Consider the following 72,089-nt stretch of genomic DNA (forward strand, 5'->3'; position numbering starts at 1 on the left):
ATTACCTAAGTCAAGCGGGGAAGGCAACTTTGTTGAAATCTATGGTAGCAGCTATCCTAGCTTATGCCATGTCCTGCTTTCTAATCCCCAAAAAAAAAAAATTAGTGGAGAGTTAAGTAAACTTCAAAGAACATTCTGGTGGGGAAAGAATGAAAGAAATAAAAACAAAATTCATTGGGTGGATTGGGAAACAATTTCAAGAAACAAACATGATGGGGGCTTAGGATTTAGGGATCCCTACCATTCTAACCTTGCTCTCCTAGCAAAACTTGCATGGAGAATTGCTTCAGGTGAAAATAGCTTATGGGCCCAAATAATAAGAGGGAAATACATCAAAAATAAAAATTTTCTAAGGGATGGTCTACCCTCATCTGGCTCCTAGGGTTGGAAAAGCATTCTAGTGGGAAGGAAGATTATACAAAAAGGAGCTATGTGGTTAGTCAACAAAGGTAGTAACCTCTCAATTTTGGGTGATAGTTGGTTTCCATAGATGGTTTCAAGTTAATGGACCCTAAACCAGGGTCAAGATCTCCTACCTTGGTAAGTGAATTAATTAACAATAATACTAGAGCATAGAAAGAAGATTTAGTAAAGGAGGTGGGGGGGGGGGGAATTCTATGCAAGCAAAGTTCTAAATCTGAATCTGGCGAGAGGGGAGTGGGAGGATGTGCTAGCCTGGACTCTAGACTCAAAAGGAAGGTTCATAGTTAGGTTAGCTTACTATGTAGCAAAACATCTTATTGAGTCTGAGAATGCTAGGAGTGATCAGCCTTCCAATAGTACCCTTTGGAAAACCATTTGGAAAATCCCCATGGAGACCAAAGTCAAAATTTTTCTATGGAAATGTAGCAGTGATGCAATTCCTGTTAGAGTTTTTTTAGTAAAGAAGAAGGTAGTAAATAATGACACTTGTTAAATTTGTGGTGCAACAACGTAAATTGTCTTCCATTCACTTTGTTTAGTGTAAGTTAGCTAAGAGAACATGGTTAGGTAGTATTTTCAATGCTAGAATGGACTCCTACCCTCCTGATGTGACTTTTAAAGAATGTCTCCAAAGCTAGCTTCAATCTTGTGCCCAAGTGAAAGAGGATGCCATCTCTCTCTTTCAAAATACCACATAAATTTTGTGGTTTTTATGGAAAGCAAGAAACTCTTATCTGTTTGATAATATCAACAACTCTCCACATGTGATTTTAATGAATGCCCATAGGCAATTGTAGCTAATGATAAGGACTTTGAAGAGCTACTCAGAAGGTACAAATGTATCTAAAGATACATAAGCACCAGCCCTTTTTTGGCAACCTCCTCCGATAGGACAAGTTAAAGTAAATGTTGATGGAGGTTTCAAGCACAACAATAAGGGGAGTTTTGGAGCGGTGATTAGAGATTCAAATAGTTTGGTCTTGGTAGTTTGTTTTGGCCCTATTATTGTAACTTCAGCCATCCAAGCAGAAGCAATCGCAATGAGACAAGGCTTAGATCTAGTTAGACTTGCAAGTTTGAACTACTGTGTGGTGGAATCTGATTGTAGAGAACTTATATCAGTTGTTAGTAAAAAAGTTCTCTCCTGACCAGTAGAGATTTATTTTTCTAAAAGACATTCATAGTGCTTTGGTCTCTTTGAATGTTTCACTCTCCTCTGTTAACAGGAATAGTAATGGACTGGATCATCTCCTAGCGCAGAGAGGCACACAAGACCATGGCTTATTTCTGTTTGACTGCCCAGAATGTCTCTCAATTTTGGCTAGATTTGAACCTGCTCAGTCCTCTGTTTTCCTACTTTGTTTTTTCTTTTCATCTTCTATCATGTTTGCATGTTTATTGCACTCTGTTTCTGGCTTCTATTCTGTTGTATTCAGACTCTGTTTTGTTTTCTGTGTTGTTTGGAATGAAAAAGTTATAGTTTTCTACCAAAAAAAATTACTCTTACACACACAATCCTTCATTTTTCAAGTCAACATACATCCTAGGTCCTAACATTTCTACTCTCCTACATAACCCAACATTGGTATCATAACCCGATTTGACTATTTTGGGGCATTATTTACTTTTAACTAAAATTCCCTATTATCCCAAACCTTATCATGGCCACCATTCTAGCTAATAGCCAAATCAAAATCCCCACTTTTTTTGGTGAAAGCTGACTATTGGGCCATTAAAATGAGGACATTTTCATGTCATAAGGTATATGGGAAATTGCTACAACAGAGAAAGAGAAATTATAGAATAATATGGAGAAGGATAATCTTTCTCTCTATCACATACAATTTGCAATGGTGGAATTGATTTTCCTAATAATTAGTGGTGTTACAAGTGCCAAAGGTGCATGGGATACCTTAAAGGAGGAGTTCCAAGTAGTGCCAAGGTATATATCGTTAAACTTCAAACTCTTAGAAGGGATTTGGAGAATATAAAAAAGAATTCTGAGACCATTAAAGATTATTATTCTAGATTGAGAGATTATTAATCAATTATGAGCCTATGGAGAAGATATTACTTAGAAAATGGTGATTGAAAAATATTAATTAGTTCAAGTAAAGAAATATTAATTAGTGTGGTAGAAAAATATGATCCAATAGTAAGCACCATCGAGGAGTCAAAAGATAGAGATATCACCATTCTGTACAGAGTTGGTAGGCTCTCTAGAAGCTTATGAAAAAAGATTGAGTAGGCATGATGTAAGCTCTATGGAGAATGCCTTTCAGTCTAAGCTCAATATAAGGTCTCAAAAATCTAAAAGAGGTGAAAGAAAATTTAGAGAAAACTCAAGAAAAGAAGAAAGTTGTACAAATGATGAAAATGGAGGAGATATTAGGAGGGATAAAAAAATAAAAATATTCGCTATGTCATATCTAAAAGAAAACCACTCATCTTGAAAAATATTATTGGTTTCGGGGAAAACCACAATGTCAAAATTGTAAAAAATTTCGGCATGTAGAGAATGATTGCCATTTTAAGGAAAGACATTAAACTAATTACTTTGAAGAGAATGATAAAAGTAAATATTTATTCTATGCATGTTATGTTGCTTCATAAGTAAAAGATGATACTTAGTATTTGGATAGTGGTTGCAATAATCACATGACAGGTAATGAGAAAATATTTAAAGATATAGACAAGTCAGTCAAGTTACAAGTCAAGCTTGATAATGGAATATTAGTGGAGGTAAAAAATAAAGACACTATTACTGTTAAGACAAGGAATTGGATGCAACGCATACAAGACATGTTGCTAGTCCCAATATTGGAGACAAATCTATTAAGTGTTGGGAAAATGGTGGAAAGAAGATATTCTATTCTCTTCAAAGGAGATTCATGCACAATATACAACAACAAAAATAAAAGCTTGGACATTGCTAAGGTAAAAACACAGGACCAAAGGAATTTTCTAATTAGATGATAATACATTGAGGCAGTGGTGAAGGCCTAGGAAGATGAATCATGTCTTTGGAATTGAATATTTTGTTAGAAGGGTTAGGATCCATCATATGGATGGCCGAACCATGCTAGATGGCTTGGCTGATTTTCAAAAATTTCCTAATCCTTTTGTAAATCAAATTCCCTATGTTTCAAAAAATTACATTTTTTAGCATTGGTCTTGTAATAAACCGAACTAGATTTAGAACCAAACAAAGAGGGAGATTTATACTGAATACGAATACCACAAACCAGATCCCAAGGTAGAAGTTCACGCCCAAATCAGTCCTAAAACCAGCCTCCACTGAAAATGGCATAGTGTGTAGGTGAAGTTGATTTAGCAACATAGATTTTAGCAAAATGGCAACCCAACTGCTTGGATCGAATTAGGGAAGGTGAGCATGAAATTCTTCTGAATTTTTCTTACAAAAATTAAAAGAAAACTAATCTCTATCAGTCCTTGAAAGCTTAGGTTATGATAGGGTTTCGTGGAATACAAAAGAGAAGAAGAGAGAACAAGAGAGAGTAGTGTTTTAGTCTGGTTCATCATCTTCTTTTATCTCCTTATGGGCCACTTACCCAATAAAATCAGGAGATTATCCAAATCTAATTTAGATTTGGATTCTATTAAGAGATAAGCCTTATCCTCTTAAGAGTATGAGTGCTCTGTACCCATTTCCAAACTCATATTTGACCCATAGCACATGACAACTTAGGCGCTGTTTGAGAACAATTAAAAGAAGTACTTATTTAAACAAGTACTTCTTTTAAGACATGAGACCACACATTAAGTGGTTTTTAAGCATTTATGTGTATTTGGTAAAAAAGAGGGTAAGAAGTACTTAATATTAAAAAAAATACTTCTTAAAAAAGTGACATGGATAAAATGGAAGAGATTTGAGTGAATAGTAAGGAAAAAACAAAGGATGAATTCCACTTTCACTTTAAAGATACATGCCATAAAAATAGCCCAATTTATGAAAATTCTTATTTGGATGGAAATCCAAAAAGTTCGAAATTAGAAGTAGAAATCAAATCTTCTTTTTTGTAAGGAACATATAAGATTTATCAACAAAAAAGATATCTAAGTTAACAGTAACTAATTTTAATAAAAAATTAGATAGTAATAAATTCTATTGAATATAGTAATAGTAATGAATTGTATAATTAAAGTAATCATTTAATTAAGATATCAATATTTTAATTTTATAATTTATACTTTTAGTTTAGCATCAAACATTTCCGATGAGATCCATGGAGCAATTCTTAGATAGCAAGCATTAGCTCTCGGTGCGACTTCATAAAAAGCAATAAAAGATAAGATCGAAGAAAATGAAATGCACATGGTAGTTATTATGGTAGTTCCTTCTAATCCTAGAACATGTTCGAAAAAACCAGCTACGGAACTACCGAGCACGGGCAAAAATACAATAAGTAGATACATCAGATCGAGTGTAATCAGACAATAAAAAATCAGACAATGACAGAGGGACCTGTGATGGAGATTGAGCGAAATAGAAGGTACGGCACGCCAAGCATGATGAAAAATGGATGCGCGCACTCATTAGCGCAACGGCTTGAGCGCTAGCACTCAATCTGTTGCTTGTTGCCTGAGAGCAAGCGAAGGCTGCAAGTTGAAGCGCCCACTAGGGCACCGCAATGCACTTGGCATTGCAACAAGATGAAAAACTACTACACGTGCTAGCGCTCAAGCTGTTGCGCTAACCTAAGGTTGTATTCCCTATATAAAGAAGCAAAGTCAGTTCTATATTATATTAGGGAGTTCTCTTTTAAATCCTCGTTTTCAGCATTTTTTGAAGAAGTACTTCTTCATTCAAATGGGGCAAACCAGTCCTTTATTTTTCTTTAATGACAAAACTATCCCCACTTGAGTTTATCATCTTCTTCCATTCGAAACCCTGACAATGAGCAAAAGCCAATTGGCGGAATTGGGTGTACAATACAGCCGTTCTTGCAGGTCCAACATCGTTCTTAGTATAATACAATCGTTCTTGCCATTCTTGCCGACGGAGTTGGGTGTATAATACAACTGACAGAGATACGGCAACACCCAACACAGTTCTCAGTATAGGAATAAAAAAGTGGTGGAGGTTCTTACAATACATGTAAAACGGCTATAGGAATCAAACTCCCAAATATGTACTCGATGTACTCCCAAAAGTGGTGGAGATTCTTAGATTCAGATCTTTGGGAATCAAACTCCCAAACAATTGTAGGAATCCAAAGCCCAAAACAAACTCCCAAATCAGCGCCCATCAATCCTATTGTGTACCTGTTCATCAAACCAGTAATTCCTTCCTATATATGTATTCAGATTCGGATCTCTGATTGCAATAAAGAAAACAAAGTGGACAGAAATTTCTGAAATGAAAACAGAAGAGGGTCATTTAATAAATATCGAATGATTATCAGTAAAATAAAAAACTAATATAAGCAATAATTTGGATCAAGAGTAAAGGAGGATTAAAGGAAATAAATTATTTTTGTCTGTGAAATGGATTGATTAAGTACTGGCTAGAGTCGAGCTTCGAATGTAAGAGAAAGGGAGTTTGGCTATTCAAGGAGGATGGAATGGTGGAAGGTGGATATTGGAATGAATTCACCACCACCTAGTTCAATGTCGTGAGGAAGATGATGAACAATGGATTTCTAGGGGTTCTGAAGAAGAAAAGGAAGAAGAAGTATTAGAGCGGGTTAAAATTGTCATTTGTATAAATATAAGCACTTATTGGGAAAATAGCTTACCAAACATTACGGCCCCAACAATTACTTAAAAACATAATAAGTGATTTGAAAAAGTGGATTACCAAACAACCTAAAGGGTTGTTAAAATAAGTACTTCTAAGAATTAACAAGTACTTAATCATCAAATAGAGCCTTAAACAACTTAGTTAATCTTATTAATTATGGGCCTTACACTCACTTCCTTCAAATGCTGACGACCCAAGATGTTGCATGGCCAACTTAGGCCTAATTTGTATGGCGTGGAACTCTACAGTAACTTCACATAAGTCCACATATGTTTGGCTTAACCTTTATAAAAAGACTTGGTTGAATTTACTACAAAACACAGTGAATTCAACCATTCTATAAAGACTCAAGGATAATGGACTTAAGTAAGATAAAGCCCATCAGGTAGTTAACCCTTAATGGTTTCTTACACTTAACTTCTCGATCCATAATGATCAAACATTGCCCCGACAAAGAAGGACTTCTACCCTAGTTGTAAGGTACAGTGTCACATTCTTTGCTCAGACATTAACAACAATTTAAGTTTCATTGATAGCAATTTAAGTTTCCATCAGACATTAACAGAAGTGTTACACTTAACTTCTCGGTCCATAATGATCAAACATCAACCCTTAATGTTTTTAAAATTAGCAATATTTTATCATAGAGATGAACTTAGAACCAAAACCGACCCAAATTGACCAACCTGACTCAAACCGACTAGGTCGGTTTTGCTTAACACTGGGTTGGTTTCGATTTCTATGTCAGGTAACCCGACCAGGTCGGGTCAGTCAGAAAAATCACAGTAAACCAACCCAACCCGACCCGTGAACAGCCCTAATTGGTATAACTGACCAAAATCAAACTTGGTTGGCTAATTTGGTTTTTTCAGTTAACCGAATTTCTAAACCTAAAAACCAAAACCAAAATTTTACAAAACCAAAAAAGCCAAACCGAAATAACCAAAACTCGAAAAAACAAAACCAAAATTTTTGGTTTTAACTGAATAATGCACATCCCTATCAATTTGACTTGAATGGTTGGATTTCTTAGTCACCACTTTGATAAAGAATTGTTTTGTTATTGGGTTAGTTTTAAGATATTCAAGTTTATATTATTAAAAATATTGACATAGATCTAATTAGTATCATTTATTAATGAAGAATAACTTAATATAGGATTTAATAAGCAAAAAATGAGATTTTAAGTTATAAGACTTAATGATAAGGGATTAAATGGGGTGGAATGTAATAATCATGGTTTTTAGAACTGAACTGATCAGGGGTCCAGTTACCGGTTTGAACGGTTTGACTGTTTGACTCGAATGGTCAACCCATTCTGACAAAAAAAAAAAAAAAAACAATAAACGGTCAAAACCGTTTGAACGGTTAACCAACCGATTCAATGGTTTGCTGACCAAAATCAATAGTTTCGGGGAAAAATGGAACCGGTCAGGTCAGGTGATCGATTCCTAGTTTTTCCGGCCCAATTTTGAAAACCATGGTAATAATTGAAGTTACGTTTTCAAACTTACAATTAGAGATGCACTAAATCGACAAATATGGACATTTTAGTAGCCATTAAAATTGGCATTAAAGCTATAATAAAATGACTTTTATACCCTTTCTCAAACAATAAAATAGGGGTAATTTTAATTTAAAAAAACTTCCACTTTGCATTCCTACTTTTATATATAGTATAGATATTCAGTGATGAATGCCCTACTAAGGATACTCATGTAATTGTTCTTATTTTTTTTTGGGAGGCTGGAGAGAGGTTTAAAATTACTCTATTTTTTTGTTCATTTTCTTCCATCATCTTGCCCCAACACTTCTCTCTCTTCAATTTTCTTATTTTCTTTTAATTCAGATTATTGCAAGTGTGATTTACAGCTAATATATATATAATATTATCTTTAAATAATAAATAATATATTATATATTATATGTATAATACATATTTATAAATTTATAATATATAAAAATATAAAATATATAAATAATATGATAATATACCTAAATACACAATATATATAGAATCAATTTTCTATATGGGTTAAATCGAACTGACCAATTTGGTTAACTAGAAATTTCGGTTAAATCTCATTGGTTCGTTTCCATTTTTCGAATTTTCAACTTTTCTTACTCACTCCTATGTGTGGCAGTGGCAGCAATTGGTATGAGTCGCGCTTTTGAAATAAGAAAATATAGGACTTTGCACCGTACTCTCTTTCCAAACTAAGCCTTGAGAATCCCAACAGCGACGAAACCGCTGAGAAGCGCAACGTGGAAGCGCGTCGCAGTCACTATAACTTCACCATGGCTCGACCCTTTTGCCGCGAACCTGCGACCCTTTTGCCGCGAACCCTTTTTTTGTAGCCTGTACCCGAATGCTGCTACAAGCATAATCCATCAACACAACCAACCAAGTATCAACACTCCATTAACATTCTCCACACTCCTCCCTCCCTCTTTCTCTCCCTCTCAACCCTAAATCTGGCGATCTTCTGTAAACTGTTAATCTGAAAATCAAAATAGAAGGGATGGAGCTGCAGACGAATCCGCATCTATTCGAGAAACGCCCCATTCTCAAGTCTAAGTCTCCTGCCGTCAAATGGTTCAAGGAATGGTCAGTTAGCCCTTTTCTCTTCATCTTCTCTGCTTTTGTTTTTAGGGTTTTATTTTTTTCTTTCATTCAATGGTAATTGTAATTGATACATGCCCGTGCTTTTCTTCTTAACTTTTTGTCTCTTATTATTATTATTTTTTATTTGGACCTTTTTTTAATACTTTTTGGTGGCATTGGACGTTGGTGGTGTTGTTGATTTGTTGACGGGGCTTATATCTGTTTTCGACTTGTGCTTTGTTCATTCATGGAAATAGAATTATTTAATATACATAATTAATTGGTTCTGATTAAAGAAAATGGAAAAGAAAATCTTGTTAAGCTTTATATTATTCTGCTTAAACTGATTTCAGATGATCTGAGTTTGTAGGAGAACGCCTAGAGAAAACGATTTCTGACTTCGCTTTCATCTCTCTCTCTCTCTCTCTCTCTCTCTCACGCACACATAGAATGGTGCATTGCAAGGTTTCCTTTGGTTTTGGCTTACTATGTATTTATATTAAACTTTTGGGAATGAATCAACTGACTAATCCTTATCCTAACCCCTCTTTTTAGTCAAGCCTTAACCTAACTTTTACAGAAAAAAACTATTCTTGTGATTTCTATAGATTTGCTTTATAATTATTGAAGAAATTTCCTTTATAATACGTTAGTTTGTTTATGGGGCTACTTTTGTAATTTAATATTTGTTCTCATCATTATTAATTTTCTGGGTACCATATCTACGTGTAGGTTTCATTATATCAATCTTTCTGATAACCTTATTTTATCTTTTAGGGTGCCTCAAGATGTTGTTTCTACTGGTGGAAAGTGCTACCTTTTGAAATGGGTTACAGGCAAGTTTTACTTCCTTCCAATGATTCATTTATCAAAAATTTCAACTCTGAAATATATTGGGTCAGTTTCTATCTGTAGGGTAGCATGCCCATCTTGAATTAAATGAAGTCTCCATAAAAGCTAACATATTATCTATGTGTTTCTCTTTGTTTGTCTTGTGATTTAGAAAATGTTTTACGACTTGTTATGCCTATTTGGCACTGATAATCTCTGTTTTGCTAGAGCAAGTTATACTGAACAGATTTAGGTCTTGCTAGTCTAGATTTCCAAAATGAAATGTGATTGAAAGAGAATTATGAAAATGTGATAGAAGCATAGTGACTAACACTAGAAATAAGGTCTGAGTGCACATTGAAATCTCACTTCAAGGTTAGAGTTTTGGACCTTTCTAGCTTCATTAGTTGAACAAAAGGATTAAAGATATGATAATATAAATACTTACCACACTATTTTTTGAACAGCACTTTACATACTTTTGGGAAGTGATAAAACATGATATTTGATACTAGATGTATTGGTTATATTTGACAACTTTTTTATTTGTTTTTCAAATAGAAAATTATTCAGCAACATCTCGTACAGCTTTTTGGAAGGATCTTTCCTCTATGCAAATATTTTACTTATAAAGAAAACATCTAATAGTTTTCTTAACAAAGCTTCATGAATTTTATAAATATTACAAGCTTCATGATGCAGAAATGATGCAAGCATGAAGAAGGGAATGAATCCATGGTGAAAGAAATCAGTTTTCTCTCAACTCCTCATTCAATGGAAATTTCATAATTTTGTGTGTTTTGGATGGTATTTTGGTTCTTTTCTAATTTATTTCCAATTTGGTAGTTCTTAAGAAGAGGGTTTTTTTAGAAATTTATTAGTATTAGTGAAAATCAAGAGTACTATAATTTCCAGTCGTGCTAGTTATACTAATGCCCGTAATTACTTTTTATGGTAAAACCAAAATTTGTTCTGCTATCCTTACAGTAAGTTTTAATAGCATTAGTAATGGGTTATTAGAGTTATTTTAGGAGTTAAATTCCTATTTTTAGTGTCCCTGTTGGGTTGCCTGAATTTTGAAGCAGTTAATTCTTTTTGTTCAGTTTCCTAGTTGAAGTTAGAGTCCATAAAGGGAGATCTGAGCTATCATGGTTAATACAAATAAATTCATTGTAATTGGAATTTTAGAGTGGGAAATAATGGAATGAAAAATTTATTTTCAAGTTACATGCAGGTAATAGTGTTATCCTCTCTCTCTCTCTCTCTCTCTCTCCCCCCCCCTCTAAAAGTGCTTTGTTTCTTCTCTTTCTCTTATCTAGTCAACTCTGAATATCTTCTCACACAATTCAGATCCTCAATGTCCCCTTCTTCACCCATCTACCTAAGATGTAGCTAATTGGATGGTTAAATTGGGCCTAAGCAAGCTGGAATCAGGCCACAAAGTGTTTCTTAGTTTAAGATTTAGCTTTGGTTTGCTCACCAGGACGGGTAGAACTTAAACGAGATCAAGTAATCAATAAAACTATTTATAAGTGATTGAAGATGATATGAAATAGAGGCCATTCAAAAAAAAGATGAACTGAAATAGAATTCACAAGTTTGTTGAGTATATAGAATTTAGTCAATAATAAAAAGATATCAAAGGAAAACAACTGATAGTGGCTCGGTTGGTAGGATCTTTGACTTGTTGTAGCAGAGACCTGGGATGGGGGATGGGCTACTCCCCGTTGTGTAGCCCCCATGAAGAAAAACATATCAAGGGAAAAGAAAAAAAGGGAATAATGGGATGACAAGAAGACAAATCAAGAAGTGGAGAAGATGATTCAACAATGAAGAAAGTATGAATAAAAGAGTCAATCTAAACTAACAAAGAAAGGCTTTAATAGGTTGCTATCCAACAAAAGATTGATATACCGGATCAAAAATACCTAATGGATTTGGCAGTTTGGCACTATTAGGCTTCCCTAAGAGTCAGTACCTGGAGATGGAAGGAGTGCACCTTCAAGCTTGGAGTCAGCAGAAACCATAAAATTGTTGGAAGAAGAATTCAACTTCGTTCTTTCATTCATCAATGCCCAACAGAATGTTTACATGGCTTCATATAGAGGATTCGGAATATCTCTTTGGAGATCTACAATATATTTATCTTTCTAAACAGTGAGAATAAAAAAGATGTCTTTGCTAGAAAATGAATCTTCTAAATCCCTAAACATTTAGCAAACCTTGAAGATGAAAAATTTGGCTACGAAAATATTGAGAAGATTTGACTGGAACTTGATCCTTTTCCTATCACAGGGGTCCACATGAGTTGGCAACCAACCTCTTGGGCTTATTGGAATGGAGTCAATTTTTAGACCTTTGGATCAACTCAACAATTTATTGGGCTTGGGTTGTGTTGGTTGGGGAGTATTTTCAAGCCCATGGAATTGAGTTGTGTTCACATATATTTGTGAAAATATGATATCTAAGCCCATTATGATAGCCACTGGAAGGCCTATACAGATTTAGGGGAAGGACCGAAGGAATGGGTTTAACTTCCTTTCCTCAACACTTGTTATCATGATGCAAACAGAATATTGGAAACCTGTAGGTGGGAGGGGAACTAAAGATAGAGCATGAAATCAGCTCATTGAGCAAGAGAATTATTTGGGTTTCTGGAGATGAGAACTTGTACTTTTTTGGTGAGCTTAAATAGGTGGGCTGAGGTATACAAGGAAATAATTTTTTGTTTTGACCTGGAATAAAGGTAAAAAAAGCTTGTAGGGAAGATAGGGATGTTTAATGTTGAACAAAATTGTTTCAGGGTTGGTGATTTGTTAACACGGAAAAATAAGGAATGCTAGAAGCAGCACAATAAAAATGAATAGATAAAGAGAAAAGATACCTGGAACTCTATCATGCAAGATTTTGTTAAAAAATAACTTTATTCACAGTTGTTGTTGGTGTTACCTAGGTGGCTAGTGCCTTAGGCTGTGCCTCACCAAACACCTTGTTTATAACTACAGGGTGCCACCTAGACAACAAAATTGACAAGGTGGGGGCATTGTAAAAGTATAATTTATGTTGCTACATCTTATTAGAATGTGTGTTAAATATATTTTTATCATATAGAACATTTATACTTTGTTTTAAAGTTTTACTATTGAAATTTAAAAGATCCAAAGGTTTTAGGAAGAGAAAAAAGAAAGATTGAATATAAGTATAGAGGCTTTTACCTTTTTTATTTATTGTAAGGGGGTTTTGTTTGTAATACCTTATCTTTATGTTGAATTGGTTACTGAGGCTATCCACCTTTTAAATTACTGCTGTACTCTTCTCTTGATCTTGATAAATTCATTGTTTGTATTGATATAAAAGTACTGATGGCAAAGAAGGTTTTTTTTTTTCTTTTTTCTTTTTAAATTTAATTCTACTCTCTGATGCAACAAAAAAATATCAAAACCAGTAGGAGCAACAGCAAGAAGTGATAAAACTCGAGGTAAGACAGCACACGTAGAAGTCGGAACGAAGTACAATCCACTTTTAGGGCTAAAATTATCACTGCAGAGGATAGTATATGTCTTTAGGGTTTTGAATATAGCAAAAGATCCTTCCAAACAAGATTTAAGGCTTATGTAGCTATCTCCAAGCAAAGTGACGCTTGAATACCCAATTTGACCAAAATACCCCAACTTAAGTGACTTGCACGACCACATGTAGGGGTGATCATGGGCCAGGCCGGGCTTTGCACTTGTGACAAGGGCCTTGGCCTGGCCCAGGTTTTGGGCTTGGGCCAGGTTGGGCCTGATTTTGGGCTTATTATTTTTATCTATAAATGCATTAAATATATTTAATATATTATATTATGTGCATATAATAAGTGTATACAATTTATTTTAAACATTATATAATGTAAAATATTACATCTAATTGGTATTATAGGTGTTGTTATAACATTTGTGTATAAAACATAGAATATAACATAAAACAAAGTTACACCTATGTATAAATTATATATGTTTGACATATAAATATATACGGCCCAGGCCTGAAGGCCCTGAACTGAAATATTGAGCTCAGGCTCAGCCATGAAGTTTGTGGGTTCCCGGGCAGAGCTGAAATGGTCACCCCTAGTCACATGTCACATGATTTACCTTAAAAAGTAAAATACTATGACACTAACAACCAACTATAAAAACCCAAATAAGATACACAACTCGAGAAACAAGAAAATAAAGACGAATAACTAGCTTGGCCCCCTAGGAACCAGATGCTAAGCCGAGTTATATGTGGACCCCACGAGTTCCTGCATCAACCTTCCTAGGTTTGAAACTTGACTCGGACAAGAAAACCTGGAAATTGTTGAGCTGGTGGCTGCATTCAATGTTTTCAACTTTTTGTCGACCCAGATGGTCGAACTGTTCAAGTCGTCTTCCGGTCCCATTTTCAAGTCCAGTTTTCCTAAAACCTGGAAATTGACCAAGAACTGTAAGCTTGCCACCAAGCCAATTTGGTGGCGCAATGAAGACGGAGCCAATAATAAACAATAATTGTGGAAAGGAAGCTCTTGTAGATTTGGGAGTGGAAAAGGATCCACAGGTTTGTCCATCGTCAATGAGTCTTCTATTCAGAATATAATTGTAGAGGAGTCACTGGTTGTTTCCCACAATCTTAATAGTGAATCAACAAGTCTTTTTAGAGAAGGGAGATTGGTGAGGAAGCAGAAACTGTGGTGAATGACAACATTAACTCTGTTTGCAGCAAATGAGTTATCCTGAAGATGTCTCAGAGGGAAGCTTACTTGTTATAACTTGAATTTGATTTCGGAGGTCAATAGAGCAGTTAGTAAAGTCAGAAAGGAAAACAGTCAAAAAACAATTTGGAAGGCGTTGAGAGGGGATAATCCAGACTGTCGTGAAAAGCTTGAAATTTATGAGTTAAGGAAAATAGGCATGAAAATATATAAGAGAGAAAGCAAATATAGAACAAAGCCAATAAGAGTGGAGGAAGAAAGAGAAAGCATAGCTGTAGAGGGTGAGGAAGGAATCAAAGAAATGTTGATGATATGAGTGAATCTCCTGTAATCATTAATGAATTTTTCTTCTTTCTTGCTGATAAAAAAATGAGCGAGTCTCCTGAGGAAGGCATTATCATTGATGAAACACAAAATGAGTAATTCAATGGAAATGGTTTTATTTATCAAAAAAACACAAAATGAGTAATTTCTTTTGCACTTATAATTCTGTAACTAGCTTTAAAGGAAAGGTCGCATCTCGTGCCTTTCCATGGGTTGCATGTAACTCTTATTTGCTGGTTTAATAAAATCTTATTCATTTATCAAAAAAAAAAACACAATTTGGGGAGATCTATTGACTTGGAAACAGTGGTGAATAAAGAAGTTGGAGTAAGTAAAGTTTTGGGTATGCATTTTTTGGGAGGAGAGGAATTTGCAAGAAAAATCTTTGGGGAATTGGAAGAAAGAGGCTGTGTGCCTTCAAGGGGTAGGGAGGGGAATACTGTGGTTGGTGAAGAGGTTTGTCTTCATGCAAGGAATGCTGATGATCAGGACAGAATGAGATGTTCTGGAGTAGTAGAGATTGGAAATGTTGGGGACAGTGGTTTGAAGGCAGGTCAGCTCTTTGAGAAAAACATTGTTCTGGAATTAGAAAGGATCAATGATAAGGCAAATGATCAGCAAGCTTTTGTAAAAAGACCCAATGAAGTTAAGTATGTTTAAGTGTCAGAAGTCTCAGAGAACAGTTCAGCTATCTAAAGTTTTTACTAGGCTGAAGGGAGGGTCCTTTTGGGGTCGGTTCTATTATGAGGGTGAAAAAACCAAAAAGACTAATAAGTTAAGAGCTTCTCCTTCAAGGGCCTAATAAAAATTGTTTCAGAGTTTTTCTTAGTGTAATGTTTCAATGTTTCAATTAGGGTTATCCAAAGCAGGTTCTATCAGGGTTTGGAGGTCCTGGATTCTGTTGGGCTGAGTTACAAATTTTCCTGGGTTCTCTTCTTTCTTCCTTCAATAAATTTTATTTTTTATTTATCTACAAAAAAATTGTCCAAACCAGGGGGTTGATCTGTTTACCCGTTCAACCCGGTCATTGGGTCTACACACTAAACTCTGTTGAAACTTTTCGAGGCCATAACTTTGTGCTCGATTGTCTGATTGGGGTGATCTCTTTCTTTGATTTTTGGTTACTTTTCAAGATCTATGTGTTGCCCCACTATTTTTGCCAAAACCCCCTTTTTTTGGCCTTAAATTTCAATTTTTATCTTTTTATTCATAAAAAATAAAAAATTGAAAGAAAAGATATAAATTAGACTTAATATAAACCATATATACAAATATTAAATGTAGAGTATAATTATATTATTTAATTAATATAATACTTGCTTATATAAATATATGTATATTGTGCTGATGTTTCACAGTTTTGCTTGTCCAACCCAAACAGTTGAACCGCTGACCTGCAACCCAGAAGCAAGAGTGGATTATCCTCCAGGTTGTTTTTTAAAGCATTGGCTGTACTTTTCCATCAAACCCTTCAAATGGATATAAATCAGAAACATTAAAAATAGGATTCATTTGAACTTTTGAAGTGCTTCCAACAACTCAGTCATACAAGCATTAGAGTTGATCTTCTTTAAGACCTTACTAGGCCCAAACTTTCTTGATTTCAGCTTATGAGTTATGTATGATATGTTTCCTTGGGAAACCTCCTTCAAATGGACAAGAACTTCATCACCTTTAGAAAATTTCTTTAGCTTTCTATGCTGATTTGCTGATGCAGCATAAGCTTCATTACTAGCTTCTATTTGTAGGCTGGACCTCTTTATGGATGTACTTTATCCTCACCTTCCACACTCATCCTTCATTTGGTAAGGGAACAAGGCTTAAAACATATTGCGGTTAATGTCCATAAGCTATTTCAAAAGGTGTCTTTTTGATGGATTTATTTACTGAATTGTTGTAGACAAACTCAGCTTGGGTATGACAGCATCCCAAGTTTTTACATGGTCACCAATGAGACACCTCAACGTGTTGCTAAGACTCCAATTTATCATCTCTGTTTCCCCATCTGTTTGTGGATGACATGTACTAGAGTAGGTCAGCTTTGTAACCAAATTCCTCCATAATGTCCTGCAAAAGTGTACTATATAAACTTCACATTCTTATGTGATACAATAGAAGAAGGAAGCCAATGCAAACACGCCACCTCCTTCAAGAAGAATTCAGCTATTTTAGTAGTATCAATTGTCTTTGAGCAAGGTATGAAATGCACTATCTTGGAGAACCTATCCATGACCACAAAAGTTGAATCATGCCCCTTTGATGTCTTAAGAAGCCCAAGCACAAAATCCATGCTCAAGTGAACCTATGGAGAATCTGGAACTGGCAAAGGTGTATATGGTCTTGTGTTGAGTATTACCTTTGCTAGTTGGCAAGCTCTACATCTTTTCACCACTCATTCCACATTCTTGTGCATCTCAGGCCAAAAAAAAAAAAAAAGATCAGCCACCATAGTTAAAGTCTCATCCCTACGACAATGTCTTCTCAAATCTCCTCCATGGAGCTCTCTAATAATCTCTTAATGCAGAGATCCCTTTGGAATGCATAACTGTACTTTTAAAAAGGCACCCATCATGGACAGCATTACCATACTGATTTTTCAACTCTTCAAAGCCCAAGACTTGTGTACATAACACATCTAGTTGTAGGACCCTTCTACTAAGTGCATGAACAACCTTATTGGACACTCTTGTCTTATGCTTTATTGAAAATGTGAATTCATGCAAGTAGGAAGTCCACTGGTCATGCTGTGGACCAGTATTTGGTGTGGTGCTCACCATGATCAGTATTTGGTTTGTAATCCTTTTTTGTTTTTGTTCTGTGTAGTGGAACCATTCTGTGATTTTTATTATTTTCCTGCCATCCAGCCTTTCTCGTGTAGTTTGGTTTCATATCATCGAATGAATTCTGTTCTGTTATGAAAAAAAATCTATAATTTTTTGATCACTATTATAAACATAAATAGTCTATGATCACCTTGAATAATGTATCAGTAGTAAATATGAATTTTACTAGAAATAGAAAGTCTTTGACTCTTGAGTAACTAGTCAACTACTAACAAACCCTAAAGCAAACTATGGTTTGTATTAAAATATTAAACCTATTCCTAGAATTCATAGGGCTTTAACAAAAAGAGGCGGATGATCTGAAAGTAGTAGCTCTGTCACAGATTTGCATTTTGGCCATAAGTTGCTTAGTTAGTGCTTGAAATTGTGTGATTTTACTTGTTAATAGGTAGTCAATCTTTCTAAAAATCAAGCTAAGTAGACCAATTTTGATATCCCAAAATTAGAACACAAGTACGAAATTAGGATCATTTCCTCCTGTTTTATGCTAAGATCCAAGTTACATTTAACTTTGATGAAACAGGTATGCAATGAAAGTAATGATTTTCATCATAGACACATGTGTCCATATTTTGTATATAACTTGTTCAATATGCATGATATTGGGCTTACTGGATAAGTATTAGAATAAACTTCTCATACAACCCAAAATCAGGGCTTCATAAATTGGTTACTTAAAAGTGAAACTCATGCCTACACTGGATATTTGGCAGCTCCTATATTACACTGACTGAACCTTGGGTGTCAAGTCATATACATATAACTGTTGACCATGAAAGGACACAACCTTGAAATTATCTTCATACTTTTTTTTATCAGGAAAAAGATGTTTTATTTAGATAAACGAAAACAGTACACTTTGATGACAACAATGTCATCCCCATTAACAATAACTTGATTACAAAGAAGCCCAGTACAGTTGCTGCCTTGCAGCCCCCTGCTTAGCTAGAGAGTCAGCTAACCCATTTTCGTTCCTTATCCATTTAAATTCCACATTTAAATCCATTGCAATCCTTTCAATTTCTTTGAAGGCATGCTTAAGAGTCCAAGGTATATGTCTGTTACACCTCATCCATGATATAATAACTCTGGAATCCACTTCCACCTCCACCTGTCTATAGCCCAGCTGCTTTGCCAGCCGAAGACCCTGAAGCAATGCTAACAATTCTGCCTTCAAAGAGTATGCAACGCCAATTGTCCTGAATATAATGCCAAAATCCTGCTCTCTGAATCTTTGGTTGCTCCATCAAAGTTCAGTTTCACTTTGTTACCTTCTGGGGGTTTCTGTTCCATTTATTTTTTCTTTTTTTCAAGTAGATTGTGCTACCTCCTTTCATGCTCTTAGAATGCCAGTAATTGAGTAATTCTAAAAGCAGTTCAATGTCTTAACCCATAATGCAACCTTCACTTTTGTCCTGTCTATTACCTCCTCCCAAGTCCTATTCTTTCCGGTGAATATTCTGTTATTCCTCTCTTCCCACACCACCCAAGAAATTGCTGCCTTAGTAGCTCTCCACATTTTTCTTTGGTTTCTTCAAGAAGTTTGGGTTGAAGATGTCCACCACCTCTTGAGGGAGGTCCCACATGCAGCCAAAAAGAGAACAAAAAAACTTCCAAATAATTTGTACAAAGGGACATGAGGTAGTAACCAGGCCCAAAATTTTCCAAGTTTCGTTGTTTCGCTTCAATGTTAAATAATGAAAAAAAGTCAATCATGTTGCTTTCTTTGATGATTATTTATGCCACCCAATAAATTGCCGCCTTAGTAGCTCTTGACATTATTCTCCCTTTTTTCTTTGGTTGCCTCAAGAAGTTTGGGTTGAAGATGTCCACCACCTCTTGAGGGGGTCCCACCTGCAGCCAAAAAGAGAACAAAAAAACTCCTAAATGCATTGTACAAAGCAACAGGAGATTAGTAATCGGGCCCAAAATTTGACAAGTTTCTTAGTTTTGCTTCAGTGTTGAACACTGAAAAAAAAGTTAATCATGCTGCTTTCTTTGATGATGATGTATGCGGTATGCCATTGAAAGTCATCTTCAAATGCATTCGAGTTGAAAGTATCTGAGTTCCAATTCTGCTTTGCGTCTCAATTATTTTGTGCAGTCAAAAATCATTAAATGCTAGAAACTAACCAAATGTCCATTATCCATTTTGAATAAAATTTTCTAATTTAGAACTGAATTCAACCCAACCCAACAAAGCCTCATCCAAACTATATAGGGTTGGACACAGAAGTCTTGTTTTGCCATTCCACCATCAGGGGCCAGATGCCTTGTTAAACCGTGAACCCTCAATCATTTCTTACCACCTCCACCCATATCCTTTTTGCCTTGTCTCTATATCTTTTAGGCCCTTCAACTTGTGACAGGTCACTTGTTACCAGTGCAGTAGGTGATGTTCTTAATTGCTTGCCCAAACCATCTTAGCCTTCTCTTCCATGCATTATCATCTTTTGGGGCTGTCTTAGAATTCCATGAGTATGCTCATTTCTAGTTATATTCTTTCTAGTTTTACCACTTGGTTGCCCAACACTGCTTGACACAACATTTCTGGCCTTACAGTTATCTCATAAGATTTTCCTTCTAGCTTTCTAATAGTATTCACTCCATATGCAGTTATCCATTCTGTTCACCCTAGACAAAAAGAGAAGGGAAAAATAGGAGATAGATATGCATTTAACATGGCATCATGTAACATAATGGGCTGAACTTTTGTTGTCCCACTAGGAAGCTACAAGGTTGAATGTCATTCTGAATGCACCATTAAGATCTAGTTTTTAAATTTGTTAGTTGGCTTGACTAACATCCCCATTATGTATTTTGATGGTTTATGAAGCTCATGACAGTTTGGACATTGTGCTCTAGATTACATAGACATTAAAGTTGAATGTGGTTTTCCTGGGTAACCATGTGATTGTTTTTTTAGCAGTTTTTATTTTTTCTTCTATCATGTGATATAGCCTAATGCTTTGATGCTTACCTTGCATAACATACATTTTATTTATGCATTTATTATTCTGTTCAGAGGATACATTAAAGGCCTTGAAAGAGAAGGCAAAAGAACCAGAACCTGAAGAACCAGAGCCAGAGCCAAGTACAGAAGTTCTTTTCCTCTGCAGCTATGAAGGCTGTGGAAAGACTTTTATTGATGCTGGGGCTTTGAGGAAGCATTCTCACATCCATGGAGAGAGACAATATGTCTGTCATTATGAAGGATGTGGAAAGGTAACTCGTTTTTAAATATTGTTTTTGATAAAATATAAAATGTCTTTATGTTGCTACATTGTTTTCGCATGGTATTCAACTATTTATATGCATCAGTCATTTTTCTGTGTCTTTTCCTTGCTATCTGATTTTGGATTGCAAGGTAATTCCATCATGCAATTCAAAGTTTCAAACAACTTCTGTTGATTATCAAAATAAAAACAAAGTGAAATGAAACTTAGGACCAGTTATCTTATTAGCAGTATAATCATGATCCTGATAGAACATGATTTACAGGATTAGGAGAGAAAAATACTTTTTTATATTTACTACCTCATAGTTATTTCAAGCAATGTTTAGAATGTCATATGAAAATACAGTTGGTCTTTGTCCCTAAAGGGTTCAGTCTACATCATGGACAAAATCATCAGAAACATGATGTTAACAATATGGGGACATCAGAAAACATTTAATTTTTTTTAGGTGCTAAAACAAGCAGAGAAATAATACTTACAATTCATGGATTATTTTCTTATGTCTCTTTCTTTCAACCCTATCAACCCATTGAAGGGATCACTTTTCCGGTTAGGGAAGTTTGGGGCAGTCCTATTGCTCCCAAGGTAAAGGTTTCCTCTTGGGAAGCAGCCAATCAAATCATAAACACCTTTGAGAGGCTTCAAAGGAAGTGGAAAAGCTGATGTCTATCCCCTCATGTATGTACCCTTTGTTTGAAGAGTGGGGAAACCACCAATCACATTCTGCTGTATTGCATCTTTGCTTCTCATTGTGGGAACACTTCTCATCTTTGTTTGGATGTACTTGGGTGGCTCCAACAGAGGTTAAAGGTCTGCTTAGTATGAATTGGTTGAGAAGCACTACAAAAAGACAAAAAAATACCATGGCAATGTACAAAGGGGTGCTGTGCTTTGGGTGGTTTGGAATGAGAGAAATGCCAGAGTTTTTGAGGAGAAGGCAAGAAGGGTGGAACATCTGCTTGAGCTCACCATGATAAGGGTGGCCCATTGGGCTTTGGTGTGTGATGATTGTAAGGGTGTCCCTAGATGACCTGTTAAAGGGATTGGAAAGTCATTGCTGATTTCCAGGAAAGAGACACGTGCAGTGTGGTCAGCTGGTGTGCACCGATAGTGGGTCATGTTAAACTTAATTTTGATGGTTGTAGCCGTGGTAACCCAGGAGCTTCAGGTATTGGAGGTGTAATCAGGGATCATACTGTGGTACTTTGCTACTCTGGTCCTATTGGATATGGAAACTCCCTAAGGGTTGAGCTGAAAGCTTTAATCCAAGGGTTAGAATTGATGTGCTTGAAAGAAATAAAAAGTGTTGAAGTTGAAGGTAACTGTCAAACCATTATTTTGCAATATTTTTCTATCACATAGGCCATTCCTCACCTAAGGAAGCCAAAACATCTAGATTTCTCTGAGCCAACTTGACAACATTGATGCTATACAAATTTAGGTTCAGTAGATCTTTTATCTTAAGGTACCTTGTTCTTCTTGCCCATCTCCTTTAACAAAATTTTAAACTATCAATCAAACAGGACTCATAAAGGCTTTCTATGATTCTTGCCCAACCGCATATATCCACTTACTCTTCACATTTTGATATGTCTACTGCTTGATGCTAGAAATCATCATGATCCCCACTGATATATAACAACATTACAATGTTGTTTTTTTTTTTTCTTTTTGATTCGGTGTTGGGATGTTTTTTTTTTTTTTTTTTTTTGATAATTGAAAAGTTACTTCATTACCAAAATGTAAGAAATGTTATGGCACCCCAAAGAGAGGCACAAGGTGCGGTTTCTCTTGAAAGTAAAAGTAAGTGTAAGAAACCACAATACACTATAATCAAATCATTACAAGGTTGCCCAAAACAGATGTTCCCTCAAGACCCCCTGTTTAGCGAGACTATCAGCCATAGCATTTGCTGACCTTCTCACCCAACGTGAACTAACATTCATGTTGCTTGTTAACCAGCTTGTCTTCTTTAGGAAATCCTTGTAGCACCAAACTACTGAGCTCGGGTCTGTTAACCAGCCCACAACCACCTTAGAATCTCCTTCAATTAGGAGATACTCCACTCCTATTTGATTTATTCAGTGACAGGATTATTTATATCAACACAAAATTGTCTTTGCTTTCTTCCTTGTAAACTGATTTTCAGTTGTTGTCTATCAAAAGGTAGTGCTTCATGCACTGTAAGGGAGATTGATCTGGAGATAATTGTAGAAAAGTTGAACTCACATGCCTTATAGGATGGAATGATAGAAGAAAAGTTTCAAGATGCAACTAAATGGAGGGAGCAATTTAGTTTTGAGGCCAAGTCATTCATCTTTGGAGAAGTCTGGGAATGAGGAGGAGCAGTTTTAAAGAATGGAGAAACAAAGAAGGCAACAATGATGTAGTAGGTAAGCTTGCTTCATGGTTTCAAGGATTCTTACAAGTCACTTCACAATTGAATTGCCTTGGAGACTGGAAGTTTGTAACAAAGGAAGAAGAGAGAGAGGATTCCTTGTGAGGAGAAAGAAGAATGGCAAATGACTTTTCATTGTGCTAACAGAGTTTTTTGGGGGAACCATAAGAAGTAGTTTGTTTGCTTCCCTGCAGGAAGGAGAGAAACTGGATGTGGATTGGTGCTTGATGTTCTTCAGGAGTATATTGAATCTATTGAAGAACCGGTTGAAGAAGTATATGGCTGAAAAAGGAAAAATGAAGATGCAAAAGTACTTGGGGAGGAACATCTGAATGGACTGTTGCATATAACTTTGACTGTGATGGTAATCCCCTTTGCTGGTTTGGAAGTCATTCTTGGAATTTTGGGTAGTGATGTTGACATTCTCAACAAAGGTTTTTATTGATGAAAGAAGGATCGGTAATGGATGAAAAATGGATTCTTCTAAGAAACATGAAAGAAGTGTTACTAGAGGAAAGGATCGCCATACATATTATAGGTATTCCCTTCCCACTCTGGTCTAGAGAAGTTTTTGGAAGGACTGCATAGATGTGTGGAGGTGTGTTGTTGGCCTGTGATTTAAGTAGCCTCTTTTCAGCAATGGTTCCTCTGATTGCTGTGAAGTTGGAGAGAATTCCTTGATTGCTAGAGGTGCATTTGGATAGTATGGGATTCAAGGTTTGGTTGGTGATCTCCATTGGAGAAGCCTGACTTGGTCATCCTACATGAAACTAAGGTGACAAAATTTGATAGGTGATGATTCGTCAAAAAAAAAAAAAAGAAATTGATAAGTGATGGGCTAAGAGTACTTGGGGTGTTAGAGGGATTAGTTGGGCAGCGGTTCCAGCTTAGGGGGCATCTGGAGGAATTGTAGTGATGTGGAAGAATGGGAGCCTAGAAGCTTGGAGATGGTGGGGAAATTCACAATATCAATAAAATTCAAATAGGTGGAGGATGGATTTGAATGGGTAATGTGACTGTGTAGAAATAATTTATGGGAGGAACTTCATGGTATTAGGGGTGCTTGGGTGGTGATTTCAATGATTAGATACACACAAGAGCCCAACAACCCTAGGCAACAGGTAACCACAAGTATGAGGAAGTTAAATCAGTCTATCAGTGAGTGGGAACTTAAGGAGATACCTTGGGTACAGTCCAAGTTTACATGGTCCAACCTCTAAAGTAATCCTGTCTACTCTTAAGATTGATAGATTCCTTCTCACCATTTATAAAGCCTTGCCTAGAGTCATGTCTAATCACTGGTCCATAACATTATGTCAATAAAGGTGTCGGGGGAGGAGGTTTGACTTTGTTTAGGTTTGAAAATATGTGGCTTACAACACCTTGATTTTAAAACTAATGTGAAAGAATGGTGGGAGGGAAAAAGTGTAAACATCAAATGGAAAGGAATGAGATTTCATAAAAAGCTGCAATTCTTGAAAGGAAGAATCAAGAATGAAATATTGAGTATTTTGGGGGATTGGAGGAGAGAAAACTAAAGTTTTTTGAGAAAATTGAGGAATTAGATACTAGATAAAATCAGGGTGAAGTCAGGGAGGATGATAAAGCTTCAAGGTGGGTGATGAAGAATTAGATAGAGGACATTTTATATCAAGAAGTGGTTAGTTGGAAGCATAAGTATATACACAGATGGATTAAGGAGGGTGGTGCTAACACCAAGCATAGTTTTCAAGATGCCAAGGTGGGGCTAGGGGACCACAGGGCGCCCAGGCGTTGGAATTTTAAAATGTTAGTTTTCTTGAGTTTTTACTTTATGCTTTTCTAAGCTGTTTTATTGGTTTTGTGTGCTAACTAGCAAACATGTACACTAACTATTAACACTATAAATCATTCAAATGAGTATAAATTTCATATAAAAAGCTAAAAACATAAAATATTATCAATTTAGCAATTAACATGTATTCAAGCAATGATATAATCAGCAATGACAAATCAACAATAAAAAGACTAAGACCAAGGGCAAATCAGCAATGACAATAATTAATAAATTAATAAAAACAAATAATAATTTCTGTTGAAATAGAAATTAAATAAAAATTTCATGCAAGCAAATATCAGTTATATGATATAATCAAATTTCATTCAGGCTTGAGCTATTCATAGATTTCCTAAGTAAACTAAAGCAAGCAAAGCAAGCAGTAATCCAAATCAGCAAATGAACAAATGCAATATACAAATAGAAATTAATTAATTAAATAAACAAATTTCAGCCATATAATAAAATTCAGCCATACAATCAAGTTTGTGGTTTTAGACTTTCCGTTCAGCCATATATTAATGATATAAAAAATTATTTGAAAAAAAACTGATAAAAAATTTAGAGTACATAACATCCTAATTTTATTCAATGAGAAGAAGAATTGAAGAAGAGTGTGGTTCAGCTCTTTCTATTTGAAAACCGAAAAAAAAAGGAGTAGGAACTAGGAAGGGAGGAGAGGAGTATAGGGGCAGAAGAGGAAGAGCAGGAAGAAGTATAGGGGATTAGGTGCAGGGAGGAGTATAGGCCCCTGTTTTTTCGGAAAAAAAGGGACTGAGACTATTGACTGAGAACAGCAAGGATTAGGGGCAGAGAGGAGTATAGGGGCGGAGCCCCTGTTTTTTTTTTTTTTTTTTTTTAAAAAGGACTGAGACTAGTGACTGAGAACAGTTGGGCGGAAGAAGAAGAAACTTACGAACTGAAGCTGGAAGTTGGACTGGAGATGGAGCTGGAAGCCTTCGGTTTTCCTCCCTCTTCAATGGAGCAAAAACCCTTGCAAGACAACAAAACAAATGAACAATGTATTCTATTAGTATTGGCTTAATAATAAAATGTTAACATGTAACCAGTTCTATTCTAAAACAACATAATATCCAATAAAAATATCAGAATAATAAATATGAAAAAAATAATTTCTTCAATTTATTTAGGTGCCCGCCTAAGTCTCTGGGCGGTCGCCTAGTATACAAAACCATAGGCGTTTGGGTGAGGTGACACTGTAAAACTGCTATGACCAAGTATTTTCATAGTTGGCCAATGGAAGGAGAAAGAAAAACCCAGTGTCTAGATTGAAGACAGAAGGTGAAGTGCTTATTCAATAGGAGGAGATGAGGTGTTTGTCAATCACTTCCAAATCAATTGTAGAAGGCCTTTGAGTGAAAGAATTGAGGTGGAAGGTTTGGATTGGCTGTGCCTTGGCACTTAGCAGAGAAGTCAGCCATGTGCTAGATGATTAATTTGAGTTGGAGGAAATTAGGGAAGCTATGCTTTCTATGGATAAAAATATGGGACTGGATGGTTTCACTATGGCCTTCTATCAAATCAAGATTGTTGGGACATTCTTAAGTGTGTGACGTACTGGATTGTTTAATAAATTCTTTGAGAAGAGGATCATTAACCTGGGATTGAATGCATCTATTTTAGCTATGATCCCTATAAAGCCTGGTGCTACCCACCCAGAAGATTTGAGACCTATTAGCTTGTAATAGTCCTTAGAAGATAATTTCTAAGGATTTGAGATTAAAAAGGTCCTTCCTTCCATTATCACTTCCAACTAAGGAACCTTTGTGCAAAATAGGCAGCTAAATTAGATTCTTATAGCAAATGAATCTATGGACGAATCCAAGAAATTTGGAAACAAATATATTATATGTAAGTTAGATATAGATGTTAGACAGTTTTGTATGCCCTTAGCTTCAATCTGATTTGATGTACTTTTGTTATTTAGTGGAAATAAGTAAAGTGCATGTTTGATTCATGTTGTTTGGTTTAATTCTGTGTAAAACCCTAAAACTGGACATTTATAAAGACTCATGTTAGTTTTAATGTTCACAGCCGTTGGATAAGTCTGGGGAGATTTATCCTGCCAAGGCTGATACTGGTGTGCCACCAAGTGTTGGGATGGCCTGTCTCAGCCATCAGGGTAAGACCCGAGGCACATGCAGTATGGGATTATTTGAATCCTTCAACTGGACCAGATTTCCAGTATTGCCTTGGACCTTGGAGATAGATGGGCAAAACTGGAAAGTTACACCTGACCCCTAGACTCGATTATGACATTTCACTAGGTGTTGGATCAGGCTGCCTTTGATATGCCAATCAGTGAGATCCTTAGCGGGGATCAAAACCTGGGTATGTTGGGGCAGTTTGAGAATTCATCTGAGTGGGTGATCATAGTGACAGAATCAGCCACTTTGTCGGACAAAGGGTAATGATCGGGAATGCACTCTCTCTGATGGAAACCAAACTGCCGGCAGTTGATTTCAATCGTTGGAATTTTGTTTTGCAAAATTAATATATTTATATATATATGTACGGTTTCGAATTGTTTGCAAATGGTTTTAATTCCCGGGATCCATGTGAGAGGAGAGTGCGGCACTGTTCCTTGCAGCCGAGGGAGAGGTCCTCTCTTGTCGGGCAGTGCTTGATCATTAAGGGCTGAGAGGTTAAGTGTAAGACCATTGAGGATAATACCTGATGGGCTAATCTTGCACCTGCCCACAGTCCCTGGGTTTTTATAAGATGGCTTGGCCCAGGGACCACTTAATGTAAGTGTTGAGCCCATAGGGTCCATATGATGGACTCAAGGGGTTCATTGAGTTTTTCAGTGAATTCGGCTGGGCCTTGTTTTAGAGGCTAGGCCGAACCCATGTGGTTGGTGTGTAGATCAATGCTTGGGTCCCACGCCATACAAAGAAGCCCAACTGGGCAGCAGATTGGAAAGTAATTAGACACTGAACACTTAATGGGCCAAAAGCCCATTTCGAGGTGGGCTGATATGATCACCCATCCATGGGGCGAATTTGAGATTAAAGTTAGTAAAAGGATTGGGCCTTTAGCCTTATCCACTCTTAGAGACCAAATTCAAATTAGATTTGAATCTGGTAACCTCCTGATAAGATCAGGAGTAAGCTAACTCTATCTGCAGAAAGGATTAAGATTATCCCCTATCCAAATACTGATTTGGATTGGGATAACTCCTAAAAAGGAGGTTTCTTAATCAAGAAGAAAGGAGGAGATTTCGAACCACTTTGAAGAGGTATAGGATATCTCCTGCGAATTCAGATCAGATCTAATTCATACTCTCCAAAAAAAGAGAAAAAGCAGTTCAGCCTTTTTTGTTTTGGAGATCTCCTCCTGCCGCCGCCATCTTCCATTGCAAGATTAGATCTTTGCAGAAAAGAAAGTCAAGAAATCTGATCTTGACATCAGTCTTGCAAGAAAGACTGAAAAGGATTCAGTGTTTAGTGTTTCCAGAGGATTCTTGTGAAGGATCCAGTGTGTAGGACGCACCCTGCTAGTTCTGTTCCATCCACAGCTGTGTCATCTTCAGCAGGAACGGATCTTGGAGCATTCTTTGGGCGTGAACACCAACTTTGGGAGATACTGCTTCTCCGGATCAGGTATATTCCTCCCATTTATCTTTTGGTACAGATCTGGTTTGATTATGGTTCAAGTAGGATCCTTGAATATTGTATTCTAAACTTAGGGAATATGATTCCCAGTTGGGAGAAGGTAGGAAATTTTTGAAATTCGCCCACCCATTCCGCAACCTTTATGGCGTCCATTAGATGGATCCTACCATTCTTTCAATAGAAACGTCTTATGATCTAGTTGATTGGTCATTTTTATTGGAAGCGTAATTTTGGGGAGAGATGGTTTTAAGTGGATTTGGGGTTGCATCCAATCTTGTTATTTTTTGTTCTTAGTGAATGAAACTCTTAAAGACTGTTTTCCAGATTGTGGAGGAATTAGGCAGGGTGACCCCTCTCCCCCTTCTTATTTACTTTCAGTGCTGATGTTTTTAGCAGATTATTCTTGAGGATGAATAAAATACAATTATTTTGAGTATGGGGGATATCAATTCGAAGATGGATCCATGGGGTGGGGGGGGTGAAGTCAGGAGTTGGGTGTAATGTTCGTTTTCTTGGTTCCCATAGTTTGGGAATATTTATGCTCTTTCAGGTGACACCCCATTACCTTTCTTGTAATCCTCTTTTTATTTTAATAAATTTTATTTTATTTAGAAAATGTGGAGGAGAGGGAATTAGAGTTGTTTGCAAATATTTTAGGTTGCTTTGTGTCATATTGGCCGCTAAAGTATCTAGGTCTCACCTTAGGAGTTAATCCAAGAAACTATAATTTTTGGTCCTTGTTTATAGAAAGAATGTCCAAGAGATAAATGGGATGGAAGAAAGGCTACATTTCATTTTTAGGTAGGATAACACTAATTAAATCCACTTAGGCTTATCTTCCGGTGTATTATTTGTCGATCTTTAGGATTTCAAAAAGAATGGGGAAATAGTTGGAAAAACCATGGAGAGATTTCTTGTGGGAACTGAGGGAGTAAAAGAAGGATCATTTAATAAAGTGGGAGTTGGTTTGTAGATGTAAAAACTTTGAAGGCTTGGGGATAGGGAATATAGACGTGAGAAACATGGCTTTGTTGCGTAAGTGGCTGTGGAGATTGCCTGGAGATGGAGGTAATTTGTAGCACAAGGTTATTCTAAGTATACATGGGTAATGGATGGGATGCTGGATTGTCAACAAGGTTTTCATGGGCTTCTCCTTGGAAGGCTATTCATTCTATTCTTTCTTGTGTACCTTTTTTTTTGGTAATAAATAAAAAGGAAAAGTTTACTGATAAAAGGAAGAGTACATCAATCAGGTTGATGAGGAATCACCACAACTTAGACTCTAAACAACTTAAAAAGACAAATACTACAAAGAGGAAAGAAAAGTATAAGATTAAACTGCTTGGGATCCTTTCAATGTAGGCCAGTGAACAAAAATGACTCCTGGAAACCTTTATTTTTTATTTATTTCTGTGACTCCAGGAAACCTTGGAATCACCATAATAGTTCTGAGGCAGCCTGAAGACATCCCCAAAAGAGTTTTCAAATAGAACAACCAACGTGCAGATGAAGCACAATCTCCTGCACAGAGACACACCTTAAACACCTTGCCAGATGGCTATCACTTGTGAACCTCAAAAAAACTAAGCCCAATAAAAGCTTCTATCAAAGCAACACAACCCTCGGGAGAAAAAACCGAGAATTGCCCACCCAAGGCATATCAAAGCCTATCAGCACTCATCGAGTATTGCAGCTCTAGCTCCCGAAATGCTCTTCTGGTATATTCTTCTCCTTCTAAAACCAGTAAACCCAATTTTCTACCCCTTTCTTGCTAACGTTTATGTATCAGGTATTATGTTTATTCTGGTAACAAAGTCAAATTTTGGGAATATGCACGTGTGTGGAACTCTCCTCATAAAGATCAATTTCCTTCTTTATATGCTTGATTATCTTTTGAGAAGGTTGTCTCAAAGTTTGCTTCTCCTTTGAACCCTTAGATTAATGCTTTTGATGTGCTGCAAAAGTGGAGATCTTTCTGCTTCCTCCAGCTTGGTTTATTCTTTGTAAGGCTAATGGTGAGGCTTACCTTCACTTGCCAATCTCCTATCTGTTTGTCAATTGTATTTGGGAATGGTTCTTTTGTCTTTTTGGGTGAAGTGGATTCCTCCATCAAATGTGGCAAGCCCGTTTGATGCCAATGTGTTTGCTTGGTTAAAAAAGAGAGGAAAGAGTATGTGGAGATACACAAGAACTGCTGTAATTTGGACAATTTGGGAAGAAAGAAATGCAAGACTTTTTAGGGATCAAGAAAGGAGACTCAATGCATTGATTGAATACTTTATGGTGGCTCACTGGATTAAAATTATTGAGAGCTCCACATCCTATACAATAGATGATATTGTTAGAAATCTGAAGTGGTAGGGACCTTAGTGAGGAAGGCTTTGATATGTAGGGAATGGGCAACACCAGAGAGAGGCTATATAAACTCAACTTTTATGGGAGTAGTATTGGACATCCTGGACCTTCAGCCATTGGAGGCGTTTTAAGAAATGAGGGGGGCAACATTATAGGCATTTTTTCAGCACCGATTGGTATAGGTGATTCTTTAAGGGCTGAAGTAATGGCAGTATTGGAAGGAGAAATGGCAAACTTGATGAACTTGAATAGGTTAGTTACTGAAGATGATTCAAGGACAGTGAGTGGATGGTTGCAAAAGATTGGTGCATCTCTTTGGACTTGTAGCAATGAAATCAAGAAATTCATATGGTTAACAAGAGTGAGAATCCAATGGGTTCAAAGAAATGCAAACAGCATGGATGATTACTTGCAAAACAAGGGGTGGGGATAGAGCAATCTTTTTGGGCATCTTGATAATTTTGTTTGGAAAAATGGCTATAAGTGGGAGGCAAAAACTTTTTATCTCCCTATTGATGGGTTGTATGTTGTATTTTCCCTTTTATTTAATTAATAAAATGGTTGGTTATTGATAAAGAAAAAGGAAAGGAGAAGAGAGACTTGATGGGGGAAGAAGTCTAACAAGATCTGGTTTACCCACTTAATCTTTTATGATAACTAATTATATTAATTGCAGAACTACTCTTCCTTAGTTATCACCGTCTGGTCCAAAAATTTACTGTTAAAATCCAAAATACCTAGTACAAGATACAGATCTAGTGTGCCTTGAGCTCCATCAAGTTAAACCCTATAGTTTTCTTCTTCCTTTGTATAAAATAAGCATGCTTTGGTCTTTTAATAATCCTCTTGACATTTGAGAAGTCTTCTTTATTTCAGCATGTTGACATTGGTTTTTGTGAAAATTTTATTTCTGATTTTGTATTGGTTATTCATGCTTTTGTCACATCAAGAACTATGCAATTTTTCCCTTCAGGCTCTTTCAGCAATTTTAATTGCACAATGCCTTATTTTGCAGAAATTCTTGGATAGTTCCAAGCTGAAAAGGCACTTTCTCATTCATACAGGGGAGAGGCATTTTGTATGCCCTCATGAAGGTTGTGGTAAGGTGAATATCCTACTTCATAAGTCTGCTACAATTTGGAACTTTGTTATATTGTGGGAATTCTTGTAGTATCTTAGTTATCATGTCTAGTGTGAATTCTTGGATGATATGGGCTGCCTTCTGTTGGAAGTCTACTTTTTTTTTTCCCTTGTCTGGAATATCTTGTCCTTTCACCCTTTTACCCTACAAATATTGTTACTGGGATTACTATGGTGCTATATTGTGTCAGATACCTCAAATTTTAGTGTAAATTCTGTATCTAAGTAACATAGAATATCAAATTTCATATTTTGAATTCTAGCATTATTTTTTATTTTTTTTATTTTTTTTGAAAATGTTCCAGCTTCCTATGAGATATCCACTTGCCACTTGAAAAATTAATTCCTAGTATATATGGTGGTGCAACTTATGACCAGACAATGTTTAAACTTAACAGAGGCATCCAGTTTGTGGTATACTCTTAATTTACATGTAAGACTTGTGCAGCAAGAAACCCAAACAGTGTACGAAACTTGGGGTTTTGATGGTCCTTTCTTTTTTTTTGTTTTCAAGAGAAGATTATTTACACTATTTTGAATGATTTTTATTGGAGAGAAGATGAGATGAACTGGATAATTATAACAACCGATTTCTTTTGTAGGTTGAGAATCTATTATGAAGTGATAAGGGTTCATTAAATTCAAGGTTCCTACCTGTGCTTTAGGGCTTTCATTGGTTCTGGTCATCCCGACAGATCCAAATTAATCTGACCCTATTATGTAGTGTCTGATCTGTATTAGTCCTCATTATTAATAGGGTTGGTTATGTGCTTACTTGTTCTGACTTCTGACTCAATTGTCAAATTGTCAGGCTAAAGGCCATTCAGTTAATATTGGGTCTTATCATTATTCATTGTTTTAGTTAATAACAAAATTTGCCGAATGCAGGCTTTCTCCCTGGATTTCAACTTGCGGGCACACATGCGAACACATTCACAAGAGAATTATCACATTTGCCCATATGTGGACTGTGGAAAGAGATATGCTCATGAATACAAGTTAAAAACTCACATCAAGGCTCACCATGAAAAGGTTGGTGTACTTGCTCTCAGTTTCAGCTTTATTTTTTCATTTCATGTCCACAACATTGGTTGTTTCCTTAATGGTTAGTTTGTGAGAAGAGGGTGAATTTTTCCCAGTAAGCAGAGAACGTATATTTTTGGAAACAAGGTTCAGAGTATCAATGTGGATGATATGCAAAATTTGTTTATTGCCTGATTCTGAACATTGATACAGGCTGAAAATAGCAATATTTCAGAACGATTTTTGAAATCTACATTCTATACCCAACGAATATTAAGCTTTGAGCATCATTTTTTTTTTCAAAATTTCAGTATCTCATGTATTGCCCACCCTGAAAATCAACAAGAATTTTATGATATGGTGTGATACATATTGATACTTTGATCCTTGGTTGAAACAATTTCTAGTTGCCAATCCTATGCTAGAGATCAAAATAATTCTTTGGTTACATTTTTAAATTTTTGGCTGAAAGGTCATCATCCGATCATAATCACATGGGTGACCATAGTGCTTCACAATTATTTTTGATAAAATTGATATGGTTTTCAATTGGCTTGGGAAATTACTTAATGTTACAAGAATACTGAAGGCCAAAGTATGTCTGTACCTTGAATATCAATTAAAGAATATCTGTACTTCAAAATTTATCCAAAAAAATTGGAATCTTAATCTGCAAGCAGGAGAGTGCTGGGACACGTGAACATTTTATTGTTCTCTTGGAAAGAGGTGGTTATTATTAGATTTTGAATCATATATTTCTTCAACAATATTTCAGAACATGGCGATGGATGCGATGAAACATACCCCACCCTCGGAGAAGCTTCCAAATACTTCAAAGCCTTCAGCAGTTGGCTATGGATCTGCTTCATCAGACCGCCCTTATGCCTGTCCTTACGAAGGATGTGACAAGTGCTACATTCATGAGTACAAGCTTAACCTCCACCTGAAAAGAGAGCATCCTGGCCATAACTTAGAAGAGAATGGAAAGCATGCTGCTACTGATGCTGATAATGAGATGGATGAAGCCAGTGATCAAGATGCTTATGCTGGAAAGAGTGGTAGTGGAAAGAATTCTAAACGAAGCAAGCCCAAGCCAGTCTCGAAGATGCCACCTGCAAAGATTGCACAGCGGAAGGGTTCAAGTGCCCCTCCTGCTAATCTGAATGTGATTAAAAAACAGTGGCCAAGCAAAGACATGTACGAGGAAGAGGATAGCGAGGAAACAGAAGAGGATCGTGACAATGTTGAGGATGGGTGGAGGTATGCAGAGAACAACGAGGATGATGAGGAGACAGAATATGAGGATTAAGGCTGATTCGATGACTCTGTATGTATGGGACTTTTATGCCCAAATTGACCATTTTTTGAAACTTAAAATATTAGTGATAACAGATAATATTTTAATCATATATGTAAGTAGTCCTTTCTTTTTCTTATTTTCGGTTCTTCCTTGGCACCTCTTTCTCCCTCGAATTATGATATCCCATAATTCAAAGTAACAACTTTGATATTCTTTCATCTCCTTAGTTCTCTTTTTGTTTTTTTCCTCAAATTTTCTCAAGGATTTCTTTGAGTCTGCAACGATTTTCTGTTTTATCCAAATTCTTGGCAAAATATGTTGATATTATTTTCTTCTGTTATCAAGGCAAGTATGAGAGTGCTTAAAAATAAGCTGTTCGAATTTCGAATAAACACTTGAGGTGCGGCACATCCCAACCATATATTGGGAACATCTCTTGATGATATCTCATCATCTCCGGTACTTATCATTGGGAGATGTTGATGTGCTGTGGGGCACCCTCTTGTGGGGTGCTGATGTGAACTCTATTTTAGGTTGGGATCACACCAATAAGTGTTTATTTGCATTGAATTGAGATCCGCTCTTCAAAGAGTGCTCCTTACACTGTCCTCAGCCACATCCCACCAAGTATTGGGAACACCTCCCCACGAATAATAAATAGAAGTATGGGAGATGTTTCCGATATGTGGCCACTTGGCCAGGACATGCTATGAGGTTGGTGTGAGGAGCAGATTTGGACTTATTTGCATTTTGGAAATAGGCCTGAATAAGTGCTTATTCGATAATTCAAAAATTGGGCTTATATTTAAGTGCTAATTCAGAGGGACTGGTTTAAGGTTATTTGAAATAGGTGCTTATTTGAATCAGAACCAAGCCATCAAGCACTTATTGGCAAGGTGCAAAATATCGATACAGGTCGATATGTTGGTAGGGCGTATCGGCCTGTATCGATATTGTTTTTTTATGTGTTTTTTTTTGAAACTGGTTCAGAGGGACTGGTTTAAGGTCGGTTTACCCTCTGACTCACTTGCCAACCCGAGGCTCTGATACGATACATATCGGCCTGTTGTGACAAAATTTTGATCCTTGCATATTGGTTCTTTCGTAGAAGTACTTTTATAAAAGTGCTTTTATAAATATGTTTTTGTGTAAAAGTACTTCTCATAAAATCATAAAATTATTTTTATAAAAGTGCTTTCATAAAGTATTTTTATAAAGTAATTTAACAAAAGTACTTTCATAAGGGTATATTTTAAAAATTTGAAAGAAAATGAAGGACAAAATAGTCACAAATGTTTATTGGAGAAAAAGACTACTAAACACCTAATATGAAATAAGTACTTATTTTTTAAAATGAACACTTGGAAAAGTTGGGTGCAAAATACAAATAATTGCTTATTCGAATAAACACTTATTTTTAAGCACTTAATTTTAGGATATACACTTCCAAAAATGACCTTATTTTCTTTCTGACCTGTCTTGGCCTGCCATGTTATTTTAAAAATACCTATACTGCCACTGCTTGAAATAAGTGTTTTTTTCATCAAACAATTATAAATACTTAATTTACCACTCCCAAACTTTGCCAAAATTTAATCCGTTTCTTTTCTTTTGTTTATTTGTTTTTGCGTGGAGCCGGCATGGTCTAAGTCTGAACCCACCAAATATCGTCTGTCGTGAAGGCATGGTACCTGGCTAAATTTTCAGCGCAGGGAGCAAAGTCATAAATAGGGTGATGCAACTGTTTGACTCTTTCTAAAATTCATGGTTTTTAAAAACGAGTCGGTGACCAAACCGGTCAGGGGTCTGGGTATTGGTTTGAACAGTCGGTTCATTTTGACAAAAAAATAAAAAAATTGGAAAATGGTTAAAACTGTTCAAATGGTTCGAACAGTTTGAACGATTAATCAGCCGGTTCAACGGTTTCTGATCAAAATCAACAGTTTTGGAGGAAAACGGAATTGAACAGGTGACCAGTTTCTGCTTTTTCTGGTCCGACCGTCCAGTCTGATCCGGTCTTGAAAACAATACTAAAATCTTCTCTAATAGAAGAACATCTTTTGTTTGTATTAATGGGTTAGTGGCGTTTTCATAGAGTGGAAGATATATTCCTGTTCAATTATGGATTTCTAAGGTCCTCTCCTCCCTTTGTGACATGGTGGGCTGGATTTACTGAGAACTTTCCTTTTGGGTCAGGAAGTCAGGCTAATTTATCTAGCCACGTGAAATTTGTCTTTTTCTTGGTTAATTCCTCCCAATTTCAGCAAAAGTAACATAATTGAAGTGTCTCTTCTTCATGGCCTATTTTCATTGGGCCCGTTTGGTGCGTTATTCTGCGTGGTCTTTTGACTGTTTATAAGTTGGGCAGACTGATTTTCGGTTTATTTTCGTTTGCTTCACGGGGGATCTAGTCGCCAAAAGTCGGAGTGCCGAAAAGATACGAAAAGCCTATTATGGGCTGATTTCGGGAAACTCCAAATAAAGCTTTTTGTATCTTTCGCGTTTTATTCTCATGCAGAAAGATAGAAAAGCGCACAAAAAGATGTATATCTGCTGAACGTATTTTGAGCTATTCAGATCTTCATACAAAAGCTCAATACATCTTTTGATTGTCAAAACCACCAGAAAAAGATCTTCTCAAAAAGACATGTTAATACGTTTTGCAGCCTTGTTTGGGCCATTCGGACTTCACTTTGGACCCACAATCCTATGACTCTCAAGTCTCAACCAATGAAGCCCCATGGATCAGTGATTGTAAAATTTTCACCTGTTTTAACTTACCAATAAGTGCCTCAGCAAATTCTCAACCGCCCGATGGATCTTCATGGTCTATCTTCTTTGTTTGTTTTCTTTTATTTTTACTTTTGTTTGAGAAAACACTTAGATTTTTACAACCTTGCCCACAATGAGAAAGGCTCGATACAATGTAGGCGTGCTTTTCTAGGAAGGCCAAGAGGGAAAAATGAGGATCCAGAAGGCTTAAACCCCCATCAAGCTTCTTGTTAATTGTTTCCCAACTAACCCAGTTAATATTTTTGTTTTTTCCTTAACTGACAGTAAGAAACAAGTTATAGCATAAGTTGGAATAGCTAAAGGTTTCCTTACTTTTCCTTCTTTTTCCTATTTTTTCCTTCGAACCAAACACAACCAAAAGATTTTTGCCTCACTGAAATCAGTGAGGAGGCCTATATATGTACTAAGCACTTGTCAGGATTTTCTAGTTTTTGTAACAAGTTTTCATGATAAAGAAAATATCTTTTTTTTGGTAATAGATGATAAAGGAAATATCCGAGTATTATAATTTGCTTATTGACCTACATCGACTTTTGACTCTAGTGACCCTTGACCCTAAACTTTAAGAAAAGACCATTTTCAACCTTGAACTATTAAGAAAAGGCCAAAGTGGACGATGTTTAAAACATCATACGTGAATCCATTAGATATCTATTAAAATAATCATTTTAAATGACATGGCTTGCTGAGTCATCCTTGAACAAAGTGTACACGTCAACGAAACCCATAATAACCCAAAACAAAAACAAATCAAATAAAAGAAAAAAGAACAAAGAGAGAAGGAAACAAGACAAGAAAAGAGAACAAAGAGATTCAAGTTGTCTTCTTAATCTCTGACCACCATTTACAAAGCTTCAGCTTTCACAAATATTTACATGCGTTAGAAATCATATTACTAACCTCTATCCTGAGCTCCATCGAAGCTCACATTGTCTCAAGGTTTTTTCTTCTCCTCCCACCATTCCTAGAGTTTTTACATAGCTTTTTTTGGATGGATGCATTAGTGTGTAAAAGCTCACCTCGTCCTTCTATTTAAGTGCTTCTAGGTCATGAACATAAAGTAAAAGAGAGCATGGAGGCTTTTCACATGTACTGCAATCGAACTTTTACCTTTGTTTGATAAGAAAGGTATTTCTTTTTATAAGTTTGGTAGCTTTTAATTACCCATAGTTACCGGTACCCAATGCATTCTGTAGGCAGTAAAACCATTATTTTGTTTTTCCTTTTTTATGTACTACAGAGCATCATGGTTGTAAGATATGCTTTTGGAATTGCAATGGTTTGTTGGTGGTAAATTTGAGAATGGTAATAACAATCTGTTGTATCTAAGGGGCAGAGTCAAGCTTATAGAGAAGATAGAGGTAGACAAAATCTCATATTGGACACTATTAATTATGGGATGGTTCGAGCGAAGTAGTTGATGATTCAACCACATTTGGGTTGTTGAGATATGTAATCGTGGATGGGACTCTTGACATGTATGCGGAGCACAGATGTGTGATACTCATCACATAATCTAGTGAGGTGCATTGCCAAAGGAGGTAGGGGGACCCATATAGGTTCTAGGTGGATTTAAATGCACAAGTTCTAGAGGATGAGTTTCTTAGGTCTGATAGAAGTAATCTTGGTGACACCCAAATGACTGATAATGTGATTTTAGAGATTTTCAAGGATGATTTGGATGATGAATTTGGTTGTATTACATGGGTCAAGACAACTGAAAAGGGGGAAGGTCAAGTTAGGGTTCCCCTTTTTGGAGAGACTATAGATGAACATCCCATTGCAAATATTAGTGAGAAAGAACATGTTGATGGGAATAGAGAGGAAGAGAATGATGATGAACCAATTGAAAGTGATGGTGAATTTAATGATAAGAACTAACTCTTTAGACAACGAGGATGAAGAACTTCAGGTAGTGAGGTAGGAAGTGCGGGAGTAAAAAAATAAAGGGGTTAATGAATGTGTTGATAAGGGAAATATTAGTACTGCTCAATAGAGGGTATAGTAGTAAGTCAGCTGAGGTTGGTTAAGGAGAAAACCATCAATCAGGGTTTCAAGAAATTGGTTCTGGAGATTATGAGCTACTATACCACTAGTAGGTTAGACAATGAACTCGAGGCAGAGCATTTTAAGAGGGAAAACCAGAAGGCTTTCGTTTATGATCCCACCATTGATGCTTCTCACTTTGAGCTGGGTATGATCTTCTTGAATGACAAGCAGTGCAAGGAGGCAATTATAAAGCTTTCTATAAAGTGCAAAAGGGAGATTAAATTCAGGAAATGCAAGTCTAAAAGAATTAGGGTTGTTTGTAAAGATAAGTATTGTCCATGGGTATTGTAACATTGGACAGAATAAAACAATTTTCAGGTGAAGACATATATTCCTAACCATAAGTGCTAATGGAGTTTTAAAAATGTAAAAGGTTGTAGCAGAGTATTTCATAAACAAGATGCAAGTTGGGGAAAATGATAAGAAAGGTACTAAGAACCAATTGTTTTATGATTTTACTATGCTATAGTGTAAGAGAGGAAAACAAAGGGTCAAGAAGCACTTTAAAGGTTATCACACTTGGGAATATAAGTTGGTTTATGATTATACGACAAAGTTGGTTAGATCTAACCCTGGTAGCTCAATATATATTCATGCTCACAAGGAAAATGATGGAAAAAAAACCAAATTTTAGGAAGTTCTATGTCTGTTTTGATGCTTATAAGAAGTGATTCATGGCAGGTTGTAGGCCTATTATTGGTTTAGATGATTGCTTCCTTAAGGAACCAAATCATGGTGAGTTCATTTCACCAATAGGCAGGTATGCAAATAATTAGATGATGCCAATAAAATGGGCACTAGTTGCAAATGAAAACAATGGTAGTTGAAAATGGTTCATTACTTACCATATGAAAGACATTGGTATAGAAAAGGCAACTGTTGCTAGTTATAGCTTGGCACGGTAGTACGCTCGAGGCGCGAGCTCCGAGAGGAGGAACTGGCAGTCCGAGCTCCCCCTTTGACCCCGAGCCTTATGAGGAGCACAAGGGGCAAAAAAACCCAAACTGGCCTGCCCCAGGGCAGTTCGGCCCACACCTCTACCCGAACTCAAGACTTCACCTCGCACACCACTCCAACACTTCAGCTCCAGGTCGTCGAACTGAACAAACGTACCTGATACCAAAGGGGTCCGTATCCTGAGGCAGCGCACTTGACTGGCTTAGGATTTGACGCTTGATAGCCGCACTTCCACGACCACCTGCCACCGCCACCTCCAGTCACAGAGACGGCTCTGACAAAAAGAGCAGTGGCGGTTGTCTGCCCCAGCAGAGGTGATGACACCTGAACTGGCAGAAGTGCAGAGGTAATGATGCCCAACTTGACAGGAGCTTGGGAGTGAGTGCACAAAGTGGTTATAAAGGGCTCTCTTCCCCCCCAAGAAGGAGGTATGTGAACTTTGTGCCATCTGGTCTATAATCTTGCCTTTGAGGATACTAACTTGAGCTTCAGAGCACTCTCACCAGGTCCCTCCCCGGAGATACCCGCTTTCTTCCCCATTTCAGGCACCTTCTGCTCCAGCCAGAGGCAAGATTGTTGACAGCTAGGACCGGCCAGATTGCACACCATCAATTGGAACCGTCTGTGGGAAATGCTTCTAAAAGCCTCCCTCTAAAACTCTTATAACCCCAATTTACCAAGAAACCCCAACACTCATGGCTTCTTCCAGCAATGCCGGATGTAGCACGGAGATGAACGCCCCCGGGGAACAACTTCAAGTCCCCGTGGTGTGCATCAGACAGTTAGCCATCCCCCTTCCGGTGAATGGGATCCCCAGCCTGAATGTGCCACTAACAGTGGCGCCAGTGAACCTTCCTGCCGTGAACGTCCCCCTTCCTCTCCCTATCGAGACAACCTTTACCGAACCAACTGCTGTCCCCTAGCGACTAGCCAGAGCCAGTTTGATGACCTGATGCAGTGCATGCGAGCAATGCAAGCCCAAATGCAGTAGTTCTAGCAGCACCAAGTACTGCACCACCTCTCTCAGTATCACTATCAGCAGTAGTTCCCCCAACTGCCTCCTCTAAACCAACCACAGCTTCCACCTCGACACCCTACTCCAAAGCCGGTTAAGCCCTCCCCTCAGGGTGGACACCTTCATCGAGGAGAAGCCTCCCAACTTCATATCCCCTCCAAGAGCCAGGCCTCATCCCTGGGCCAGAGGGAAAGAAAAATCTCCCCCGCCTCGCAGCTCGCTAGCGGATCGGGAACCTCGCCCACCAAGTCAGCACCTCGACACTCCAAGCCTGAGCCCCCACCCACAGAGAACCGGTTCAGCGTCCTAGCGGCGGACTACCAACATTCCGGGCCCATCGAGCTCGGCAACACAGAGGCCAGCAGCGCCAGTACCAGGCCCACTTAGCAACAAAGACGCCGACGAAGTTGCCGAACTGCCGCCCGTGTCCTGCCCGAGCTTAAAGGTAAAGAAGAGACAAGCTCGGACGAGGTAAAAGCTGCCCCTATTCTCTCAGTTCCTTCCCCCCTCTCATCAGAACTCCTTGCAGTCCCCATGCCCAGAGACTTCAAACTCCCCCATTTAGACAAGTATGATGGGTCCTTCGACCCTAATGACCACGTCGATGCCTTCCAGTCCCAAATGCACCTAGCAAGGGCCAGTGAATCGTGAATGTGCCTGGCCTTCACCACCACCTTTAGGGGGGTGGCCCGCACCTGGTACAGGAACCTGGCCCCCATGTTAATAAGAAGCTGGACTCAATTTGTGTAGGTCTTCACTGCACACTTCATTACCAGCAAGCGGTGCCCCAGAACCGAGGAAAGCATCTTCGGAGTAGTCCAGAGGGAAGGAGAGTCCATCTGGGGCTACATCAAGCGGTTCAATGACGTGTGCTTGTAGATACTGCGACTAGACCCCGCGGTGCAGCTTGCGGCAGCCAAGAGAGGAGTGATGCACAAGGAGTTCATGTGGCACATGGTAATTAGCCAGCCTGTGACTGTAGCTGAATTCCTCAAACTCGTAGATAAATTCATGAGAACAGAGGAAGAGATCAACCAGAGAACCGAGAGCAGGATCGAGAAAAGGAAGAGGGAAGGCGAGCCCTCTAACCTAGATGACAGGAGGAGGAAAGATCCAGCTCGGGAGATGAAGCCGAGCCAGCCCTTCCGAGCTCCCTTAGCAGCTCAGACGGACTACACACCCTTAAACGCGAAGCGGGCTGAGATCTTGATGATGATCAAAGATGCCCCATACGTAAAGTGGCCACCTCACCTAAAAGGGAACCCCAACGAGAGGAACAAAAACTTATACTACAGTTTCTATAGAGACCACAATCATAGTACCGAGCATTATAATAATCTCCGGGATGAGATAAAGGGACTCATCCTTCGCGGGTACTTGAGAAATTTTGTACAACATAACAATAATAATAATAAGACAAGTCGGCAAGGGGAGCACAGTAAGGATGCTCCCGAGTCCAGCGGCAGGTCGACCGAGCCGCCGCAAAGACAGCCTCCGGAGGATAGGCCAGTTCAGGGAACCATCCACGTAATAGTGGGAGGTTCGATAGTCGCGGGTTGCACTTCAGCAACAGCCCAAGCGTCAGTTCGGGGAGCTGCTCGAGAAGAGCAGAACCTTCCAAAGAGGCCAAAGACAGAGGAACCAATTTTCTTCACAGAAGATGATGCGCGAGGGGTCCACTACCCCCACGATGATGTGCTTGTCATCAAACTAAGGATCAATGACTTCGAAGTTAGGCGCATGCTTGTTGATTTAGGCAGCTTGGCGGACATTCTCTTCAACTCGGCGTTTGACCAGTTTCAGTTGCAGAGAAGCAAGCTGAAGCCTTCAGTGGAGAGGAAGTCAGCCCCCTCGGGAAAATAACAGTACCAGTGGAAGCCGACACATGGCCCTGTGCGATCAGACTCAACCACGATTTCCTAGTGGTTGCGACCCCCTCCCCATACAATGCCATAATAGGGCGGCCAATCACTCATGTCCTATGGGTAGTGGTCTCCGCCTATTACTTGGCAATGAAGTTTCCTACAGAATTCGGTGTGGAGGTAGTGTGGGGCGACCAGCTCGAGTCTTGCAAGTGATATGTTGCCGCCTTGAAGGGAAAAACTAAGGTGGTTGACGACCTCGAACTGGAGCAGCCTACGGAGCAAGGCGAAGAACGAGCTACGCCCACAGAAGAAACGATCACGATTCCAACTTCAGCTGCGGACCCAGCTCGAATGCTACAGATCGGTGCTTCCGTCCAAGAACCTCTACGAACCGAACTAGTAAGTTTCTTACTTCAAAATTTAGATATTTTTGCATGGTCCACTTCCGATATGCCCGGCATTGACCCCAGCCTTATAACTGAAAAACTTAATATTGACCCTGTAGTCAGACCCATTGGACAGAAGAAACACAACTTAGCCCTAGAACGCTGGAGGGCGATCGACGAGGAGGTTGAAAAGCTCATCGCAGTAGACTTCATAAGGGAAGTTCACTACTCGAGCTGGGTAGCCAACCCAGTGCTGGTAAAAAAGGCAAACGACAAGTGGCGCATGTGCATCGACTATACCGACCTGAACCGAGCCTGCCCGAAAGATTGTTTCCCCCTCCCCAGAATTGACCGCCTAGTTGCTAAGCTTCTTGGATGCCTACTTGAGCTACAACCAAATCAGGACCAGTTCGATGAGGAAAAAACCACCTTCATAACCAAGTTCGGCCTGTACTGCTACAAGGTCATGCCCTTCGGACTGAAGAATGCTGGGGCGACCTTCCAAAGACTCGTGAATAAGCTGTTTCAGCCCTTAATTGGCACAAAGATAGAATGTTATGTAGATGACATGGTCATCAAGACATCATTTTCACATGAATTAATACAAGACTTAAATTTTGTTTTCCAAATTCTACGTCAATTTAGCATGAAGCTAAACCCAAACAAGTGTGTCTTCGGTGTCACTTCGGGTAAGTTCCTAGGGTACATCGTCAACCGGCACGGTATTGAGGCCAACCCAGACAAGATAAAGGCCATCCTAGATATGAGACCACCCCAAAAAGTAAAAGAGGTTCAAAGGCTAAATGGCCGCATATCTGTCCTAAGCCGCTTTATGTCCAAGTTGGCAGACCGCTGCCTGCCTTTCTTTAAAGCAATTAAAGACAAAGGGTTCGAATGGACCCGAGACTGCCAGCTCGCGTTCAACAAGCTAAAGAACTACCTCGCTAGTGTGCCGGTCTTAACCAGGTCCGAGGAGGGCGAGGTCTTAGAACTGTACCTCTCGGCAAGCGACGAGGTGGTCAGTTTGGTACTAATAAAAGAAGTAGATCGGGTCCAACGACCCAACTATTATGTTAGTAAAATTCTACAAGGAGTAGAGACGAGATACCCGCTGATAGAAAAGCTGGCATACGCACTGATAATTGCAGCTCGGAAACTCTGCCCATATTTCCAGGCTCACACTGTCATCGTCTTGACTGACAAACCTCTGAGGCAAGTCTTACTCAAGCCCGAGGTTTCTGGTCGGCTGACGAAGTGGGTCATCGAGCTCAGCGAGTACAACCTCCAGTATAAGCCATGAACTGCTATTAAGGCCCAAGCCTTGGCAGATTTTATTGTCGAGTGCACGTTCAGCCCGGAGCTCCCAAGCCAATAAAGTCCGAACCCTATGAAGTAGCAGAAAGGGTGGCATCTATCCTACTTAGGCCAAACGCAAACTGGGATGAGGAGCCCTGGATCCTTCACGTAGACGGCTTCTCGAACTAACAGGGCAGCGGGGCTGGAATAGTCCTGTGCGGCCCGGGTGGCACGAAATTGGAATACGCACTACGCTTTGAGTTCGCGGAATCCAACAACGAGGCAGAGTATGAGGCATTGATAGTCGGACTGAACCTAGCGCAAAAGGTAAGAGCAAAACACATAGTTATCTATAGCAATTCCCAGCTTGTGGTCAACCAGGTTACGGGCGAACACGAAGCACGCGAGCTAACTATGATCGCCTATTTGGCAAAAGTAAAGGAGACTCTACTCAACTTCCAGTCACACTTCATCAGGCAAATCCCAAGGCCAGAGAACATTGAGGCCGACACCCTCTCCCGGTTAGCCATCATCAGTCACAACGCCATGAGAACCGTGTACATAGAGGACTTACCTCGACCTAGCATTCTCGGTGGGGTAGAGGAGGTCGCTCTTGTCCTTGAAGCAGAGCCAAGCTGGATCAACCCACTTGCGAGCTTCTTGCTAGATGGAACCCTCCATGCGCACCGCAATGCAGCCAGGAGGGTGCAGCGCCAGGCAGCCAAATATGTCATAATAGATGAACGGCTGTACTGACGGTCCTACACGCTCCCCTACCTGCATTGCTTGCAACCTGCTGAAGCCGAGCTCGTACTCTGCAACACTCATGAATGTCTGTGCAATGGACACTTGGGGGGTAGAGCCCTCGCCCAAAAGGCACTTCGACAAGGGTACTACTGGCCAGTGATGAAGGCAGAGGCCGTTGAGCTCGTTAGAAAATGCAACAAATGTCAGAAGCATGCCAACATCCACCATCAGCCTGCTGCCGACCTCAAGTACCTCACCAGCCCATGGCCCTTTGCGCAATGGGGCATCGACCTCCTGGGGCCATTCCCACCAGCAACAGGCCATTCCCACCAGCATCTCGGGGCATCTCGACATGAGTTCGTTTGGCGACTCGCTTCCTCCTCTTCATGACGTGAAACAGGTTCCCACCATGAATCTTCTCTGCGTCCATCGCACCTGCAAAAAGAGCTCGACATCAGGAAAACGAAAGAACAGAGCAAAACAAAAGGCAAGCCTCTGAGTAAGGAACCTACCCGAACTCAGACCGGCCTCGATGAGCTTGGCCTCCGTTAGATAATGGTGGCATTTTAGCCCAAGCCGTGCCCATTCCCGGAGGCCCTTTGCCGTCTCCTTATCAAGCGTAACACCGGCATCAGGGTCAGCCACCCCCACTCGGTTTGGAACGGCCACCCCAATGCTCTTCGCACCCCGAAGTAGTCTCGTTTCCACGTCGGGACCTTATTGGGAAGATCGTGTAAAACCTTAAACCCCGGGTGAGGAGACAGGTAATATGCCCACCTACGCCTGGGAAGGGGACCCGCTTGCTTCTTAAGCATTAGAATGGAAGAAAAGATCTCCAGGTCTAAAGGCAAGATCTGTTCGCAAAATAGGGAGATAGTCCCCACCAAGTTACGAATAGAATTCGGGTGAAGCTGGTCGACAGTAACGCCGAAGTGGTTCATAACCTCGACAATGAGGGGGTGGAAAGGCAGGCGCAACCCAGCGACGAACTGCTCCCGGAATATCACGATCTCATCGGGACCGTGTTCCTAAGGGAAATTGCCCGAGGGTATAAAGTAAGTGTACTCCCAAGGCAAGTGCAACTGGGTAATAAGGGAGTGAACCCCCTCAGGCGTCATGGTCGAGGGCCCAAACTTGTCTAACGTCCAACCTTGATGGGAGGAGGACGCCAAACTACCCGAGGTGACTCAGCCTACGGGTTCGAACTCTTCCTCGAGCTCTACCTTGGGTTCACTAGGGCTGTCGGGGGATGTAGCTTGGTTCATAGAACCTGCATTTGACCCCCTTGAAGAACTGTCTGAGCTATCCGAGCTAGACATCGGGAAGAAAAGGATTCCAGGAAAGTATACTCACTCGGAAAAGGCAAACGGACTACAGGAACTTGAATGTGAGCTAAAAACTTGGACGCGAGTTCAGGAAGCAAAACGTAAGAGAATGATATGAAAAGCGACTGGGGTCCCCCACTATTTATACCCACAACAACCGAAAATCAACGGCACTAATCGAGGCAAATCCAACGGCCTACAGTTGCGCTGACCGCACGTCTCCTGAGACCGAGACATGACTGGCCGCACATCTTTTTGAAACTGAAGAAGCGCAGGCACATGTCTCCCCGCGTTTAAGGCAGTATAGGCACGTTTTTTCAAATTTGAAGTAAACGCCTGCTATCACGTCTCACCGGCGTGTTTTTTTAATTTTGAAATAAACGCGCGCTGAATCGTCTTTCAACATTAATAGACGGGTTGGCACGTTTCCTGACTATTTGGCGCTCGAGAAACCCGGAGATCTCCTGACGAATGCACATTTCTCGCTATTAGTCAAACGGTCCGAAGTACGAGTCCAATCCACCCGCCACCTCGCAAACTTCCCGCACCAGGGCAAGCTCCTTAGCGTGAGGAGTGGGGGGCAATTAACGAAGGAAGATTTGGCCCGACCTCCTGACCACCCAAGGTGGCAGAAGCAACAGCTCGACACGGCAGTACCCTCAAGGCGCGAGCTCCGAGCTCCCCAAAAGGAGCCCGAACTCCCCCTTTGACCCCGAGCATTATGAGGAGCGCAAGGGGCAAAAAACCCGAACTGGCCTGCCCTAGGGCAGTTCGGGCCACACCTCTACCCGAACTCAAGACTTCACCTTGCACACCACTCCAACACTTCAACTCCAGGCCGCCGAACTGAACAACCGTACCTGACACCAAAGGGGTCCGTATCCTGAGGCGGCGCACTTGACTGACTTAGGATCTGACGCTTGACAGCCGCACTTCAACGGCCACCTGCCACCGCCACCTACAATCACAGAGACGGCTTCGACAAAAAGAGCAGTGGCGGTTGTCTGCCCCAGCAGAGGTGATGACACCCGAACTGGCAGAAGTGCAGAGGTAATGATGCCCGACTTGACAGGAGCTTGGGAGTGAGTGCGCAAAGTGATTATAAAAGGCTCTCTTCCCCCCCAAGAAGGAGGTATGTGAACTTTGCGCCATCTGGTTTATTATCTTGCCTTTGAGGATACTAACTTGAGCTTTGGAGAACTCTCATCGGGTCTCTCCCCGGAGATACCCGCTTTCTTCCCCATTTCAGGCACCTTCTACTCCAGCCAGAGGCAAGATTGTTGACAGGTAGGACCGACCAGATTGCTCACCATCAATCTTGGTTCTTATGGATAAACTTATTTCTAATTCTGTCATTTTCCTTTCATTCATCCATCTTAGCATTTTGATTTTTGTCATATTTATTTTTTTACATGTTTCTTGACTGTCCAACTCTCTATTTGTCCATCATTTTTAATTCTTGGTGTGACATCATTCTCAATCTCTTCTTTATTATGAATTATTGAACTAATGTGTAGAAAAAAGTTGAAAAGTGTGCATATACAAATATATAGAGTATAAATAATAGGTTTATAATTCCTGAAATGTTCCCTTCCCGTCCCAGTTATTACTTGAGCAATTATTAAAACACCTGAATGATTTTAGGGGAATATTCGTTAGAAATGTGCCCCAATCACTACCCCATTTCTCAGCCGTTAGATTTACTACAAACCCGAAAAATGTAACAAAAATAAGCTTAATATATGAAACAACATGGCAAGTAGAAACTAAGAGATCTGGCCCTAAACAGAGTCATTTGCGCATGAACTGTCAACTGTTTGAATGTGCAATTGGGGACTTAATGTTAAAGTGACCATGGTTTTAAAAAATGATCTGGAAATAGAACTGTTCTGGCGATCAATTTCTGGGTCGATGGTTTGATCGTCCACCTTGAACGGATTCATTCCAACAAAAAATAAAAATAAAAATAAAAATAAAAAACAGTCAAAACCATTAAACGGGTTGATGGATTGATAATTAACTGCCTGGGTTAACATGTTGTTGATTGATTCAACGATTTTTGAATAAAGACCGAATTTGAGATAAAATTGCCTGGATGATTCTGAGGCCAAATAGTCCAACCGTTGGGATCAATGGCGGTTAAAAAACTATACTAAAAACCCGTTTGAGAGGGAAGCAGCTTATATTGAGCATCCGTGTTCCGGATCCGGATAAGAATAACTTCATATTTTTTAGTGGCTTAAATGAAGTTTGGAACACTGATTTGGGCTTTCCAGATTTAGATAATATTTCTGGATGGGATCCATCTTAAAACAAAACACCAGAAAGGCAGAAACCACATCCCGAAATTCCTTCCAAATGGGCACTTAAATCCCTAAAGTTAGTTCAGTTGTCATTCTTATTAGGGTTTTAACACTAATAATTTAATTAACAAGAAGAAGCACTGAGAGTGTCAACTGGCAATGTAAGACCCACTTGAAAATGGGCTTCGCACGTTTGTTAAGAACCCAAGGAATTGGTGTGGGAGACATCAACAAGCTCCCTTCATGTGAAAAGCCCTCGTGCTCTGTGCCCAGGGAGGAGAAAGTGCTCAACTCTTAAGACCCGTTTGGCCATTTCCTTCAAATAATTAACGCTTAGCCTCCTGAGTTCTGACTTCTGAACCCTGATTTAAACAAGCATTGCTTTGTGGGTCTCTGGGGATCAGTAATTTAAGAATGAATTATGTTGAGTTTGGTGGGAAGGTTGTCGGTTGGTAATGGGCAATAAGCTTGATTACTGTTTCTGATTTAGAAAGCTGCTTTTTTGTTTCTGCCCAGGTCTGATGAGGTAAGTTGATGGAGTTTTTATTTTTTTCTTTTACAGTGACAGAAATACAGGCATTGTCATGGCTCTCTCACTCTCAACTTTGGGAGGAGTGAGTGAATGATTTTCAATCTCCTTGAGAGTTGTAATTGATGGAAAGGAAAAAGAAAAAAAGTACAATTTCATGTCACAGGAAATCAACTTTTGATCAGAAGCATCAGTGGCAAGGGTTGGAATAAAAGGACTCTTTTTTTATCATGGGCCCCATCACCTGTGTGTTTTTTCCTCACCACTTTTTCAAAGGGTCACGAGCTTTATTTTGACTGTCATCAAATGCACACTGTGGAGAGAGAGAGAGAGGAATTAGGGGACTAGGGAGTTTTCCTTTCTCCTTCTTTTAATTTGATTTGATTGGATTGACTAGACCTAACTTGTAATCCGGGTCAAAGGCGCCCGAATCCATCCGATTCGGGTCAAAGATGCAGAGTGATCAGTGTCAGTACAGGAGGGGATAGATGAGACAAACCTAAAGGATTGGGCACTGGGTAGTTAGCTTAGACCATGTAGACAGAGTACTGCTAACTTGCTCAGCTTACGGTAGGGGCTGTTTCGGGTGCATTGAATTTTTCTTTTCTTGGTCGCACTATTTTGGGTTGAACGGAATTCAGAAACTAGTTGTTTTTAATCAGTATTTTCAACCCGGATGGTCTGACCCGTGATCCGCTCATAATATCAGTTTGGGTCAACTTTTAATCCCTTATTTTATGAAAACACATTTTGATGTAGGATCTGCCAATTAGGTGGTTGACCCATTGATCCATCTAATCCGTTCAGCAAGTTACCAGTTTTTTGTTTTTTGTTTTTTATTTTTTATTTTCTTGTTTCGATGACATCAAAGGTTGAGCCATTGACATAAATGGTTGAACCGATAACCCATTGACCTGAAAGGGAACAGTTCAAGCTCCGAGCCTGGTTTTAAGACTTGTGATTCCGGATTTCAGTAGTAGATTTGAGAATTAAATCAAGTAAAAATATAATTATGGCTGCAAACCATGGACTGCTGTTGACTTGGATGGTTGGACCTTTCGGCGTAGGAACCGTTCAGACAATTGGTTCCACTTCACCCCAAACCTGGTTTCCTGGCCAAAAATCGTTGAATCAGTCAATGACCCATTGATTTGGGCAGTCGAACCGTCAATCCGCCGACCCATTCAACTGTTTTTTTTTCATTTTTTATTTTTAATTTTTTTGTTGAAACAGACCATCAATTCAAACCAGACAATCGAACTGTTGACCAAAAAATCAGTGATCAAAACGATTTCATTTTCGAGTCATTTTTTAAACCATACTGCAAACAATAGGATTTGAATTGGATATACATGGATTGAAATTTAAACCGGATCTATTACTTGATATTTTTCATTTAAATGAAAACTTATCTATTAAACTCATATTAGACTTGGATTCAATTTGGATATTGCATACATTTAATAAAATAAAAAGGATCAAACTATTATGCATTATTGATATAAATTCATAATATGCATTGTTCATCAAAATATTACATATTTGATGAAATTATAAATTGAATCAATTTAGGTATGGGATGGGATCATTTCAATTCGAACATAGTAATGAATTAACAACTCAACCCGATCCGATTGTTATCATCACCCGAATTCTCTTGAACATTGAGGAGAGTAAACCGAACCAATATCCAGAGAAAATAAAAAAAAAAAAAAACAAAAAAACAGAAGACTAGATAGATGGCATGGACTGGTTTAATTTGTCTGGTCTGCCACAAGTAATTAAAAATGCAAAATTTTCTTTGATGCTCCTACATGTGTAATCACTTCTCTTTCTTCATCCTTATAATATACAAAAGTCACTTCTCTTATCTTAATATAATATATAATAGTGTACGGAAGGCTCTAAGCTTATATGTCTGAAACATTTCACAAGTGCACTGACTCAGCACCAGCCATTGCTGAGCCAAGCCTGTCTACAAGATGTCCAGTGCTGATAATCTGCATTATTTGATAAACTTTTGTCAGAACTATTGTTCAGAATAGTTAGGCAATTTGCAGAAATTGGAAAATGGGTAAAGAAATTTAAGGACTGAAATGTGTGATCCACATGTTCATTGTGTTGTAGAAGGGAATTGAGGCCACTTATTTTATTTTATTTTATTATTATTTTCTGTTTTCTAGTTTCCCTAGTGAGAAAGGGCAAATCCTATTTCAAAATTGCAGGCAACCATTTTAACTGTTTGCTAATGTTCTTGTTTCTATTTTGATTTTAAAGTCATCACACATCAACAAAGATATTAAAAGACATTCTTGAATTATGATTTTGTTTCTTGGTTTCGATCTAGACATCAAAATAATGGTTTCTAAAACAAAAACAAAATTTGAAGTACATATATTATATGATCTATGAAACATGATTTTAATAGTCAGATGGTAACATGTTCTTTGAAATAAAATTTCAAGAATATGTATCTTTTGTTTCAGTTTTGAAAATTAAGAAATGCATGCAATTAATCATCAACATGTTCTCTGTTTTTGTTTTTAAAACTCACAACACAAGAGAAACAATTTACATGGAGAACACCCAAAAGAAGTTATATATTTGACCCATTTAACTTTTTCAGTAAGTTATTACTTAGCCCATATAAATTCTTTATCTGTATATAAGTCAAAAGAAAAAAAAAATTAAACAGCAAATCTGTCAGCAAATTACAAATAATAATTTATCTTTATTTTTCATGAGTTTCAGATCTCATTTTTCATGGTTAACAAAATTTGTAATTGAGGACTTGATGGTTAGACTCCCAATTAAGATGGTAGAATTCCCTCTTCTAGATTTGAAGACAAAAGATAGTTTATGCCAGTTTAGAGGAATTTTGAAATGCTTTGAAAGTTATGGACTCTTTTGGACATAAACCAATATTTCATATATGAGAGTTGTGATCTTGATTCATGAAAGTGAGACTTCTTAAATTTAGGATTTGTACATTATTGCATCAGAATTACATCTATATGGTTTCAAGAACTAGCAATAGTAAACCTGTTTGAAAAAAAAAAAAAAAGAATTTGGGGACTACATACAGTCGAAATGTAAGAGGTAAAATGGCTCAAATATTTTGGTTTTGAGAAATGGCCATGTTAAGATAACTATGGGTAGAAGAAAAAGAAAGAAATACAAGAGGAAGCTCAAGAAACAAAACTTTATTAGACGACAAATAATGGATAGGTAGCTTTAAGAAAAGGGTTTTATTCAAAACTTGATTATTTTATTTTTTCAGCAAATATACTGATTAGTGATATAATAAAGTCATGTAAGCAAGGATTAAAATATCGATATGCATAATACCCAAGTTTGGCATGGGGATTGGTGCATATTAATATGACTAATACTATATTTATTTATTTTTAAGGTTTTATTTTATAAGTAATAAAGGGATGGGTTAAACGATCCCAAAGTTTTAAATGTTGTAAAGTAGTTTCCATATGACCAACTGAAGGTGGCCCAGCTGGTAGTAGAGACTCGGGATCAAATCTCGTTGCCACCAAGGTTGGGGGGGGCTAAGGAGATGGGAGATGGGGGATGAGTTACCCTTCCTCTTGTTATGTAGTTCCATGATACAAAAAAAAAAAAAAAGAAGTGTTTCCATGTCTATTTGGGTGCACCAATATTGATACTGTGTATTGTATCGATATTTTAATCTTTAAAGTTGAGTTTGATTGCAGTGCAATTTTATTTGTACAAGTACAAATGCATGAGATAGGTGCAAATGAAAAAAAATGCAAATTATCATTTGATTCAGTTTTGGGTTTTACTTTACTTTGCTTCATATCTTATTTACTTCATTTATATTGCAATCAAACAAGATAAACTAAAATTTGAAACAAAAAAAGGTCAAAATTTACATTCAAATCATTTGCACTTCCATGATTTTGCATCAGTATAAATTTATTTGCATTGCAATCAAACATAGCATAAAGGAATAAAAGAAAAGAATGAAAACAACATATATAGGTGGGGATTTTGTAACATTTTTTTGTTCAATTACAGTGCAAAAACTGCACAATAGAGCAAAAAAACGTAATCAATCATGTTGAAAACGTTATATACTTATTTACTTTATTCGTTCATCTTTGACAAGGAGTACTTTAATAAACTAAAGATGTCAACTATTAAGTTTAATTTACTTTGTAACTAATTCGCTTTCTTTACTTTTATCCTTTTTTACATTTATTGGGGAATAGAAGTCTAATTAATTATTAGGAAAGCTAACTTGTTGCTTAGTTTTAGTTCATATCTTACACCAAAATTAGTGTGTTTAAATAGTTTAGTTACATTTTACAATCGGAGGCCTAGAAAAGTAATGATAGGTTTCGTTCATTAGGCTGTATTTGGTTTTAGTATAACTTTATTTGCACTAATACAAATGAATGAGAGTGCAAATGTGAAAAAATGCAAATTCTTGTTTAATTTTGTTTTAGACTTTACTTTATCCTGCTTTATGTCTTAATTTACTTCATTTGTACTGTGACAAAAAAAAAGTTGTCATTTGAAATAAAAATAGGTCAGAATTTATACTCAAATTATTTGCATTGTCATGATTTTACATCAGTACAAATTTATTTGTATTGCAACCAAACACAGTCTTAATGAAGGAAAAGTTAAGAACCACATATTTAGTGGTTTTCTGTTTTTTCTTCATGTGGTAAAAAATCAATATAAATGAGTTGATGGAAATTAGAATCACCTTATCCAATATAAAAAGAGCCCAACTATATGTGATAAGATGTTGAAAAGATATGATACCTAAAAATGATAATCAATCAATCAATATCATAGAAAGTGGTAACCAATCAGCCAGTATTTATTAAAATTCACTAGGTGGGTTTTGATCTGTCAAGGTTCTTCCACTATTATACCTTCCGGCACCATAGGAATGCATAAGCATTAAACTAAGAAAATAGTTACACTAATATTAAGCAAGAAAAAACAAATAAGAAATTAGATTTCAATTCTATCATTCTCATAAAATCAATAAAATCATAGTTTATTTGAATGCTTGACATGGATTTATTAAAATTTGAGGGTCTGATTACTAAAATATTACATTACGAGTTCTAAGTGTGTTGTGAAATTTGAGAAGAAAAAGAACGGTAAGAGAAAGATAGAAATAGAGAGAGAAGTGTTAAATATATAGGAAAACCAAGAAATTGAGTAATCCCATTTATGGGTATCCATTTTCCTTTTTCTCCACATTTTACCCTTTCATATGACTACAAAGATATTGCATTAACTAATGTCTTATTAAATAGAAAGGGACTTTAAAAAATCCTATTTAAAAAAACCCATTTTTTTCTTTAAATATAAAAGGCAATTTCTATGATGCCGGAAAAGTATGAATACAAGCTGATTGGTTATCAATTTTTTAGATATCCTGCCTTTTTGGCATCATAGTTGGATTTGTTAAGAAAATCTATTGTTTCTGAAAGAAATAGCTTTTTTTTTTTTTCTATCAGTCCCATTTAATTAGAAAAAGGGTCATTATTAAAATATTAGGTTAAAGTTCTATTTAGAGATTATATATAATTAAAGTTATGATCTTTATATAAATATAAGTTTTGAGACATTTTTGCTTCTATTCAAAAGATTAGGATACGTATCCAATCTTCCCCTCCCATGATTCCTAAATATCTGGACTTCCTTCAAACATTTTGCCTGGATTGCCTAGAATTATACAATTTTTTTAGTGATGTGTATATAATTTTTTGAATGGTAAATAGGTTGGTATAACCATAACTATTGTATTTAGGATTATAAGCATAAAAAGTGTAACATTGAAAGATTCCAAATATAAAATAGCTTAAAATCAATTCTAGCTGGATCTCTTTCAAAATTTTCATACAATTTAACTTGGGGTCGTTTGATAATGAAGTTGTTGAACCAAAAGATTTGTTGTTGTGTTTTAGTGAGTAAAATAATTAAAAAAATAAAGTAATCAAGGATATAGTAATATATCTAACTTCATTAGTTTCACTCATTAAGAAGCCCACCACTTCTTTAAAATTCTATTTACTAAAAGTTAAGTGATTCTTATTTTTAATAGTTAAATGAAGTGTATATGTTTATTTTTTAAAAGATAAAAGACTTAAATATACCCTGAGATTTCATAAATTGACTTAAACATACCTTAAGTTTTCCAAATAAACTTAAATATACCTTGTGGGCTGACCTCACTATACTTAAACATACCTCCATCAATGAGGTGGGAGAAGAACTTGTTTGCTCTGTAATTTAATGCACTTAAAAATTGAGACTGGATTTGCTCCTCACACAGGGCGCCTCACACCGACCTCACACACACACACACACATCCTACAATGCATTGAGAGCATCTCCCGAACTTATAAGTTATTATTCATGGGAGATGTTTCCAATGCATAGCGGATGTGCCTGTGAGGCGCCCTATGTGTGAGGAGCATATCCACTCTCTCTCATTTAAAATAATTAATAAATATTTAAATACGTTTAATATTTAATCCAACCCATATTCAATGAATATTAAATAGTGTTATTACCAAAATTTAATAAATACGGTTAGTAAATTACCAAAAATTAATAAATACTATTATTAGTTAACTCATCATGACTTTTTAAAGTATTTTTGGTAAATACTGTTATGTTCATGTTAATTAACGACATCTTATAGAAATTGAAAACTCTTTAACTAATTCCTATAAAATTGAGAATTATATTTAACAATTATCAAAAAGTATAGAATTTTAGTTATTGCTATTATTATAATTAATAATCAAAATCAGATGGGGGAATAAAATACTATAATGTTGAAAAATGAAATTATTAATAAATTTATATTAGAAAATAAAAAATAAATTAGTGTAATTCTTTTACTAAACTACTTAATAAAAATAAATATTTAATAAAATTTAAAATAATTTTCAATAGATCTCCATAGTTACACAAATGCAATAAAATTTACAAAAAATTTCATAGAACTACATTTTGGAAATTAATAGATATAATACTTTTGGAGAAATTTTTGAAAGTTTATTTAAAATGTATTAAATAATTATTAAAAATTATTGGAATATTTTGGAAATTTTAGAATAATTTATTACATTTGATAGATTCTGGAAAACTATTGAAAAATTATGTAATTTTTATTATAAATTATTGAAGATAATTAAAGATAAATTAGTATGGGAAAGGGAAAACTGTAATTTGAACCAACAATTACACAAATTATTAAGATAAATTAGTATAATATTGAAAAAAGGAAATTATTCATTAGTTTATATTAGAAAATATAAGATAAATTAGTGTAATTCTATAAGTAAACCATTTAAAAATAAATTTTCAAAATTACAAAAACGTAATAAATTTCCAAAATTTTCATAATATTACATTTTTGAAAGTTAAAGACAATTTAGTGTACTTTTAGAAATTTACAATGTGGTTGATACTTAGTATATCTTTCTGATCATTTTAGTCATCAAATTGAATATTGGGTAAGGCACCCATGACACCTTAGGACACATAGATCCTGAAAGTATGCACATGCATTAAGTATGCAACTTGTAACCTAGTGACTGGGTCGAATGGATCAATAGTTGAACCCTCTAAGTCGGTTGGTTTTTTACCAAGTCAACAGTTTTTGACTGAAGGGTGGGTTTCAAAAAAGCTATACCCTGAATCAAGGTCATTGACGGCTTAATTGATTTAACTGGTCGGGTCAATGGTAGGTCGAAAACAATGGTATTAGTTTGGGCTAGTTTTGAGTTTGGCTGGTTGGTTCAAAATATTTAAATTTAAAAAAATTAAATTACATTTAAAAATACAATGATATTATTAAAAGAATAAATTTAAAAATTTAAGTTTACAAAATAAAATATTTTAGACTAAGAAATATGGGAATTTTCCTACTTTCATGTATTAAAAAATTATATTTGAAATACACAATATATATCTATATCTATCTATATATTTATTTATCTATAATCGGGTCAGCTTAATTTTGGTTGGTTTACAAATGACCAAACCGAAACTGACCTGTCTTGCTCGGATTGGGAAATTGCTGAACTAAAGCCGACCGAAAGTACTAGAAAGTGACCAACTTGGGGTGAATTGGATGATCAGTTTGGTCATTTTTATTAATTTGATAAACATCCTTAAATGTGTCATGTGGAGGTTGGACAATAAGCCCAGGTTATTTTTTGTCAACCTAGTTTTTCCTAGCTAGAGTTATAGAGGTAACAACCAAAATTGGTATTTGTGGACGCCCCATTTTGCCCCTTCCTTTTATAATGGCATGTTTCCTTAAGAGTATTTTGGACAATTTGTGGGAGCTCTCTAATTAAAGTGGATTCCACTCTGTTCTCAATAATTTTAACCTCATAGGTTTAGAAACAAGTATATATTCTTTCTCCCCTGATTTTATTATTATTATTATTTTAAATTTTCAAAGGTTTCAAATTTGTGGCAATTGTATGGTTGACACGTTTTAGGTAGCAATGTGGTGCCTAGCAACCTGATGCATGCTAGACATTACCCCCTTCTTTTACTTTCGAGGTTCTTATTCAAATTTGACCAAGAAACTTGATTTTTGGCTCAAGCGGAGTCCTTACGTCGTCCTAGGTCAAGTCTATTGCCCAATTCCTTAGACCCAAGGGTGAATTAGATATAATTTAAAACTTTACTAACTCTTGAAAATCTCTAAGACGTCTTGGATGGTTACATTAATAGAGTGTAGCGGAAAGAAAGTTTAGTGTGTGCATCTTGTGTGTCCCTCAACTGTCGAATGTAGTTGATCATATATTTTGGGGGTGGTCAACTACATCTCTCAATTTGGCGATTTAGTTGGATCCGGATGTAGTAGGTACATTAGGTAAATACAATGAATGAGCATGTAATAGTTGTATGATACATATTCCAACTAACCTTTTATCTATATGTTTTTGTTCTGTTAGATAAAAATTATCTATTATTTTATTATTTTTGTCAAAATAATTAAAAATAAAAAATAATAAAAATGAAAAACGTAAATGAGTCCCAACTCCCAACACGTTTAGGTTTTCCTTTTTCATTGTTTTTATTTTTAATTATTTTGATAAAGATAATAAAATAATGGATAATTTCTGTCTAATGGAACAAAAACGTTTGAATGAAAGGTGCATTAGCCGGGACATGTGTCACACAGCTATTACGTGATCACTCATTGTGTTTACCTAACGTGCCTACTACATCCAGACCCATCTATGCTATATTGCCACAAGTAGTCGACATGTTTTACTAGTATAGTCGATTATTCTTCACAGTCCTGACATTTCTTGCCTTGAATACAAAAGCAATGGACTCAAATAACTGCAACAACAGATAAGCACAAGTGATAATTGTAAGTTAGTGAAGAAGGTTGTTTTGTAGAAGCTGCAAATATATTCTTTGTGCAAATGTGGTGCAGAGTGAAGCCCAAGGGAAAAATAAAATACAACTAAAAGTCTAACATGAAGTATGGCGCAAGGGGGGAGAGAGAGAGAACGCACATAGATTTTTATAGTTTCAACCTACCCTTCCACTATCCCATTGAACTTCTTGAGTACTAGCCAAGCCATTACAACCGTAGGTTTTTCAAGACTCCTACAACCTTGGGTAGACTTTCGGGTTCTACCCATATTCGGCAGAGCTTCATAGTTGCCTGACAGACCTAAACTGGTAGAACATCAAGGTCTTGACCAAACCTTCTTGATATTTTCATCCTTAAACACCACTGTCTTACAACAGATATTCCATTTAAGCTTAAATACAATGAAATGCCTCCTAGTAGGCTAACAAAACAATACATGCTCAAGCTGTAGAGCAAGATGCAAGATAATACCTTGAGACCAAGGGCTGAAATAGGCTTTTTCAACCTTGAAGCATAAGGCTTTTCTCTTTTTTTAGCTCATGGGGAAACCAATAGAAGAACTCTATTGATAGCACATGGTTCCCTCTCATCTTCTTTGAGAAAACCCTTCTCATCTACATTGAAGCTTACATATTCTTCTTCTTTTCATGGATTTTTATAGGCTCAAAGAAAATAGTATTTTTTATTGTTATTTGAACATTAGAGCTCATTAGTCCTTTATAGAAAATATTTTTAAACTTGTTTGATTAATTAACCAAGGAGGATATAGCCATTGGAGTTTAAACGGTCGAATAGAACTCACATGTGAAGTTTTTCCTCATGTATTGGTCCATTGATATAACTATCAGTTCATTACAACACTCCCCAGATCACTGTTGCCAAGGATATAGTTGACTTTAAGTTCATGGGTTGTCGACTATGTAGTGATTATGTTCTCTACCGTCAAGAGTAGTCGATACATCTTTATGGGGAATCGATTACTCATAGTTGACTACTTTCTTCTTATTGATCGACTTCTTACCTTACTAGTTGACTACTTTGACAACTCCAACCATAAAACACTTAGTGAGAAATCAATCTCTTATAGTGCCAAATATGATTTTTCACATTCTTAATCATGTATAGTATAAAAAAGCCCAAGAACCAAACCCAATTTTAGCCATTTGGTCTCTAAGATTGATTAACCGAGTGTGTTTTCATCTCATCCTATATGATTTATCTTGCACTTAGTTTACATCAAGTCCTAAAACGATAAAAACAAGTTAAGAACATTGGATCTTGATGTCTTCTTCTTATTCTTTTCGTAGAAAGTCTTTCTTTGTCATTTGAAGCATCATCTTCTTTGGAGAGTCTTAATGTGTTTTTATTTGCATTATGGGAATCATGGTTTTTAAAACCGAACCGGTCAGGGGTCCGGTTACTGGTTTGAATAGTCTGATCGTTCGACCCAAATGGCCGGCCCATTCTGACAAAAGAATAAAAAAATTTTAAAAAATTAAATAAATTGAAAAATGGTCAAAACCATTCGAACGGTTAATCAGCCGGTTCAATGGTTTGCTGACCAAAATCAACAATTTTGGGGAAAAATGGAACCGGTCAGGCGACCGGTTCCTGGTTTTTCCGGTCTGGTCCAGTTTTAAAAACCAAGATGGGAATCACCTGCACTTTATTGCCTCATGTAGATAATTCTTCGTCTTTATTGAGCACAAATGAGGATTGTTATCTACCTTTTTTTCTTCCTTAAATGATTTCTTTTTCAACTTTGCTATGTTTAGATGAGGATATTTTCATTGTACCTACACACTTACTTTTCAAACAATTAACACCCTCAATGAATTTGTTATTATTAAAACACATAAGGCAACAAAGTCTAGAAAAATTTCAAGAGCATAAAACTCTATCAAATTCAAAATTTGGAAACAATTTATTGTGGATTCAAGAGGGAAACACCCCTAAGGTTTTCGAACCCTGACATGCTCATGTCTAGGTTCCACTTTTTGGTGTTTTTGTAATTCTTAATCTTCCAATCCTATAAAATATAAATAGAGGATCTTGAGAGGCCTTAGGGATCATCTAGCATCTTGCACTTTGGTCATTTGAGTGGAAGCTCTCTCTCTTCCATAGTAGAGAGCCTACTTGAGAGTTGTTTAGACAAGAGGAGTCTCATACTTGGGAGAATACCTTGAGTCAAGTTTCCGGTTTTGTACAAAAGCGGTTGTAACAATCTTGGAGAAGGTTACAATTGAGAGATGCTCAATAAGTTTCTGGGAGGCTTCAAATTTTGGAATTAGTAGTGTTACAATTGAGATGCTCAATACCTTGAGTCTACCTTTGTATGAATTGTTCATGATCATGCAAGCAGTGTTGTAATTGTTTTGCACATTATATAGTTCTTGCACTTAGACATGTAGATTACAAAATTGTCTTGGGCACCTAGGAGGAAAGGTTTGTTCTACGTAAGTCCTCCTAAAAGAAGTGGTGGGTTGAGTGATTGAAACTGATGTATCCCTAATTCCATAACCTTTAGGCCAAGACTAGTTAATTTACTCCCAAACAATATAAGAATAAAGTAGAGACCAAAATTTCTATTCCCAACGAGTATATATGTTGCCTAACACCTTCCCTACTTATAACCTAAACTCTTATTTAGATTGGATAGAGATTGATAACTAGAGTTACTTAGATGGTTTTAGACTAAAACCTCGTTTGTTTTCAAGACTAAAACATTTTCAAAAATCATCTCTCCCCATTTTTTCCTTGTTTTTCTTTCTTTTTTCTTTTTTTTTTTTGTGTAAAATATGGCAACTCCCTTGTCCGGTTGCCATAGTTATTTGATTAAACTTTAACTCGGACTACATTCTAATTCTAATTTTTCCCTACTAATTGATTCAACTATAAAATTTATGTTTCCAAATGTTTTACATTTATTAGATGAAAAGTTTAGTGCTAAAATATGAGAGTTTAATCCTGCGTTTGAAAACAATGCAAATGGAGTGTAAATCCCGGTTCAGGGTAAATTTGCAATCTGGTTCACTTTTTCCTGTGTTTGGCAACATTACATTTATTCATCGACAAATGACAGACAAATGCATATTAACATTGATAATAAGATGTAAAAGTACATCAATAAAAAAGAAGTAAATTTGCATTCAAGTGAACTTTTGATTAAAAAAAAGTATATGACCCAACGGGAGAATTTGCGCACAACCGACGTGGAGAGGCTTCTCACCGATTACTTAGCCATTTTCCAAGAACCCAAGGGCCTCCCACCTCCTAGAGCCTGCGACCATCGGATCCCTCTAATAGTAGGGTCAGACCCCGTCGTGGTTCGGCCCTATCGCTACCCCCACCGACAGAAAGATGAGTTAGAGAAGCAATGCGCAAATATGTTACATCAGGGGATCATTCGGCCCAGCCACTCCCCTTTTTCCTCCCCAGTTATGTTGGTACCCAAACAGGATGTTATGGACCTGAGCGTAGGATCGCGTCACGGGTTGCTCCACGACAGGAACCTCTGATCTTTCCTTGCCCTTGGCCTTGTGTATAGGCCCTATTTTGACTATCTAGTGGGTGATTTGTCCAAGAGATCACCTAACTCTCCTTTACTCTATTTCTTGACTGAATATTCGATATCCACATTCAATAATGGCGTCTCCTTAAATAGGAGATTACAAGAGGAGGGTTCCTTGTTGGATTCGGCTAGGTTAGTCCTAAACGGACTCAAACTCCTACTTCTAATTAGACTACTTACTTTTAATGGTACTACAATTCCTTCTAAGAATAGGGGATAAGATAAGCGAGAATGGAATAAGGGATAAGGTAGGCTGGCGGTGAGTTCTCTTAACGTGTCTAGATAAGGGTGGGCCCACCCTATGAGCTGTCGTGTGGGCCCCGCATTGTTGTTGCTGTCGGGTGCGTGCGAGCGGCTCATGGTGTCACTGCTGCGCGGTGCATGGGCGCGGCGCGTGCGCGCGGTGCAACTGCCGCGTAGTGCATGCGTGCGGCTCATGGTGCTGCTGCCGTGCAGTGCCGGTCGTGTCCACGTTGCTGCCTCAACTGCTGCCGTGTGGTGCGGGTGCTCATAACAGAGGTGATGTATGGAAGACATACTTCTTGAGATGTAACCCTTTCTTTGATAAAATGTCGGTCCACTCCAATATGCTTAGTCCTATCGTGTTGTACTGGATTATGGGCTATATTGATGGTAGCTTGATTATCACTGTACAACATCAAGGGTTTCTCATAAACAATACCTAACTCCTCAAATAATGATCTCAACCATAGGATCTCAGCTACACCATTTGCCATGGACCTATATTCAACTTCAGCACTGGAACGAGAAACAACATTTTGTTTCTTATTCCTCCAAGAGACAAGGTTACCTCCTACAAAAGCATAATATCCAGATGTAGATCTTCGATCATCAACACACCCAGCCTAATCAGCATCTATGAAAACTTCTATCTTCATGTGATCATTATTCTTGAATAAAATGCCTCTGCCTGGGCACATCTTCAAATATTTTAGTATCCTCTCAACTACAAGGAGGTGAGTAGTTCTAGGAGAGTGCATATACTGACTAACCACACTGATTGCATAACTAATGTTGGGTTGAGGGAGACAAAGGTAGAGAAATTTTCCAACTAACCATTGGAACATAGCTTTATCTTCAACGGGTTCTCCACCCTCTGCACTGATCTTGTGAGTTTGTTCAATGGGTGTGTCAGTAAGCTTAACACCCAACTTTCTTGTTTCTTCCAACAGGTCAAGAATATAGTTTCTTTGAGAAACAAAAATCTCATGCTTGGATCTGGCTACCTCAATGCCCAAGAAGTATTGTAGTTCTCTCAGATATTTTACCTTAAACTCTTGATGAAGGAGTTTCTTAAGGGACTCAAACTCAGTATTATCATTTCCTGTTACTACAATATCATCCACATATACAGCAAGCAAGGTTAAGGAAGAATCCACTCTCTTAATAAACAAGGTGTGGTCTGACTGGGCCTGTACATATCCAAATCTTTCAAGGGCTTGTCTAAATCTATGAAACCATGCTCTGGGGACTATTTTATTCCATACAAGGCTTTATTCAACCGTCAAACCTTCTTTTTTGTTTCTATACCATAAAATCCAAGAGGCAACTACATGTAAACCTCTTCTTGCAAGTCTCCATTGAGGAAGACATTTTTAACATCCATTTGATACAACAACCAAGAGTAATTAGCTGCAAGAGATAATAAGACTTTGATAGTGGTCATCTTTGCTAGTGGTGCAAAAGTTTCCAAGTATTCAATACCATATGTCTGAGTAAATCCTTTTGCAACTAACTGGGCCTTATACCTTTCAATAGAACCATCAACATTATGTTTCACAGTGAATACCCATCTACATCCAACCAGTTTTTTACCTTTAGGCTGATCAACTATCTCCCAAGTATTGTTTCTGATGCTTCCTGTATTGTTTTGGGAATGAAAACATCATCAATGGATGCGAGAAAAAATACTTATAGGAGGGAGATAAGTGATTGTAGGACAAGAACTAAGAAATGTTGTGAGCTGTAGATGTGGTGCAACAACGCTTGCCCTTACGAACTGCTATGGGAAGATAAAGATCATCTAATGAAGGTGAAGGCTCCATGTGGGATGTCTTTCATCTATAGTATCTGTGGTACCTGGACCTGGCTCTACAAAAGGAATTGGGGCTACAATGGTACTGGGATCTAGATCTATAGAGGAGACAGGGACTGGCCTGCATGTTAATGTCCAAAATCAACCTGTCTCCATCGTTTGTGATAGACTCTCACATCCCTGCATCTCTGATAGCCCTCCCCATTACACCCCTCTTTACTTAATGGGATAGGTAAAGGAACTTTTGACGAGTTAACCCCATCCTTACTACTCTCCCCCTGAGGAAAAACCCTTGAATAATAGGGTACATCTTAAAAGAAAGTGACATCCATTGAGACAAATCTTTTCTCAGAAGTAGGTTCGTAGCAGCAATATCCCTTTTGCGTTTGTGCATAACCAAGGAAAATGCATTTTGAGGCCTTGGGATCAAACTTGGAATGATGAAAGCTAGGAATCTGAACAAAGCATGTACAACCAAAGGTTTTAAGGGGAATGGTAAATAACTCTTTATCAGGATATAAGAAGGTAAATGGAGATTTCATGTCAAGAACCCATGAAGGAATCCTATTGATGAGATACACTACTGTAAGAACAACATCCCCCCAGAAACGTATAGGCACATTGGAGGTAAACATAATGCTTCTGGCTATCTCCAATATGCGTCTATTCTTTTTCTCAGCAATCCCATTTTGCTGTGGTGTATGAGGACAGGTACTCTGATGGATAATCCCATGTTCAAGAAAATAGGAGGCTAATGGGTTTGCAATATATTCTTTAACATTATCAGATCTAAAAATTTTGATTTTGACACTAAATTTGGTTAAAATCATCTAATGAAATATTCGGGTTAATGCTAGAATCTCATCTCGAGAACGCATGAGATAAATCCATGAAAAATTAGTATAATCATCAATAAACAGTAGAAAATATCTATACTCCCCCATGGCAGTGGTATGGTAAGGTCCCTAAACTTCAGTATGGACAATATCAAAGGGAATATTACTTTTATTATTACTTAATGAATAGGTTGTCCTATAGTGTTTTGCAAGTTCATAACTCTCATATTTCAAACCAGGCATCTGGATAGATTCAAATAAACTAGGAAACAAACTCTTCAAAGCCTGAAAAATTAAATGACCGGTTCTATTATGCCAAAGCATAGCTTGCTCAACAAATTGAGAAACACAAGACCTCTTAGTTTCACTATCTTCACAATGAAGACTCCATCCAAGCAGATAGACTCCATTTTCCTCATGGCCAGTCCCAATCACCTTCCTTGTCTCCAGATCCTAGAAAATACATCGATCCAGAAAAAAAAAGTTATTGAACAATTCTGGTTTTTTGTATTGCTACTAATTGAAAGAAAATTAGTACTAATCTTAGGAACATGCAAAATCGAAGATACGGAAATAGCATTAGACAACTTGATGTTTCCCTTGCCATAAATAGGAACGAGGGAGCCATAAGCAATGGATACTTTATCTCTGCCTGAAGATAAGTGATAGGTAGTAAATAGTGACGGCAAGCCAGTCATATGGTCAGATGCTCTAGAATCTATTATCCATGAATGTTCTGTATTACCTGTAACTAAGGCATGGTGAGTTGAGGCCCGATTACTTGAATGAGCAAAAGTTGAGGTAGGGGGTGCTGATGGTGTTTAAGGAGGTGGAGCTGAATTACCAACTTCATTTTCCAGCTGAACTAGAGATGCTCGGACAACAGCTAGAGTATTTAGAGGATTTCCTCTTATGCTAGATGATGTTGTACTATTAGTGTTAACAACCATATTTGCATTCCCCTTTTTGTTTCTGAGTTTTGTTAGAACTAGATGTGGATGTAACTTCCAACATGTCTCTTTAGTATGTTTAGGTTTCTTGCAATGCTCACATACTAGGTCCTTCTTAGCTTCTTTCTTCATGTCTCTTTCCTTATCACTCCCAGATTTGGGCTTAACTGTTGCCAGAGCTTATTCAAAAGGTTGTTGCTGTAGCATAACTTTTCAACTAGTCCCTTCACTATGCCCTAAGGAATAGGCCTAGGATAGAGTTACACTATCTCTTATCAACAGTTGCTGCCTTACAATATCATATTCCGAATTTAAACCAACCAGGAACTCAAACACTCTATTAGTTTCAATATGTTTTATGTAAATCTGTGCATCATTCTGAGTTTCCCATTCAATTGATTCAAGGTGGTCAATTTCATGCCACAACTCTTTCAAGATTGAAAAATAAATAGAAACTTGTTTCTCACATTGCTTGAGATTTTTAACCTCACATTTCAATTCATAAACCCTAGCAACATTAAGGGTGCTGAGAGTAGGTTTCTTTCACAACATCCCATATTTCTTTAGCTTTTTTTTTTCATAAGTAATTTCGGCTAATGTGGCCGCATGGAATTGCACAGCCATGGCATCACTAAATAATTTTCTTGAATCCACTTAGCATAAGTGGGATCCTCCTTATTTGGTTCCTTCACATCTCCCAACAGATAGTTCAATTTTCCTCTTCCCCCAATAGCAATCATGGCTGATTGGGCCCACTCTAAGTAGTTTGAACCATCAAAATTTATAGTTGTAATTTGGAAGGTGCTTTTAGTCATGCCACCTGAACCAATCCCAAAAACACCCTTCCCTTGGTGCTTGAACTCCATTCTTGGTTAGGGGTTAAGCAAAAAATACATTCTATTTACTGTAACAATTAGCCTACTGGGTCTGAAAAAACTAAGGACAATAGGTCTAGAAGCAGAAATCTGAGAATTGTATCAATGTATCAATGTATCAATTAGCCTACTAAATATGAGAACTAATAGTAGTTGGCTTGGGTACAAAACTTCAAAAACAAAGATCAGAGAACAGAAATCTGATAGCAGCCAAACTTAAAAACAAGTCTAATCTCTTCTCCAGACACAATAGCAGTCCTGGATTTCAGGGTTTTCTCTTAAAACCTTAGAAGAGAAAAAGAAAAAAAAAATCTATATAGTCGTACCTCACAAATTAAGCTATCCTTGTTGCTGCCCTCAAGAAGGAATAAGAACTTACCCAGGAATTTCCGAGGAAAAAAAAACCTTATCTTGATTCAAAAAATTATTTCTGAAATTCTCATCACCAACTTCAGTTTGCTCAAAACTGATCTTGATTCTGATCAACCCAAGAAACTTCTGAAATAGAACTGATCTCAGAGAAAAATCTTCTTGATCGCCAACTTCAATCTTGATGAGAGAACCAAAAAAATCTGATCGGCACCTCCAATCTTGACTAAAGACCTAACCTTGATCACTTAATTCTTCTCTAATTCTTCCTAATTACAAGGAGCACTTTCCAATCCTTGGGCAGTTGCTGAAGACTTCTTGTAATCTCCAAGAATCAATCAAATGAAAAAACTCAGCCCTAAATAATTCTCATGTGGTCGGCTGAATTAATTCCACATGAGAAACCCTAGACCGAATGCTCTGATACCAAGTAGCCGCTCAAGATTGAACAAACACTTAAAAGGAGAAGGAAAAAAAAAAAGAAAAGAAGAGAGAGAGAGAGAGAGAGAGAGAGAGAGAGAGAGAGAGAGAGAGAGAGAGAGAGAGTTGGGTTGATGTGTTTAAACATCCGCCTCCCTCTTAAATTTGTATACATAGTATCATACTTGTAAAATGACTGAATTGCTTACATGGCAAGATAAGATAAAGCAGAAAAAAGACTAATCCTAATCTTACAAAAGACTAGTCCTAATCTAATCATAAAGAACTAATCCTAATCATAACTTATTGCTGACATACGAATAGTGGGGACCACCTTAGTGGGGTCCACATTAGTGTTCTCTACAGTAAGCTTTAGAAATTAGGGTTTTTTATTGTGTTTTTAATTGGATAACTAACTAGAGTATCCAACTTGGAAGATGGAGATCTTGAATTGATGCAATGGTGGATCCCTAGTTTGGTGCAAGGAAGATAATTCTTCAATTTAGCTACCACACTCCCAGTCCTATTTTAGCATAATTTAATTATGTTTATTTGCTTGTTTGATTGATTTTTATTGCTGACATATCACTGTGAATATTTAGATCATATTCTTGAAGTTGGTTGAGGTGTTGAAGCACCAAACCCTAGGCCGATTTAGCCTAGAGTTGAACGAGGTTCAATTCTAGGGTTTCATGGGTGGACTGTTAATAGCTTATGAACACCACTTAATAGTGGTCAAAAAGGTCTAAAGGTTAGGGGTTTGATGGTACAATATGTTAGCCAATTTATCCTATGCTTGGAAAACTAACTAAAGAATTTAAAGCAAGACTAGACCAATTCTGCCATGCTTAATATATGGCCTCAATTGCATTTTGTAGTTGGGCCCATACCCAAAGAAGGTTTTAAATTGTTAAATGGGTTGGTGATGTGTAAACCTTAGTGGGCTTGGGTTTCCAAAGCTTTCTTTGTTTATGTTGCTAATATATGATATATGAAACTTATTTTGTTTGATTTGTGAATCACCACATAGGTTATAAGTACTTGGCGGGTTGGCCCATGTAGAGAATGAAGTGCTTCTCTACACCCATCATGGGTTTATTGCACATAATTACCATGATGATTTGTTGACCGTTGAATGATCCCCTTTTTCATGTGGGTCCCTTTATTGTTTTCTCTTCCAAGAGGGAACCCTATGGCCATCCAAACGCATGAAACCCACTTAGAATTTGACTTTAAGAATGTTAATGGGAACCACTTTGGTTAAACCTAAACTTGGACTTAAACGTTGGTTATTGTTCCCTTATAAATAATATAAGTGCTTTGATAGGGATTAACTTGAGAAGTAATCTCTAAAGACCTTTCGTCAATGGTGTGAAGGTGGGTTGATGTAGTGAAAAATGATACATTATAAAATTGGGTTATCTACTTGACTGATGATGTTCCTGGATCACCTCATAAGATGATAGGGGCATCATAGATTATTGGGAGTGGCATATCCTAAAATGGGACTCTCTCGTGGTACATTGGACTCCTAATATGATAGGTTAGTACTTACTTATTAGAGAGGCTTACCCTAAAATTACTATGAACAATGTCTAGTGGAGGCAAAAGTGGAAGCACATACAAGATGAGAGAATAAAAGATCTTTTACAAAACGATGGAGTTTTGTAGTTGACACAGTTGGTTCCATGCACATATCCCTCACATTCTTAGAGCATGCAAATGACTCCATCCATAAGATAAGAAGGAAAGTCTCAAAGATGAATAAAATGGGTGTAAATCCTAGACAAAAGCCCTTTCTGTGTTGTATAATATGAAATAACAAATTGGTTGTGGATTAATCTATTTTTGAACATTTGTTATTTTCAAAGAACCATTCAACCTAAAAGTTTAAGTTGTTAAGTGAGGTCCTTGAATATGTTTTATTCTCTAACATGCCCCCTCACATGAAAGCCCATTGGATTGAAGCATGGACAGCACAAGTTCACCCATACCTTGTGTTGAAACTTAATTATTTATAATGGGGGCGATGAGGATCAAACACTAGACCACTTAATCAAAGTGGCTCTGATACCATCTTAAAGAACCATTCAACCTAAAAGTTTAAGTTGTTAAGTGAGGTCCTTGAATAGGTTTTATTCTCTAACAGTTAGAAAAAGAACATGGACCGTTCTCTTAGATGATAACATGCTTAAGGGACCCAACTATAGTGATTGGAGATGCAATCTCAACACTGTTCTTATATTTAAAAAAATGGATAAAATGCCAACTAGAAAGCTCTGGATCCTTTCAGTTGAAGAGATAACACAAATAGAAAGAAAGAATATAAAGAATGAGAGGAGAACTCTTGTGCCCATTGCTATATATTGGCATACCTAGACAACTCTATTTAGAAGTAGTTTGACAAAGTCATATCCTAGAAAAAAATTCTGGTTGCCCTAAAGCCCATGTATGAGGAGCAGAACTATTCTACCCACCATGTCAGGAAGATGATGGGGTTTATTACTGAATTAGAGGATCTTGAAAATAAATTAGATCCCAATATTAAGATTGATGCTATCTTTAATTCTCTACCTTCCACGTTTAATTAGTTCGTCATGAATTACAACATGAACAAGATGAAGGTCACCTAGCATGAGATTGGCAATAAATTGCAAAGAGCCAAGGAATTAGTAAATGACATATTTGTTTCCATGCTTGTTGAAGGTGGAAAGTCCAGTAAAAATAAGAAGGGGAAGAAAAAGTCTCAGAAAAAGGGTAATAAATCCAAGAAGTAGGGTAGAGACTAATCATTTGATGAGTATCACTTCTACAAGTAGACAGAACATTAGAAGAAAATTTGTCATCGAATCAATATCTAGACTCCTTGAAGAAGAAAGAAAGTATGTACGGATCTTTGGTTATAAAAATCAATTTGTTGTGTATTTCTATGTCTTGGTGTATTGACTCTGTGGCTTTAATTCATACTTGTAATACTTTGCAAGGGTTCAAGAAAAGAAAAAGGTTGAGTGAGGACGAGATAGTGTTTACATGGGGATGTCTAGAATTGTTGTAAATACTACCATAAGGACAATAGAGTTTGTGTTTAAGGAAGCCAAGATAGTATTTAAAAGATTATTTCTTTGTATTTCTATTTCCAAACTCTACTCGGATGGTTATTCCATTTTTAGTAATAAGATTACAATTGAATTGAAAAACAAGTTAGTAATAATCCTAACTTAGTTAGGATTGTTTCCTAATTTCCTAATTAGAAGTTTTCTAATTCAGTTAGAAAACTGATCGGAAAACTCATTTTAGAAGACCCTATGAGTCTAGTCCTATGTAAAATAGAGTTTAAGAGATTTGAGAGAGAGAGAGAGAGAGAGAACACAACAAGATTGTCTCACCTAAAACCCTAGTTTAAACAAGGATGAAAGGAGACCCCTTTTTCACTTGTCTTTGAGTTTTGCTAGCGAAAACACAAATCTTTTGAGTGATCAATTGCTACATTCAATTAGAGAATTGAAGTGAACAACATCAACATTAATTCACACCAATTCACTAGGATTGAATTCCAAAAATTTGAGATATACCATCTTTAGCTTTGGAGTTCTATTTTGGTTGAATCCTTGGGCAGGTTACACCACTTTGGGTGTTACTTTTGTGGCATCCAGATTACGTTATTGTAGTCTGATCCTAGGAGAGAAAAAGTATTCTCTCATGGAAATTCAATTTCCTCCTTGGGCTGAATCAAAATTTAAAAAATCCTACCTTTCTATTCAACAAGTTTTGACATTTTTGTATTAAGAACAACCTTTTCATCATTTTCAACTTTGAGAAAAGGATGATTTTCACAGGTTTGTTGTGTTTGCTCAGCTAGGGATGTAAATGGGTTCGGTTAAGCTGCAATTCCACACTAACC

At 37.4% G+C, this 72,089-nt stretch overlaps 1 protein-coding gene across 1 annotated transcript; it reads left to right on the forward strand.

Annotated features, from left to right (window-relative positions):
* The first annotated feature begins 8,274 nt into the window (after window positions 1-8,274).
* On the forward strand, window positions 8,275-34,646 carry YY1 (zinc finger (C2H2 type) family protein). The gene is made up of 6 exons (XM_088945198.1): window positions 8,275-8,795; window positions 9,570-9,628; window positions 20,548-20,747; window positions 31,981-32,070; window positions 32,994-33,137; window positions 33,904-34,646. The coding sequence occupies exons 1-6, from the start codon at window positions 8,710-8,712 to the stop codon at window positions 34,435-34,437; spliced, it is 1,113 nt and encodes a 370-aa protein (XP_088801324.1). The 5' UTR covers window positions 8,275-8,709; the 3' UTR covers window positions 34,438-34,646.
* The last annotated feature ends 37,443 nt before the right edge of the window (window positions 34,647-72,089 follow it).

This window comes from Nelumbo lutea, chromosome 5 (genome assembly GCF_056320005.1).
Source record: "Nelumbo lutea isolate HS-2025 chromosome 5, American lotus-T2T, whole genome shotgun sequence".
Taxonomy (NCBI): domain Eukaryota; kingdom Viridiplantae; phylum Streptophyta; class Magnoliopsida; order Proteales; family Nelumbonaceae; genus Nelumbo; species Nelumbo lutea.

Bases quoted from the DNA above. Each gene is read 5' to 3' on its own strand.
- YY1 (XM_088945198.1), top strand. From the start codon at position 8,710: ATGGAGCTGCAGACGAATCCGCATCTATTCGAGAAACGCCCCATTCTC. The intron at 8,796-9,569 runs GTCAGTTAGCCC...TTTATCTTTTAG, and splicing joins GTCAAATGGTTCAAGGAATG to GGTGCCTCAAGATGTTGTTT. The intron at 33,138-33,903 runs GTTGGTGTACTT...ACAATATTTCAG, and splicing joins TCAAGGCTCACCATGAAAAG to AACATGGCGATGGATGCGAT.